This window comes from Pithys albifrons, chromosome 10 (genome assembly GCF_047495875.1).
Source record: "Pithys albifrons albifrons isolate INPA30051 chromosome 10, PitAlb_v1, whole genome shotgun sequence".
In the NCBI taxonomy this organism is placed as follows: Eukaryota; Metazoa; Chordata; class Aves; order Passeriformes; family Thamnophilidae; genus Pithys; species Pithys albifrons.
This window is the reverse complement of record NC_092467.1, coordinates 15,698,491-15,770,579: the sequence shown is the minus strand read 5'-3', so window position 1 is coordinate 15,770,579 and position 72,089 is coordinate 15,698,491. Positions and strand designations below refer to the sequence as shown.

The following is a 72,089-nucleotide window of genomic DNA, read 5'->3' as shown; positions in this document are numbered from 1 at the left end:
TTCAGGGTTCCAGAAGAGGGTCCAGCCTATGTCAGATCAGAGCACAGGCATATCAATGCATTGCTGGCACTGAGAGACAGGCTCTGCTTCTCTGCACATCCTTCCCCTGCTGCAGAAGGAAGCAGTTGCAATCTCCTGCTGCATGCTGGTGGACACAGTTCTTGACAATGAGATCCACTGCCTTATAGAGACATGTTAGTGCCTTTATTTTTGTATTTAATTGTAAAGAGATTACTTGCAAATATATTTCTAAAACAGGCATAAAGACCAACGCTTACTAGCAAGTTTCCCTTAACTTCTTTTCATTGAGAAATGGGATAAAAAGAGTAATATTGCACTTCTATTGACTAGTCTGCTCGACTGATTCACAGAGTATTTGCTCTTAACATGTTGAAGGAGTTAAAAAAAAAAAGTGTTAAACTTTTTTTGGCACTCAGCTACAGTAGATCCTGTTAGAAGAAACATATGGCCTCACACTAACAGTGTTAAAGCACTGCTGAAGTATTGCATGCATGACATTGATAAATTTCCTCTAGGCTTTTTGTTTTCTGTGTTATTAAGCATTCAAAGTCCAGTATTTCATTACCACTGATGATACAGAGAGCCTTATTGACATTCTATCCATCTGTTCATAACATGCATTATTAAATGTGAAGCAACTAGTAGGTAGGAGTGCACTTGCCAGCTGTAGAATGAATTTTCAGCAGTTTGGTGCCCTCTATAAATTTTCTAGTATTCTGCCAGTTTCTCAACATAATTTACAACAGGAATAATTTGTTTTAATGCTTCACATTGTAGAGAGAAAAGTTGCTTCAAAAGAATTCTCTATTTTGTTGTCTTTACTGTGAAATCTTTAGATATAGCTTCAAAAAACCCAAGAGTCTTTTAACATACAAGAACTGTTGATAATATCAGATCTCACTAACCACAGGGGTGTTTTTTTTGTACTTTCCTTTTTTTTTTTTTCCCTAGGAGCAAATCTGCTGCATTACCTATGAATAGGACAATGGGACCCCAATGAGTCACCCTATTCATATATTTTTGGAACCCAGAGGAATTGGTTTGACTATTTACAGATTATAACAGTTGGTAGTTGAATGTTTTATTTTCATTCCCAGTTGGTACAATATGTTCACAGCTGATGCTAATGGCTTGCCCATTTGATATCACATATGGTCCACTATTTGGGTCTCCTAAAGCATTCTTTTGTGGTCAGGCTGCTTTAAAACTTTCATATATTTACATTTGTTTTGTCTGCTGGAAAGGTGACTATGAAACTCTGAAACTTGGCAGCTTTAGAGTAAATCAGCAATTCTGTTGATGAAGATTGAAAGAATTTGGGTTTAAATGTCCAGTAAAGAATATTTTTATATAAAAATGCCTTAGAACTTCATGTGAAATTTTAAAAGAAATGTTTTTTCCTCTTTCCTCGTCTTTGAAGCTGTGGTTGACTTACTCTCCAATATATTGGCACCATTAAGTATCATCAGGACTACTTTTCCTGGGTGTTCAATTACATTGGAAAACAATTTATGCATAATTTGTGCTTCTTAAAACACTACTTGTATTTTTATTACCGTTCTAGTAATGTTATCTGAAAAAGCAAAGAAATTTTTCCTTTGGTTTCTAGAATAAGACCATAAGAAAAATAAATAAAAAAATATGAGAACAAAAATTAAAATTACAAGCCTGTCTGAAGTTGCTCTCCTATGATACAGAAGTGTTTATGGTGACTCTAAAACATAACTGATAAAGCCAGAATCTCATAAAAAGATTATTTCCAAAACTATTGTGCTACCCTCTGAGAGCTGAAATTCCCTTTTATTCGTAGGAGTAGATCATAATAGCTCTAATTCCCTGAGAAGTGGGCATTGTATGATAATTAAGCAGGGTAGTACATTAATTGTCCTCCACTTCACCTCTAGATGTTTAACTCCTTATCTAGTCAACCCGCAAACAATAATGCTCATTTATTTGTGCCTTACTGTTCAAATAATTTTTTAAACTGAACAATTTATTTGAAATAAAGCAGAATAAGCATATTCTTGTGAAAGAGACATTGAAATTGTGTTGAATTAACATATTAAATGCCATTAGGTGGTAGGATGTGGGTTTAATGGTTGTATTTTTCATCCATATGACTTGAACAGCAATGTGATTTTGTACGCAGGAATATTTCTCTTAACTAGTGGGAGATATTTGGTGTTTCTTGCCACATAGCTACTGCTTTCTTGTGGCCTTTCCCATTGATGCTTGTTAGGGGAGCAGGTACGTGTGTGTTGGAAGTGGTGCGTGTGTCTGGCTCCTTTTGCTGGATTAAATGAGGCAACTCGTGGTAGGGCAGAGGCTTTGGCTTGTTTGGTTTAAGATGAAATTGTGTGTGTTGCTGGCTTATATTCAGCCCTTTAAAGCAAATTGAAGTGGAACTGAAGTAGGAGGCTTTTTCAAGTGAATAAATGCAGTATGCAACCTGGAGCACTAGGGAAAAAAACCCAAAGTTTTTGGAAGTGAAACTAATAAATAACACACAGGGACAAGATCATTTCTGATTGGTATGTTGAGAATTTTAAGTTTTGTGAAGGATTTTTCCCCTCATTTGTTAATAATTTATTATTATTATAATCCTTACTGTTATGGTATCCTCTGAAACATGTGAGCGCTCCAGGAAAAGTGTCTTTCTGTGATATTTCCCCTCTCTGGGCCTGTGCAGCTGGGGTGAGTTGTTGTTGTTAGGCATTGCTCTGCTACTTGGGGGCTCCTTCCAAGCACAGCAGCTGCCTCAGCACTGTTGCTTCTACAGGGAGCTTGTGCTTCTTGTGCCTCCTCAGCTGGTGGCTGTTACCCACCCCAGGCTAATGCTGAAGCCATAAGTCAGACCCTTCAAAGAGACACCAAAATGCTGACCTGTGCCTCTCTGCCTAACAAATTCTTTCCTTCCCAAAGCAACAAGATCTTTACAGCTATCCATTAAATATCCTTTCTTCTTGTTTTGACAGAGGAAGAACCTGAGGCTGGAGCTTGCTGAGGGGAAGACCATTTGGAAGTGGTTTGCTCAGCCACCATAGGCGCAGTGTGGAAGGTGTGGAGTGGGATGGACTTAATGAAGGCAGTCTCATCTTGAAAAACAGTTGATTAGAAAAATAACATCAAGTTGTAATTTATCAGCTCTAGATGTATTTTAGGAAGTCCTCTCTCCTGAATGGGATTAAATTACATATGGTGTTAACGCAGAGTCTTCTGTAACAATGAAAATGAGGTGCTAACATGGCACTTCATTGCAATAATAATTCAAAGCTACTAGCAGCTTGATGTGTCTGCAATAAATGTTTTATTATTTAGAAAAAGTATACTCTACAAGTTGCAATGTGCCATGCTCATTCATGCTGTAAATCAACAAAGATCAGCAGACTGAATAGAGAAAATGAAAAGCTTATTTAGACACTGACACAAGATTTCAGATAGAGCAGGGATGGGTGAAGTTAAATGCATTCATTTTTCTTTGCTTGTCACAGTTGCCACTTGAATTTCAGTGCTAAAGATTGTGGGTAGTTTGGCTTTATGAAATTATATCTACAAAAACACTATTTGCATTTATATAGGGTTAGTTATAGTAAAGTTAAACTTAGCACACCCTTGCCTCCACAAACAAACTAACCAGCCAGCCAGAAAGCTTAACGCTGAAATAGTATTTGTCCTCAGTTTTCCTAGATCTGAATAGAATTCAGCTGAACACTTCCCACTGGCTGCTTTAAAGGCCCAAAGCTGGTGACCAGGTGAAGTGCAGGAGTGCAGAGCCAAGGCCATCCTTTCAGCTTCAGCTCTTTTGCAAGGCTCCCTCTTTCCTCAAAAGGATAAAATCGGAGATTTCTTTAAAAATTATCTTGATGTGTGGTGAGTGAAGGCATGGATTGAATGAAAGGGGTGGGAGACTGGGAATTAACATGGTCTTCACGGTGTGGTTATAAGGTGCCTGAAATTGGCTCTGTTACCATCCCTCTGTCACCCCTAACACCTGAAGACTCTCTTGAAGTTTGCAGCATGGAAAATGAAGGTCCTGGATACTGAACATTGGCTCATCCTGAAAATTCTACTTGTTTGAACATAGAGTTAAGCCCTTTGCAAACTGTGTTGATGTCCTTAGAGAGACGTGACTGCTTTGGCTGATCAAAAGGTGGAACCAAAGATAAGTGAGTTAAGAGAATGCATGCCATGCTTGTGTAGGCTTGAAAAGTACAAGGTTTTCTATGCTAGCTTCAGAAATGATTCCCCCTTACCTCCCTACGCCCCAGAAAGGAATGAAGAGAACATGAAAATAGTTTTTAAAGCATTTGTCTGATGATACCAAACCCCTGCTTGTGGGTCTTCAAAGGGAAGAGCTGCTTTTTGCATGGCGATTAAGCTGGCCCTGCCCAATGAGGATGGGACTGAGTAAATGAGGAGAATGCTTTGGGACCAGTGTGGGATGATTGTGCACAAGCCTCTGACTGCAACACTATCCTGAGAAAGCTGCCTATGGATGGAGGAAATAGTACATGAAAAGCCAGCAGGTTCTGTTCAGGTTTGTGCCTACTGATGTGTGTGTACTGGAATGTGTATTTATATGAACGTGGGCATTCATGTGTTTACATATATTCAAAACAAAACAATTTTTGTTTCTCTATAGTTACCTGTAGTTTTTTTCCAGTTTGCCAGGTGCTTGTGTCTGCCAGTGAAGGGATGTTTTCCTGGTGCCTCTGGTTGTGGAGTTACTTATCCAGCTACAAGATTAACTGACTGCCTCAAATATAATTTTCAGTAGGTCAGTTTGCGTCACTTAAACATAGCCTGATTTTGTTGTGGTGCCCTACGTGCCCGTAGAAGAGGAGCCTAATCTTGTATTCAGCAAAACTGCCTCTGTGATGGGAAGGCTGCTGAGACTAGAGTTTGAAAATGATGAAAATACAATGGTTTTGCTGCAGTGGTTGTTCCACTGACTTGATCTTAAACCTGTTGGGCTGTTCTGGTGGCACCTCTGGTGTAAGCATTCCATGGCTAGAAGCAACCTCCTTGAGGCACAGCCTCTGCACTCCAGTGAGTGACTGCATATTGGATGTGTTCCTCCAGCCCCTAAGAATACTGGTGAGGTTCTGCTGCTGGCTGTTGATGGGGTGCCATTGCGCCTGTGGCTGGGCAAAGCTGAGGCCTCAGCTTCATGTCCTGATAAGAAGGCTTCAGGACTGTTACCCTGAATTTCTCACTTTCTTGAGTTTTAAAGATATACATGTGTAAGAATCCCTTGGAAGTGTATGTGTTGCCCTCCCCAAAATATTTAACTTATTTTGTCAACCAGGAAATTGAAATTGGTTTACCTCTTTGGAAATAAATGAGTACTTTATGAGAATTGTATATGCAAAATATTAATTTGGAGAGCTGTCTTAGGATTACTTTTAAATAGAGTTATCTGAAGCTTTTGTCATCACAATCATTTAAAAAAAAGGCAAGCATAAGTCAAGACACTAAAAAAGTCACTGAGATACTGCATAGTGGAAGGTTTTGAGTTTGTTTCACTGCAAAAGTTTTGCTTATTGAGCCAGCCACTTATATTCTTAGTAAAGTCCAATTAAGATGACTGAATTGTAAGTGTCATAAAATACAGACAGCAAAGGACATTTAATTATATCTGTGCTGCCAGGCACCAATAGAACAAAAGAAAAAATGTTCACATAAAACACAAAGTACTGCCTAATATATTTGCTGTAATAAAGAGACAATATATGGTCTAAACACATACTTCTAAATAGTTCAAAAAGCTGCACATTCTGAATTCAATAAAGCTGTTTTTCAAATTATCAACAATTATTAAAGAAAAAGTAATATCCTTTTAATATTGAGACCTTCAACTTTGATCACAGGTTGAAGAAAAAGCATTATGCAATAAGACAAAAACATTGCCTAACAAAATGGATTTGTGACCCAGAAGAATGTATAATTGATGTGTGTGGTTGTCTGGACAGTAGAATAACAATTGTAACCATTAGAGATGAGAGCTGGACCTAGTCAGGCAGTGAGGCAGGATGTATTTTATAGGTCATTTGGGCTCCATTCAGATCTACAGGTTGCTATTCCTTCTCCATACTTGAAAGCATTTAATGGATTATTACAAAAGGAAAAGGATGGTATTCAATAATGGTTTAAATTGAAGCTCTGTATATATATCACCACTGTGTGATTTCTAAATGAATGCTTCATTTTTAAAATTCTCCCATGACATACTTGAAAGTTTGCCAGAGCATCGACAAATGAATTGACCAGCAGCAAGAGTAAAGGACACTGAATACTACAGTAGAAACAGCTGTTCTCTTCCATGGTATAAACAGTAATAAATGAGAAAAATTCACCAAGAAAATTTGTTCCAAAGTTGCTGCCTATATTCTTCAAGGCAGATGAACTGGTTTTCTTCTGTGTTATTTCATAACATTTCATAATTGGAAAGAGCTATAACTGTCAACCAATCAAAGCCAAAAGTGCTTAATAGTGAAGTCAAATACAGAATCTTTTCTTGCCTGGAAAATACTGCTTTCATATCAAAATCTATATGAGTTAAAGTATTGAGAACCTTTTGGGCTTTGTTTCACATGAACATAAAAGTTTTATTCCTGATTTTAATGGGTGGTATTTTACAAATGTAATGGAACATAATTTTACCAGGTTTCCCTAAGGGAAAGTCATAGCATGATTACATAGGCAGTCCTATCTCATTTAGTATAATGCTTACAATATACATGCAAATACACTTATGTAACTCAAGTTAGAGGTGAATTGAATGGCATTCAGATAATCATAGAGCAATGCAGATGCTGAAGAAAGTTGTGCAGGAGAAATATACATTGAACGACTGGTCCCTTGCAGCAACATGTGCCCTCAAGGAATGTTTTTTGTGTGATGCAGAAGATTCAAGCTGTGCCAGATAGAAGTACCTGGTACCTGTCAAATGTGTCACTTCAGGATGAACATCTTAGCCTGGCCCCACTCATAACATAGCAAGCAGTGAGAGTGGTGGATGAAGCAAATGGGGACCCTTGTGGCTTGCAGTGTCCCCAGCAGCAGGGACAGGAGTCATCCCCTTATGGGCAGAGCTCCTGCATTGTCCCTTGGGATAACTGACCGCAGGGCAGTGGGACACAGAGGGCCTCTGTGGGCATGGAAGGAGGCTCATCACAGATCAAGTAGAGGCACAAATTGACAGAGCTGGGAGTTTCAGGATGGCAGTTTGCTCTTCAAACTTCTTGCACAGAGAGTTTTTCAGTTAGGGATTAAATAAAACTTGAAGTTGTAAATAATAATGATTTAACACAATGCAGCGAAAACTTTTGTTTTAGCACACTATGTATAAAGTGCAAGTAAAAATCAATGTTATAAGCTAGTATGAATGATCTTATATTTGTGGGAGTGGTAGGGGTCCTCTTTCTGAGGTGGCTTGCAGAGACCTGTAAGAAAAATGATCTGAATCTCTTTTTTTCTTGTAGAGGATGATTGAACAATTTTAAAACATTTTACTAGCACATGCAATACTAGCATGTTCTGCAGTTAATGAGTAATACATGGTCTTTTGCTTCTTGTTCAATTTTTTTCTAAATTCAATTCATGCCAGACTCTCTCCTCAGATCTGACTCTTATTTAACCTGTTATAGATCACCACACAGAAACTACCCTATATTTTCATTGGTGAAGTGCTACAACTTAATGTACATGAACCTAGTCTTGACAGTGGCTATTTGGAGATACACAAAGGAGACAATTGTAATCTGCTTGGAGTCAAAGCAACAGCAGTTTGTAGAGCTCTCCTGCAGAATCACTGACAGTAGAGCTGCTGCTTCCACACCAGGCACTGAGCTGCTGCTGTAGCTGGCATCTGGATTGCAGGTGTGAAGCCAGCAGTGGGTCTGGCAGTTACTGTCTGTTTGGGTAGGCAGATTCTTTCTCATCCATTTTGGGAAGGTCAAGGATTAACAAAGAAGTAAAAAATGAAGTACAGAAGCTCAACATCTGCTTGTGTTAGATTTCTCTTAAACTTTCCCTCTTTCAATGTTAGTAGCTCAGATCCCTAGAGAACATCAATAGATAGGTTAGTGCAAAATCTCTATTAAACGTATATGTCTGCATCTGCTGTGGAGAAAACTGGATAAAGGCAATATTTTAAGAATTTGTTGCTTTTTTATTGCATTGTAGTTAGTGCTTTCTGTTCCCTGACACATTCAAAGCCAAACTACTTTTCAGTTATCAAGAATCTTTCTTTATTGCATTTTTATTTGCCATTTCTCAATTACCTGCCAATACTCAGAAATATGAATTGTATCCATTTCATTTTAACCAACTGTAAAATTTATCATTCAGATAAACTAACACCAGTCAGTATCAGACTAAGGAAGTGTTTGCTCTTCCTTGTTCATTAGTTAGCATTTCATCTGTGAGGGTGGGATTGATAAATTTCAGAATGCATCTTATTTAACCTCTGAAAATGTATCTTCTTGTCATGACAACTGCAGACAGTAAGTAAGTACTACTCAGTACCTACTGGTATGGGGAGGAGAATCAGAAAAAAAGGTAAACTCCATGGATTGAGATAAGAAGAGATTAATAACTGATGTAAACTCCCCATATTTAAAATAATAACAATAATAGAAAAAAGACTAAAAAGGGGACTAAACCCCGAGACATTCAAGTGATGCACAGTACACTCACACACCCATCCTATGCCTGAGAAGTGATTGGAGGCTTCCAGCTAGCTCCTACCTGTTTATATACTGAGTATGGCATCTTGTGCTGTGGAATATTCCTCTGGCCACTTCAAGTCAGCTGTCCCAGTTGTGCTCCCTACCAGCTTCTACACCTGCTCGCTGGCAGAGCAGGGGAAACTGAAAAATCCTTGATTTTGAGAAGTAGATGTTTCCAGATGGGTCATCACACTGAACTCAAGTTTTGGTTCTTTGCTTATTTGCTTTTCAAGATTAGCCACAGTTAAGTAGGAGCACTGAAGTCTGTGATCCTGTCAGGTGTCCCAGGTTCTGCACCTGCTCCTGGCATTTTATTTTGCAGTATAAAGGGATGGCTTTGGTTTTGCTATTTGTAAATCTGCTGTTTTTATAGGACATTCGTAACCACTGGTAATGTGGTTTAATGTCAGCCAGAAATACACTAAAGGAGACTTTTGGTTAAGGTTTGTCCCATTTATAAGAAAATTCAGATAAATGAAGGACATGTGTGAAGTAAGTGTACCAAGCCTACAGTGCTTTAAGCTCCTCTGTGGATGATCTAATTCAAAAGGAAAATGGCTGTAATTCATGGTAGCTTAATCCTCTTTACAGTAAAGTCAGACCACTTTACCTCTCAGTGAGAATATCCACAGAGGGATTTAATGCATTTTGACTTACATGCATTATCATCATGGGTTTAGTTGGTTTATCTTAACTTCCCTGGATGATTTTTTGTAGAAAAACCATAGACATAGATATCTGGTACTAGCTTATTTAAAGCACAGTGATGTAGTCATGCCCTTTAATCTGATACAGGTTTTAGCATAACCATGATAAGTGAGAACTGCTTTGTTAGGTTGTTCATATACACTCTGATCCCACAGGATAACAAAGTTAATTCTTTATTTGTGACTGCAGTGCCCAGAAATATTTGGAAAGCCTCAGAATAAATGCTTAGCATCCACTTACATGCTGGGCACTGCAACATCAGCGATTCTTCGGACACAATCCAAATCCTTAAATTTTGAAGCAGAGTCTCAATAAAAATAATTCCAGTGGTTACTCTTAGTTCAGCCTGTCCTCTGTGCTGTTTTGCAGGCTAAAGATGAAAGGATACTAATTACTTTGGAAGAACATTACCTCACACAGTTGTAATATCAGCAGAGTACTGGAAATATCTTTCAACTTGTGTGAAGAGCTTCAATCCTATACCTGATGGGACGAAAGGGATGAGGAAACACTGACTATGTTTTTCTCCAGTCTGTCCTTGGAACAGCTTTCTTTGAGAGAATGATGTTTTTCATGCCAGATAACTGGTAATGGTCAACAGGACAAGATAGTGCTGGAAGCATGTAATGCTGCAGTGTCATCAGAAACAAAAATTATGGAAGTCTTCTGAACAGATTACACCACAGGGGTGAAGAGAACACACCAGGGTTATCCCATGGCAATGAGAATCCTTTTTCTGGTTCAACTGATTCAGCTGGTTACCAAGTCAAATGGAATAGAACATGCTATCAACATATTTGTAAGCCTTGTGAGGAATGGCTGAGGGAAATGGGGCTGTTTATTCTGGAGAAAAGGAGGCTGAGAGGAGACCTTATCACTCTCTACAATTATCTGAAAGGAGGTTGTAGTAAGGTGGGTGTCGGCCTTTTCTCCCAGGTAACCACCAACAGGACAAGAGGAAATGGCCTCAAGGTGTGTTGGGGGAGATCCGGCCTGAATATCAGGAAGGCTTTCCTCCCTGAAAGAGTGGATAAGCACTGGAATGGGCTGCCCAGAGAAGCGATGAAGTCACCATCCCTGATAGGGTCCAAGAAATGACTGAATGGCCACTTAGTGCTATCGTTTAGTTGATAAGGCAGTCTTCAGTCAAAGATGGAGCTCAGTGATCCTGAGGTCTTTTCCAACCTTAATGTTTCTCTGATGCTTGCCTGCTGGATGGTAAGTACCAGCTGTCTCAGGACACCATTAATAGCTTTGTGAAGCTGCGCTGATCAGCAGTCCTGCAGAGACTTCTTGGCCTTCCACAACAGAGTGCAGCAAAAGGAAGCAGAGTTATGTTAGGCTGGTGAGTGTTCATGGACTGTTAGTGCAGGATGCTTCAGAAAAGCTGAGTACGTTGGGCTTTTACTCTCCATGACTAAAGAAATCCCTTAATAGAAAGTTGGGAATGAGGAGGCTGATATTCAGAAACAGTGGGTGCATGAGAATTGCTCAAGTGGCTGCTGTTTTCATGTCCACTGTTACCAGAAGAGAGGAAGCATGGACTGTATGGGAAGCATGTCACTACTGATGCAGGATGTTGCCTTTCATCTAAATTCGTGTTGTCACCACACTAGAGGAGATGCTGCAAGCACTAAGAGCAGAGTTCCCCAGTACACTGCAAGAGGAATAAGGAACTCTGCTGATTTTTTAAAACCTTCTTTCTTTTTTGTGCAGCCATTATATAAAAGCGTTATTGGTATTTGAGGCAGCCTATGTTTGAGGAGTTCAGGTTTGCACTATCTTGTGTTATTTTTTATTTTAGCAGTGTTTGTGTACCATGCTTTTGTGAGTTAATGCATAACAAGTCAGCTAAAAGTGTATGGCATTAATGAAACTGTGAGCCAGATAAAAGACTAAATTGCCTTTTCTCTTTCTGTAATAGCCACTACAATAAAAGCTGCCTTTACTGTAACATTTTTCAGAGTTAACCCATGCAGAGCTCCCAGCTTGGTGAGGGAGAAGTGTGATTAGAGGTGTATAGAGGGGGGAGAGCAGCTGACTAACAGTAACCAGGGATGCTCAAAGGCTATAGGCAGCAGAGAGAAAAACTTGCAACCGTGCCCCCCAGTTCCCAGATGAATTGCAATGTAATGAGCAAGGTTCAAATGTGATCCCTCAGCAGAGCAGCTTTGGCAACCCTGCCCTGCTTACATTCTTTTCAGTAACCCTGCTGAACGTGGCAGGGAGTGATGGGAAGGGGTTAGGGTAGATAGTTGTGGCTGCAAGCAAAAAAAAAAAAAAAAAAAAGGGAATTGATTTTTTTTTGTATTCTCTATAGCCACTGGTTTGAACAATAGTATAAATATTGTGGAATGAGAGGGCAGGTGGGTCAGTCCCCTTCCACCTGTCTGTGGGCAGAAGTTTCAGCCAACGGAGAATGGGGAAGGATTTGGTGGATGTGCAGTATTTCCTATGGGGATAGGTATGCCTCCATCCTGGTAATTGTGGCATCCCTATATTAATCCTAAATATAAACAAATCTTTTACAGAAATACCAATGTGTGCTTAAGTATAACAATAATAAAAAAGTAAGCATAATAATTCGCTGCATACCAAATGCTGGTAATGTAATGCATTACTGAAAGTTAAAAAAGGCACCCACAAAAGTATACAGGTATTGAATAGGTTTTAAAAATCTGCTTTTATTTTTTAAATAGAATAAAATTGCCATATCTTTATAATCTGAGGAATCTATCTTTGCTAAAGAGATTGAACATACTCTTTACCGTGTTCACATGGTCAAACAATGCAAATGCTGACAAGCACTGGTGATGAATGCCTTCTCTGCTTTTGGCTTCATATATGATTTGTCCTGTTTTGTTGTTTATTTTTATTTTTCTTCCTATTAGAACAGAACAATATTTTTGAAAGCATGGAAAATAGGAGATTTAAAACATGTCTTAAATACCATTTTGTCTAGATAAAGGTTAGAAATGAGTAACCTGCTGTTTTAAAAAAGGTTGCTAATTATCTGAATTTCACTGTGGTTTAATTAGCAGCATCTACGGTAGAATGTGGGAGGTGGTGCTTATCACCTGCCAAGGAAAACATTGTCTTCAGAGGAGGGTGAGTTATGTCAACCAAGACACAGCCTGATTTTAGATCTCCAATACCATTCCTTTTCAATTCTTTTGATGGGCAAAGTGATGGAGCTCTAAGCAATTACAATAGTGGAGAACAGAGGTACTATACCCTGTCTCCAGCCCAGAGCCTGGGTAGGTCTGAAAACCACCAGTATTCTTGGTGCTTTCTGTGTAAGCAGATGTCTCTCACTGAGCATTGCAAACATCAGTTGCTTACAACTAGAGAAAAATGAAAACATGTGATAGTTCAGGTGTATCAGACTAGTAGTTTGTTATCTGTGAACCAGATGCATGTTAGCAGAGCCAAAATATTTCTGTTAAGATGCACTCTGGATGTGATGCTTTCTTTGTTGTTCTTGTTAGCTGTTTTAATAAATGGAGCCTATAATTCTCCTTGATTGTGTCTGATGACTAAGGAAGCTGGATATGGGTAGTGGTCATTTGTTATGGACAGCTCTGCCCATAGCAGCTGTACGCATAGAAATGCTGGAATTGTCTTAATGAGGTGGCAGGTTCTGACCTGGAAGTCACTGAGGTCAGCAAAAAGGTGGTATTTAATGTTGACTGGATCAAACAAAGAATCTTTACCTTATGTTAGACTAGCTAAAGTTTCTGTTTCTGTAATCCAATATAATAATTTTCTTGCCTGCTCTAGGAGTTCCTAAGCATTTTTATTCTTCCTCCAGAAGTGGAGATGCAGCAAGCTGGTAGTGAGGATAGGTGCTGTCTGCTGAGATATGTAGTAGTTCATATTTTAGCAATTATTTCACTTTCACAAAGGTGTTCTGGGTTTTTGTTTTTGTAGAAATGGCATTGAGTATAATTGTATTTCTGCTTTGGAATGTAGGAGGGTAAAATGGGACATTCATGTTCCATAAACAGGATTACAGACTAAAGGTGATTTTGGATTTTTTTATGATGGTGTCCACAGTGATTTTGAATGTATTGTGCAAAGCAAAAAAGCTAATCTGCAGGTCATAAGTCAATTAATTTTAATGGAGTCAATCCATGAGAGCTGAGCCAAGAAGAAAAAAGGCTTTCTACTAATTATTTTGATATTTTTGTTTAATTTTCCATGGCATGGGCACCCTGCACATACGTACCAGTACTGTGGAGAGCTTGACTCAGGCATCAGATGCACCTGTGAAAACACTGTAAGTGAGATTCAGTGAGCCTGTAAACCAAGACAAATTCTTTCAAGTATTCAAGGAAGCACAGGAATGTCATTATCAGAGCCTGAAGGTTTGTTTGTTGTTTTTTTTTTTTTTCAGAAAAACTGTCTATTCTGATGTTCTGATTTTCAAAGCAGATTTACAAAACAAACTGAAGAGAAAACCTTCAAATGAAGATTTCTTGTTCTAGAAGAAGTTGAAGAGCAGAGAGCCAACAAAAGGCATCGGTTTATGTAATTTTGTTATTTTCATTTCTCTCCTGTTAACTTTTCACTTTTCATTCCTGTCCAGCTATCTGTTTCTCTCATTGCTGTCCCATGGGAGGGAATGACTCCACCATGGCTCCCTGTGCTGCAGCCATTTGCTGTTCCAGAGGTGCTAATTGTCCTTTCCTTTCCTGATGTCTAATTGATCATATAATAACTTCAACCCAAAGCATATATTATCCAACATACTACTGCTGCAGTTTGTAGCCTCTGGTTCAGATCTAAAGAATGGCTTCTTGCTTGTGTATTTTCCCCCTAACTCTAATAGTTTGTCTCATAAAAGATACTACTCCCCATAAACCTGGACTCTCTTGTGTTCCTTGGGGGCAGCAAGCAAGAGAACAACCTCCTCAATCCTGGAGTTTCCTTGTAGCAAAAAATTGTAACCATTGAATTTAATCATTAAACTACTTCTCTGACCCCATTCCACCCAATTTCAATATTCTTTGGCCTTAAGAGTGGAAGCAGAAGGATTCCCAAGTTTTTCCAGCCCGATGCTGATCTGAGTGACTGTCCTTCCTATAGATCCAGAAGTCTCAGCAGAGTATTTGAGAGCTTTGGTCATATCTTAGTGGGAAGCTATGAGGAACATAAGAGTCTTGTTCGAAACAGAGAACCCAACACCAGCTGGGGCAGAAGTCCCATTGTGGCAGTTCCAGTGGGGCTCTAGAGAGGCCAAAGGCATACAGTGTGGATGGGGACAGCCCTTATCCTGGTGTGTCACATGCAGACAGATGAGAACAGAAAGGAACAGGTCACCTTTTATGAGGTGTGGCTTTGCCTTTATGCATGTGCTTTTGCACTTGGATATATATACAGAGGACCCTCCATATCTGTGTTCTTGGGCTCAATTTGCTCATGGGAAGTTGGCTGTGGGATCATTTGCCAAGCTTTTACCCTTTGGGTAGAAATACTTGGTGGAGTAGGTTTCCCATTACATAAATTGGACAGACTATTTCTAGCTAGTCAGCCTTACCAGGTGAAAAATCCCTAAGCTGTTTCTTAAACCAGGCAATAAAATATGATGCAGCAGACCAAGAGTGGGTCTGACCCCATGCTAGGGTGACCTTCTGGGTCATTCAAAGCAGTTGACCTTATTATACTGAACTAGTGTTTTGGAATGTGCTTAATCCATCCATAATTTTTGAAAGTGACTTTATCAATTAGTTGCCTTTAACTTCTGACAAGAGATATTGATGTAAGAGATTGGTAAAGTTTATGACTCATGAAGGTATTTCCTTCACTCACTTGTAATTTCTAGTGCAAATGTGTAGTCAGGCTGCACTCAGCTGAGAAGGAAGTAGCAGTGTACAAAGTAAGTAGACCAGATTAATTAAATTGGCTGTTCCTGTTAACTCTTTCTAGTAATATAAAAGCTAGTAACATTAGATAAGATCAAAAGGTGACAAGAAAATGCATCATTATCTCTCATGGCCCCCATATGTTGTTATGGGACAGTCTAGATTCATGCTTAGTTAATTCAAAACATAATTAAAAATTATATAAATAAGGGTTCATTATGTTAAGGAGTATTAAAACATGATTATAAACATTCTTTCAATAACTGGCTAGCCACACAACATTGTTTGGACTATTACTCTTTTTTAGACGATATTCTTTGTGTTTTTTCTAGCAATATCTTTGGAGTATGTGGTGCTGTGAGGTGGTGAGCAGAGAGCCCCCAGCAGTGCAGCACAGTCCCCACCTGCCTGTGCAAGGGGCAGTCCTAACACCTACCTCTGCTGATGCTCTTAAACATCTCCCCATATTCATGTCCCTCATGAATATGTCCCTAATTCCCCAAATTTGGTGATTCATACTTCTCACAGAAAAGCTTCTTGTCACCTGAAGCTGATGAGAAAAGATGATTTAGGGCACCAGGGAAACCTTGTCCTCATTGCTAGCTGCAGTGAGGATGCTTTGATTTTAGCTGGCACTGTGTGCCTTTGCTAATGCTAGCCCCATGGAACCGCAAGATGAAACACAGGTATGGAGGGGCTGAATTTCACACCTATTGATACCTCAGAAATAGAAGATAATATAAAAAATGATGTTGTTGGTACAAGATTACTTCCTGCTTGGAGCGTGGGTACTTTTGCCATCTCAGCCTCTTGCTGTGGAGCCCTGAGCTATTTGATGTTTGTGAGGTGCTTCTGGGCTACCTCTCCTCTGTGTGTCAGTATTAAAACTTGGCATTTTCCAGACTACTTCCTCCTTCCAGGGTTTGTGTAGCAGCTCCCTGCCCCACATTCTGCACTGCTGGGGACATGAGGGTTGAGCAGGTCCAGTGCCAAGTCTGTGTACAGCTGGCAGGGGCAGACATTCAGGCCCCTGCCCTAGTCCAGCTGAACTGGGGTGTAGGGCCTTGCATCATGTACTCTGGTTTTACTGGGCTGCTGGAGTTTCCATTTCTGCTCTGAGCTGCAGCTTTCTCTCCTCCCTGAGCCCTGCCACCCTGCTGCTGCCTGATCAGGGGCTGTCACAAGGTTCTCATTCTCTCATTGCTTTACTGATGGCTTTGCCCCTTTGCAGGAGGTGTTAAAAGTAATGCAGGATATGTCTAAAAGCTCATAAATCAGTTTTATTTTTTTAAAGCTAAGTGTTTTGCCATTGCTGGCCAGTGTAGTGCAGGTGCTGCCACATATGAGTATGTGCTTCTGGGTCGTAAAACTTGTATTCATCTGCTTGGGGTCTGGCCTGTAAACGTGAAATACAGGAAACCTCTCCGGTGAAGAAAGACCTTATCGTGACAGAGGCTCCAGGAGGGTGGAGGAGCCGAGGGAAGCCTTGCTGTGGATCAGGCTGGTGGAAGAACTGGTTGCTGGCAGGTGGCAGTCACTGGCAGGGACAGCCACAAAGCTGGGAGGGAGATCAGATATGGAGCAGGAATGGCAACCAGGATCAATACATCATGTGGTTTAGTCAGCAGCATCAGCTAAGGGAAGGCAACGTTTACGTCGTGATGGACAAACAGCAGGAATGGAGACAAAGGGAGGAATGGGAAAGCATGGTGAGGCGTTGAGTGGCAGGCAGCAGCAGAGAGCAGCATGGAGCTGCGCTGGCATGGCTGTGTGCCTGATGCGGGGCCAGGCCTGCGGTGACAACGCAATCGCAGCATGGTTTGTCTGTGCTGGGAGCCCTGCTGTGCGTATGGACACGTTTCGTTGCTTGGCAGTGTGTTAGTGAGGATCCTTGGTTAGAGTTGGCGCGTGCAAGGTGGCATTTCAGTTCCATGATGTGCATGTTTCTCGCTGTGCTGTGAACTCACCATCCAGTGCAAGGGCAGCGCGTGTGCCGCGAGGGCTGTGCTACAGCTGCCTCGTGCCTCTTTGATGTCTACGTTCATTTAGATGCATTGCGCTGCTGATCTACTTGGTTGGGTTTTAACCTAACTGAAGAAAAGCCTTCAAGTGCTGCTTAAAAGGAATAAAATTATAGTTGTACTTTAGGGAGCAAAAATGATCTCTTTTGGCATTGTGCTGTTATTGCAAATGTGTGTGTGATTTATCCTAATTAAAAAAAATATGACAGACATAAGCCACAGAAATGTCTGTAAATGACACAATCTGGTCCTGTCTTTGTTTATCACTATAATTCATTGCTGGTCTCCTAAAATTATTATCCTTTGTGACTTGCTATCAGCCACTGACTCTTACTTGTGAAATAAAAAGGTGTGCAATAGCAAAGCATAATGTGAGCATTTAAATGTGGGATCAGGGTTTCACTGGGTTATGCTCAATCCTTCTTTATTGCTTTTAAAAAAAAAATTATTTTCTGTCTGTTTCTTTAGTGGGCAGGACACGATTTTTCTAGTTTATAATTGAAATACAGAAATTCAGAGTGGCATTCAGTATTTTCCCTTTTTTGGGATGAATTAAACAGTTATCCATTACATAAGGCCACCTCTATCAAATTAACACTAGTCATTTCCCTATGTGTGTTGAGTGAGTTTTCAGATCAAACCAGACCTCGGAAGGGATATACACTGCTGCATTAAAGCAAGATGCTGTGATATTCTGTATCAAAAAGGTTAAACTCATCGGATTCTATGTAAACACTCATTTTACCCCAGCTAACCTGTAAAGATTTCATTTTGCTTCATTTATCTTCTCCCTTCCCCTATGCTAAACCATGCCCAGCTTCGATGAAAGAATCATGTCTCCATTCATTTCCTATCTTGCTGAATTGCCTTCGCATTTCCTATCATCTGCACATAATCCTATTCTCTCCATTATTGTCTTAATACCAAGTACAGCACAAGATAATGGATAGGCACTGTAATAACAGTGTGGCCTGTAGGAGCCCCTCGAGGGAAATATCTTTGACGCTGGTAGAATATTAATGCATCCCAGGTCCCTGATCTTCCTCTTTCACTTCATCTCCTGTTTTCTAAACTACATAATGACTTTCATATACATGACAAAAGCATTAGAACAGAAAAAGACTCATTGATGAGCAGCAGGGCTGTGTGATATCCTCCATTCTTTGTACAATTTTTGGCCACCATCAGAGACAGTGTATGCAGGTAATTTCTGATTTGAATAGATACAGGCATAAAGAAGCATTATTGTACTCCGTTAATCCAAATGCCCATCACAGGCACTGTGTGAAAATGAATTAAAATGTAATTCTTCAATAATGCATCTGTCTACAGTATGATTTTCAGCAGATTAAAAACAAACAACTTGATATCACTTAGAAAGGCCAGTGGATTGGTTTTGAGAAGCTTAATCATCAGCAGATTATGAATGGAACAGTAAATCAAAGCAGGGTACGTTAAACAATGTAGATTGTGTTGTAGCAGCAATTTAGTGTACATAATTTTTTTAAAAACGGGAAAAATTGATTTTTGTGAGCATAAACATTGAATCCTGTGAGAATTTAGCTGCTGTTATTGAAAAGGGGAATGTAAAAAATGCTATTCTTGTCATGTAGGAGCAATAACCTTTCATTCCTCTTACAAGAAACAGAAGTTTTCTCCCTTTAGGGCTGCCTTTAAGCACAACTCCTTTTCTCATTTTTCTTTCCTTTTGTGACAAACTATCTTTTGCTATCATATTTTTCTAATATATTCCTGATTCACGTCCCCCACCGACCAGACTGTGTACCCCAGTGAAGTGGGGAACCCCTAAACTTTCCTTTTGGCCCAAAAGGAGCTCACCAAACCTGCACTGTGGGCTCTTGCTTTTAACTGGAGATCTGCCAACAGATGGCCCCTGCCGCTTGTCTTCAAGGTCTGGCTTTCACTGCTGCTGGTGTTGGGTTTCAGGTAAAACCTCAGATTTGGTGCTCTGCAGCGGCCCCATCCCTCCCTGCTTGCTGCCAGCTGCTATGATAGCAAAGCAGCAACTGACCATCAATTATTACAGATAATGTCTGAGGAGAAAGGAGAAATTATTTCAAATTAAGAGAACTAAGGAGCAGGAGCCAAGCAGCAGTTTGGTACTGGCAGCATGCTGGAGAGGAGAAAGATTAAACTCTGGAAGAATCAAAGGTGAAGGCTAATATATAGAAGTTGGAATGTGGTTTTGAGATTTAAAAAATTAGAAAAGTACTTGAAAATTAGTTACATATTAAATCAAAAAAGAAAAATCACACAAAATGCACACATATCTTGTGCTTTAATAGGGTGGCTATTTCCCCTTGTTTCCTACTAAGTAAAGGGTAAGAAGCATCTTCTAACTTCAGTGCTCAATTCTGACCCAGGCTTGCAAGGGGCTCTGGGGAGTCTGAGGAAATGTCAGGGTGAGTGACTGAAGCCATACTAAAAGAAATCTGTCCCAAGAGGAAAAGAGGAGACAGTCTGTCTGTTCCTGGGCCTACCATTGTTTTATGCTCTATTTTTTTTTTCAGATACATAATTTGATTGATTTCACTGCTTTTAATGTTGTTTCTTATGTTTTGGACTCATCTGGTACTGTGAAATAGTCTAATATTGAATTATGTTACTTCTGCATTTTAAACTTACTCAACAGGGTAGAAAAATGTGTGTAGATCTAAAAGACATTGCACTGTACTTCAGAAACCTGAAGTTGTGCCTTTGAAACCTGGTAAAAACTATGTTAGCAAGTTCTGTTGCTATCATTATAAATGCAATGCTTTTTCTTTCACAGACATTTACTTGCCAAGAGAAAAAAATGACATCCTGTGTGACACTGGTAGTGTGGTATCCCAGTTTATCAGACTGTAAACAAGAAGAGGTGAGAAAGAATTCAGTTAATTTCCGTTAGTGTTCACTTAAAATTTGTTAGGGTCTAAATTTAGGTCTGGAATCACAATATTAAGTGTTTGGGTTTTTTCTTTTCACTTGGTCTTCAAAAATGGGTCTGTTGTGTGGCTTTTGTTACTTTTCCATAGCTGTCCTAAAATGAGGAGAGAAAGTACTGTAAAATGATACTTTAAAACCAACATCTCTCAAGGTCTTCTGCAGCCAAGAGAAGTCTTCTGCACATCAAGAGCATTTGGGGAGCTGCAGCCTTGGGCAACCATTCTCCTGGTGCTCTGGGAGGGTTCTTGTGAGCCTGATAAACTGAAGTCCTCTTTATGTGTTGAGACCCTTTACAGCTTTCCCTGTATTTGTTGCCTTTACTGTGTCTGTCACACTGCTATGATGTTTGGTGTAATACAGTGAGGTAGAAATTATTACTAACATGATGAATACAGGAAAATCAATGACCCCTGGCAAAGGATGGAGACCCAGTGTTGTTGAGTTTGGAGGAGGAGACAAGCAGCTTTCCTTCCTCAGAGACAAAAACAAGGCCTGAGAAAAAGAAAGTAATAGTTTTGGTTTGGTTTCTTTGTCCCCCTCAATCCTGGAAACCCAAGGACATCACGTTCCCACTCCTCAAAAGAGCTGTATCTTGCACTTTGGATCAACCTCAGTAAATGAAGAAAGACTTTGAAGATATTGAGACTACTCTGTGTGAAAGATAAAAATTGATGTGTTTGTTTTCAGCCTTGGTTGTAGGTGAACCTGGGCCAGGCTGGCTAGGAGTCTGAAGCAGTCAAGAATTTTGTCTAGGTCATGAGAGCTATTTTGGAACAGAAAGTGGGTCTTCACAAGAACTTTGAGATGGCTGGTCAAGTCTTGGGAAATTGTTGAATTCTGTTTAAAGAAAACTGCATGCTATTTCCTGTATGCGCCTTTCAGAAATCCCCCATTTGCTCGGCTCCTGTTTGTTGTCTCTGACTTAGTAAATGCTTTTTTTCCCTCTTACTTATAATCACTTTCAGGTTTTTGACCAGTGAGAAAGTGCTGTCTTTTTAGGTTTGAAGTACAGCTTTGATGTCTTTTATATACTATGTTCTTCTCACAACCTGTGGCATACAGCAAAATTATCTTTTAAAATGACTTATAACAATTGAGCTCAATTGTATAATTCAAAAACAGTTTTATGAAACAAGAAAAACTCTGCTTATGACCCTTTTTGTCTTTTTTTTGTTAAAAAAATTTCTGAATTATACAGTTGAACTGTGCCATTTAATTTAACTATCATACCCTGGTTTACAGCTTGTTATGCCTCTTCTTTTAAAACGTATATTACTAGTAAGAAATCTAAATAAATTATCATAAACTGGTTTTTCTGTTCTCTGTATTTATGCTCTTAAAAAAAATGGCCTACACTAGATTGTCTTTAATACTTTCATTTTTTATATTTGAAGAGGTACTGCATGTGCTTTGTGGGAAATACACTTAAAATAAGTTTATTTGTGATAACAGTCCATGTTGTTTTTAATATTAATCCAGGCATCACTGATTTTCTGTTTGCAAGTAAACATGATAATGAATGAGGATCCTTCAAGCATTGTAATTGATGTCACTCTTTTGTGTTCTGGGTCTCAAATCTGTGTGCCCTATAGAAATGTTAATTATCTTGAATAATCCTGTTTCCTTGATCAGGCTGGAGCACTCCTAATCAGTGACAAGGTATCGCCCAAGAAAGTTAGAAAGAAATATGGCATTAAAACAATGCAAAACCCCAGAGTTTTATAGTTGCAGCAGGATAGGAAATGCTATGAGACTGGAGAAAAAAATGAGCATAGGCTGAAGCAAGTGGCATGGGATTTGCTTGGTAGAGATGGAGATTACCTAAAAGAAGCAGCTGCAAGATGAAGAGCTTGGGGCATGGAATAATGTCTCCCTTCCCACCCTGGGACTTGAAGGGATCATTGTCTATTCCTCCACATGTGCACAGGTATTTTGTGATGGTACAGAAAGGAAGAAATGTGACTGTGTCTGCTTTTAGCATGATTGCTCCTTGAGTGGTGTGTACATTTCTTGGCACTGTGATAACTGGTGGGCAGTGGTGTGTGGATGAGGAGGGTGCAGCAAGCTGGGATTGGGGCAGGGGGAGGCACTACACTGGCTTGGGTGGTGCTGTGCAGAAAACTGCATTTGTTACTAAGTGCACTGGGTTTATTGCTGTTGTTTTCAGTAGAAAGAGAAGGTGCTGCAGTACCTCCCACAGCCCTTGTAAATAACAATCAGACTTATTTTAGAGATGGTGACTGCAAGTAACAATAGGGTGGCTGCAGTGCTGCTGAGTCAGTATATTCAGTTTATCTGGAATGTGTTGGTGCACCAGGCTGTGCTACCTGTAGGACATGTGAACATGTGTTGGTGAGTAAGACATGCAATCAAGTATGATGTAGGCTCCTAATCAAAACGTCAGTTTTCAGTCGCACTGCAAATTTAGAAGTCAATGTGCAAAAATGAACCATGTTATAGCAGTAAAAAAGAGTAATCTGTATAATCATGCTTAGGTTTGCAGAGGGATAGGAGGACTAGGCAATATGTTATCTCAATTACAGAGTCCTCTCCATGTCCTCATGTGAAGGGAACAGTCAGTGAATTTGGGGAATAATAAAAGTTTAATGTTATAATTCTCTGAAATCATACAGAACAAGATGCTTACTTGAAATTTGAATCAACATTTGTAAAACTTTGAATCAGTGTATGCTTGGTAACAGGGACAGCAAACCTTATTTTGTGCTCAGAAAAGAAATATTACTGCTCTAGAGCACAGAAATGGCTCTGGTTTGTAATTCCTTGTTTATGTAATTTTTTGGCTAGTTGATGCATTACTGGAATGCTTTGCTCATGTCATATTTAAACTTGAGCTGCAAAGGCATAGATTTTTGTAGGAAGACCTTATGTAATTAAATTTAGAAAGCTGTAGAATAATTTGCAATGATTAATGATTACTTTGTTGTTACTATTTTTGCTGTTTGTTATTTGTTGAGCCTAGGTTCCAGAGTTTTGTTTCTTTGGGATTTCTGTGTTATTTTTCCCAATTTGGTTATCATTACTATGTCCTATATGGCACAGATCACATATTAGTTTACAACCTCTTTACTGTGGTGTCATCTTAATCAGCCATTTTACTTTCTGGAGACAGTGTCTTGGAAAGCAAAGTGCAGGCAGAGCCATTTCTAGTGAATTTAAGCAAACCTAAACTCTGTGTAGCAGTGCTGGGCAAATTTCAAGGACGTCAGCAGGTACCTACCATTATCATGGGCTCTACTTCAGTGCAGTCATTTCTGATGTTGCTCTATCAGCATCCTGTTTCCTCAAAAATGCAGGACTACTGCAAGATGCCCCTCAGATGTTGGTGAAGGAACATTAGTTACTGTGGTGCTTTCTAATTTTGCAGCTGAAATATTATAGTTTTCTTCTTAATAGATTTCTAGACTCTACTATGTAGAGATTAAAGTGAAATAAAAAAATCCTGCAAGAAATCTTTTATGCACACCAAATTTTGCTCTCACATTAAATTTGTTCTCAAAGCACTCCCCTGACTCCATATCCTGATATTTTTTTTAGAATGTGATTGATCTCATTAAAAGGTGTTAACACCTTTTTAATCCCATCATCAAATGAATCCAATTGATATTAGTATCTTTGTAATGAAATACAGAAAAAATAAGACTGTAATTTTGCCGTTTCAGATTTTCAGTGCAGCTAAACTGACATGCTGAATTGTACCAGCCCTCATGCTGTCAAGAGATGCCCTGAAAAAGCTCTTAGCCTTGATTATCCATTGGAACAATGGCTGTGCCTCTAATTTTAGACATCTGCAAGCAGGGTGACTCTCTGTGAAGAAGCAGGACATTTTGTGCTGCATTCCCTTCTCAGGAACATGAACTTTTCTCCGCCTGCTTAAAGCCCTGCTGTTTACAAGCCTGAGATCTTCTTGTAAACATGTGCTTCTGTACCGTGAATGGCTTCAGCCTGTAGCACTGTCCTATTCATAAACACCAGTACCATATCCTCGCCTCTCTCAGCACTCAGTGCCCTGCTGTTCGCACCTCTTAAATTCTTTTATGTAAAAGCTGTGGTGTCTGACTGCAAGTCGTGTACTACTGCCCTCTCCTAGGGAATTCTTTGTGCTAACATATACATTTTTCCTGGATAACATTTTCTATTCTCAGAAATTTAGAATATAAATGTTCACTTAGAGCACATCTCCTAAATCAGTGATGTATTGTTGATGGGAGTTAAGTTTTCATAAATATATCATTGTCAGGAAAGATTTTGTACAGCACCTACTAACTAGATGGAAAAAAAAATTGAAACTGTGAATAATTTGTTATCTACATATCCCTTATGACTGAATTGCACACCTGTAACTGAGGACACTTCTTGTAACACTGCTTTTAAGTGGGAAAGTTACTGAACATAGCAAAAGAAAAAATCCCAAAGTACCTTTGTCATAAAAGAAGCTGAGTATAAATTTGGAAGAGGGGATATGTAAAATGCCTAGTAAAAAAAGAAAAATCCTTTGCTGAAGTTTCAAAACCCAAATGTGAGCATTGTTTGTGGAGATAAATCATTCCAAGAGGCAAATCCTGCAAGAAAACTATTCATGTCATTTTCTATTCATTTCCATTACTTTGATTTTAAAATCAGCTCTTGTAAAATCTATCCATTTCTAGCTGTATCTACAGTATGCTGCTATGTATAGTGTTGCATCATACCAGGGCAGGCTGTGTGCTACTCTTGCAGATGGAAGATGGGCTATTCCTGGCACTGTTTTAAATTTCTCTGTCCACCTAATGGAAGTGGAGTAGATGTTCATGTCTCTTAGTAACCCAATCATTGTCTTTTGTTGTGATTCTTTAATTTCTAGAGCATATTTTGGGCATTGCTGTTATACAACCATCTGGTAATTCTTGAATTTATGGAATCTGCCAGGGGGACATGTGCTGACATTCAAAAATGGACTAAAAGATTGTTAACCAAAATATTCTCCTTTTTGTTTAATAGTTAATAGTTGGCTTGTACTTGTCACACAACAAATTTCTTTAGAAGTAAAAATCAAACTCAAAAGATGTTATAAAATCTTCTGTACTTCATCAAGCTGTGCTCCAGCTGCTGGTTGACCTGCTTTCATATGGATATTCCTACCATCAAACAGACACACAATAATCTTTGTATGCAGTAAAACCTCTGTGCTACAAATTGGTTGTGCAAGACCTTGAACTGTGCATAAGTGAAGCTATACATATTATCTACTTACCTTTCTATATGAAGGTTTTGAACACATCGCACTAGGGTTTTCATCAGATGGAGCCCTGCGGGTGGTGCTTCCAGCCCCTGTGCGGAGTGCGGCATCTCCCCATATGCAGCTGCTACATCAGGTCTGTTTTTCCCTGTTGACTGCAACCCCCAGTTAACCACAAAAGATTTGCCTTTAGTATTTGATCAGCAAACAGTGAGTCTTAACCATGCAGAAGGCAGTAAAGGAGACTGTTTTGCCTAATTGGACTTATGCATTTACTCTACTAACTTTCTACTTCTCTTTAGTGGTGCAGTGACCTAAACCTTCCACATGGAAGGCCTCTAAAGCCAAACCCTTTGCCACTGACATCAAAATGAATTCATCTGAGTTCTCTAATGGAAGCTTGAGAGAAGCTTTCTCCACAGTTATCTCTTCTTTCATTGTCTCTTACGGATGCTAGGAAACAGTTGTGAAATCTTTCAGTGCTGAATTATTTTGAGGATACAGTTTGGTTACTTATGTTTCCTAGAACACAAGTTCTGAACTTTTAAAGGTTACATAACCTTTCTTAGGCTAACAGAAAATGTGAACCAAACTGTCATGCAGTAGCTGGAGGTACTATTCACAAATGTCTTTTGGTAACCTGTATGCATAAGCGTACTGCAAAAGCTACAGTGATTTAAATGCTACCGAGGATTTAATATCAACTCTTAATCAGCGGGAAAAATCATGGGATCTTGTTGGATGGTCTGATGCAAGACTATTTCTGATCCTGTGGCAGGGGCACCTAATGGCTGAGAAGCTGCATCCTTGAGGTGCTGCACTCAGACCGTAGGGAAACAAGGGGAAGGTTGTTCAAAAGGAAATACCCTTAACCAAGTCTTCATGCAGTACAGTGAGGCTGTCAGTGTGGCATATTTGGGATGTATCACACAGGATATTGTTGATACAGAATTGCACAGAGAGTGTAAAACCACTGGTTGCTGAGGTAACTTGTCTGCTGAAGATGCTGCTGTCATTTCAGGATGTTGTTCAGGGCATGGAAAATATTATTTAAAAAGTGCTAAAATTAAACATCATGCAACTGAATTGGGATGTGTTGAGGTGAAAATGTGATAAAATACTCATAGCCTTTGATAGTACTCTGTGACTCCTCAATTTTTGGAGTAAATTATAAGCTTCTGATAAAATAATAAGGAGAAAGAAAACAGAAGTCTTTCACCTGTTTCCATCTCTCTAGTTCACATAGGTGTATGCTGGTACAGGAGCAAGAGGCAGATGGTAGAGGGTGATTGAAGTGTGGATTGTGATTATATTCAGAATAGCATATACGATCAAGTAACATAATGAAGATTAAAGAAGAAGGAGTATTTTATATAAGCCTTATTATGTTGCAAAACAAGAGAAAAATAAATAATAGTTGGTCTATAGTATTCCTCCTGGAAATATACATACAATATAAATAAAAAATAAACAAAATTAGTCTTTCCAGTGGGGCTGCAGCAAAATTTTTGCTAAGGAATGTGCTGACAGAATAATAATGAAGAGTGTTGGTATAAATTCACCTAAAAAAAAGAGGATTTTTTTTAAAGAGGAATTTTACTAGCATGACATTACTAAAGAAATTTTGAAACTGTTGTTTCTAGAACAAACTATGCAGGTTAACAAGAGTAAGTTGAAGGCAGAATGGTAATCATGGTGTGGTCAGATGTGAACTACCACCATCATTCAAGTTAAGTGCTAGCAGATACAGCAGGGTAAGTAGAGAAGCATTAAGTTTCATCTCACTTGTTCCAGGCTTTGAAATGAAGGTGGAAAGGCAGGAGAAGAATGCAGTATTACAGAAAACAGCAGAAGTAGTAACTTAATGAAAATGATACCAAGAGATCTATAGAACTGGAAAGACCTAAAGGTTTTATTCCTAATCAATAATAACTTCAAGATAAAAACAATGCAAAAGATGGGAATTATACACCATCTGATATAGAGAGAATGAGGGCCTGAAACAAATGCAGAAGAAGTTTAGTGTACATATATTAAGTAAAATGTACATATATTAAGTATCGTGTACATATATTAAGTATAGTTTGCTCATGAAATTGTGTCTGTGATGTGTGATGTTTTGGTAAAATGCAAAATTCACTCTTGGAACATGTTTCAAAAAAAGATCATGTCACAGCAGTACACTCGGAGCCTCCATCATCCTGTGCTCAAACTCTGCTCAGAGCCTGAATATGCAAGATAACATTTCTTCTTACAGGATAAGGAAGAAAGCTTATCCCTTTCCAGCAAAGAGCAGAATAATTTTTGGAAGATGTAGTTGAATATGACATATTAGATAAACAGCTGGAGTTTGGAATAATGCATCCTTGGTACAAAGTTTGGAACCACTCCTCCTCCAGTGATGGGCTTTGTGAAGAGTGCGATGCACCTGGTGGAAGCTGCGAGACTCCTACTGAAATACATTGGAAAGCCACAGTGTTGTGTTAGACAGGTTAAGTGCAATCTGAATTTTCAAACTTAAAAGATAGGCAAAACTAAAAAAGAAAAATGGTAGTCTCAGTGTTTTCAATGAAAACCTTTCCTGGGCTCAGATCATTCAACTTGTTTCCTCCATACAACAAATCAGTGTGCATGGTGTGCAGAATGGAAGCGATATCTAAGAATAAAAAAATATTTTTGTTTAGCTAATGTTAGTGATATTAACCCACATCACACGACTTTCTGTAGCCTGATGTAATGCTCTGTGTTTAGGGTCAAGGAACAATGACCTGTCCTGGAGAAATTGCTCTTTTTTCCACAATGAAGAGAGTGAAAAAGTAGAAAAAATATTTGGGACTATTGGTAGAGTAATCTTCTCTTCCTCTCTTACATATTGCCTATTGAGGATGGAAATCCCCATGCTGCATTTGCATGGTGGGATGCGGAGGAAAGCAGGCAGGTGTGAGGGGGGCATCTGCTGTGCAGTAGGCTTTCATCCCATAGTCTGTCAGCCTCTGCAGTGGCCTTACAGGAGCTCTGCTTTATGTTGCAGTGTAGGGAGCTGCCAGGAGAGAGGGGGGAAATAGGGAAAAATGAAGTTTGGTTTATAATGCACATTTGTCCCTTGAGTGAGGAGAATCAGTGATGTATCAGTGACTGTAGCAGGCTTTGGCTGTAGGGCCGTACATCCTCAAGTACATGTTAAAGATTCAGGGAAGGCTCCAATAGCCTAAACTGCCAGTCTCCCTGCATGTATTTCTGTGAGCCTTGGCTTGTACCACAGGTTCAGGTGATGCTGTTTCTTGTTTACACAACCACTGACTTCTTGGAGCATCTGCCTTTTGCTTGCACCATGATTAAATTGTACAGAAACAACATGTGTTTCTCAAATCTCCCTGCAGCTCTTTGGATATGACTGTTTTAAGTTTGACAAGGGGAGGCAAGTGTGCACATGAAAGTGTGCAGTTCTGAGTTTGTTCTTTTTGGTGCTTTCATATTGCAAAGATCAGTAATTTAGCTCCTGTCAGGTGAATCCAGGAGATTAGTTGCATTAACTTTTGAATGCTTTCCTAGAGTGTGTAAATTGATCTTACCTTGCTGAAGCTATGTTTGTAGCCCTGCCGTACTTTGGTGGCAGGGGATCTACACTGAGCTGTGCTGGCTGAATGTATGGCTTAAATAGCACTGTATGTGAATAAAAACATAGCTGTTATAACAGGAGGCAGGGAATCATCAACAAACTGGTGGTTTGATGGGACTGGGCACTGTTTTGGTTTAGGCTGCTTATTGGATTTTTCACCCAAGGTAATGTTTTGTTGTTTTTTGTTGTTCTCTTTTCAAATACACCTTGTGCTCTTGGTTTAGTTCATCATCTATACATATACCACAGAGCTTCAGGATGATTTCAATGCTCTCAAAATGGCCTGTCAGCCCTTACCCATCTCTGCATGATTGCCAGTGCTTCCTGTCTGTATATAACAGAGGTGCAGAAATGCCACGTTAATGTTTGGGGGGGGATATATTTTCAACTGAACACAGAGCAAGTGATCCCTCTTGTCCTGGGCAACTTGGTGCAGTTGCACTATTGTGGCTGAGGTACTGTGTGTGTCTGACCCAGTGGGCACTCGGTAGGTCTCAGCCTCCTCCTGCTCCTGCGTTGCTGCCCAACTCAGGGAAATGGTCTCAAGTGCCTATGACTCCTCCCAGCGGGCTGTCTGGCTCTCTGCGTGTAGGTTTGGGCTCATTCAATGGGCTTCTGGCACTGAGGAGTAGTTGCTGTAGGATGGGAGTGATGCCTGCGCAGTAGTAACTTCATGTGGAGCAGGGGTTCCTCAGATAAGCGTTTTTGTTCCATTATCCCTCTGCAAATACTATGCGTGGTAGATATTACAGTGCCACCTGAAACGTTGCTTACTTACATTACTCTGAAAGAATGCTGGTGATAATCACCTACCAGCAGGCAGCAGTTCCCACTGTGGTGAGAGGCATCAATTGCCCACTGCAGTACTGCTCCCCATGACAGCTCAGGAACTGCCCTTGGCCCACAGCGCTGCTCTCTGTGCTACTGTGAATAGATGTAATTCTCTGATCACATCTCTCATTTGGACATTGATTTTGAACTAATGATGTGTTTGTGTGTGACACCTAGGGAAAAAAAAGGAAATACTAGAACTCCTCCTTCATTTTGGACTGTATAGCTCAGAGCTGCTGTGGAGGTACTGCATGTAGCACTGCTGCTGTGCCTGGGTTTTTATGAAGTCCTTGGAAAGATTTAATTACAACTGTATTCTAGATTTCATCATCTGCAGAAATGGTTTTTTAAAGGTTCTACACATGGGGTATTGTTTATGTATTAAAATGCAGACTATTATTCTGGTGTATTTATTCTGTGGAAATCTAGACTTAATTTTTTGCTTAGTTTGCTGTTATGTGGAGGAGATGCAGTCCACATTCTGCAACTGCTATGAGAGGTGAGATTGAAATGAGTTTGACTCTCCTCTGCATTTATCTGAAGCCTGCAGGTAACCTGGCCTTGTTGTGTCTGAACATAGTAAGTATTTATTATTTTTCTATTAAAACATTTCCATATAGATCACTGTCATTTATATTTTTTTGTATTTAACTAAAATATGTTTTCTTTCTTGAGATTTTCTCTAGTTCTGGTCACTGTGCTTCTATTCAGTTCTTCTATAAAAGCTATTCACTCAATCTCTAGTGCTTGCTTGCAGAGTATTTGTTTATGACTTTAATATTGTGATGTTTCTAGGTGTTTCCATATGTGCAACACAAAGACATAACTGTTGCATTTCCATTGCACCAGCACTCAGATTCCCCAGGTTTCTCAGTGTGCAAATCACAGCTGACAATTCAGCCAAACCATGAAGTTACCTGTGCTGGTGCCGTAATGAAAACACCCACTTCTCTCCTGTGCTGGAAATCCCATTGACAGACTCGGTTACCCACAGCTCCTTTCCCCATACATCATCCCGGTTTTGCAGACTCCTCTGCTTCAGGGAATTTCTCACCATAAACACAATTGACTTTTCTTACTGAAAATTGAGCCACAGGAAATGTCTTACGTGATCAATTAATTCGCCCACAGACTATGACTGGCCCTTTTCCTCAGATACCAATCAATGCCTTCTCATTTTAATTTGCTCTACTTTCTACCTTACACTTATTTATCTCTGCAACCATATTCTCAGGTCATTCCCTAGCCATATTTGAAGAGATCAGGTTTTCCCCTCTCCTGTACAGGATGTCTTCAAAGTGACAAGCTCACTCTTTGGGTAAATACCTTATGTCTTTGCAGACCTCTTCTTTTCCAGAAGCTCATCCCGCTCAGACACTGTTGGCCTGGTCCTGCCTGCTCCCATCTCGAGGAGACTCTATGTTCTTGTTGAGCTGCAGCCCTTGGTGGAGTCCATCACCCCTGAATCTCCTTCCAGCCCTCTCATCAGGTGGACAGGTCGCAGGAGTACCAGCTCCAGGGGGCCATGCCAGCGGTAACACAGCTCGCTGACCACCCTGTGGGGAACTGACCAGAGGAACTCCTGGTATGTATCTGATTTTAAAACTGTATGCTTTTGAGTAACTGTTGTAGTTTGGAATTATTATGTAAATTCTCTCCCCTGCCACTAACTGCCCATGCCAGCAGTTAACAAAAAGTAGTTAACTGCTGATCGCTTAGGTGGGGGCAGGTTGTCTCTTTTGTTTTTGGGGACATTTCTTTTTTTTTTTTGGCTTAGCTCGGCGGAGCACTGTGTGTGCGGCCTAGGAGGGAAGCTGCTCTTTGCTATCCTGCTCCTGCTGCTGGCACCGCTGGGGCTTCTTGCTGAGCCGCTGCCTTTTCTCCTCGTCACGGCTGTTTCTCGTGCTTCCTGCATCTGGGTTCCCGGCCTCTGCTCCAGTCTCACCACCGCCTGCAGCGTCACGGCCTGCCCGCCCCGGCTGGGGCTGTGACCCGGGAGAGAGATGTGTGCAGCTGTTTTCCAGGACACGCGGCGGTTCCCCACTTTTAACTTCTTTTCTTCATTTGGGACAAGAGACACAGAGTTCATCTGGGAACTCGCCCTGCTGCTAGCCAGGCTGTGATACTGATACTGCCATGAGTATAACTCTTCTCCCGAAGGAAACTTCTTGTTGTGAGGGGTTGTTGTTGTTGGGGGGGGTTGTTGTTTTGTTTGTTTTTCCTCTGTGGTGTTGGGGAAGTGTTTTGCTCTGGTCTGTTTATAGTTATACCTATACCTATATATATATATATTTATAGCAGTTAGGGACAGTTATCCTTCTTGTATTAAAATTCCTTTTCTTAAATTTGGTAAAGAGTGGCGTGATTATTGTGGAGAAGGCCCCTCCCCCGCTTGTGCGTTAACATTTTAGTTTTTCCCCTCAAACCGGGACAGTAACACTGCACAAAAACAAAAAATAGCTTTTTCCCCTGTTAGTTTTCCTTTTCTCCTACGGTGCCAGTTTGGTATTGTTATTCATTTTATGTATCCTTTATCATATTTGTCAGTAAGTCTCCAGCAGACACAAAGCAGCAGGGTCTGTTTGCAGCAGTACAGCTACTAGGGCTTGGCAAAATAGCCGAGTAAAATCATTTGCATTAGAGCTAATAAAGACAGCTGGAATGGGCCCCAAAATATGTTCAATAAACCAATAAGAGTGACTGCTGTTTATACTCCTACTTTAGTAAAACTAACTGGTTTTCATTCAATGTTTATAGTACTGTAATTGTATGGTGTAGTATTTTACTGCAATTTAAAACTAATATAATGGTCAATGCCTGCCTTTAAATGCCAACAGTTTGCTAACAATTTCCGGTCTCATGCATCATGCATTTTATTTCCTCCATATAAGGGTAGGATGAATGTCTTGCCATTTAGTTCACTGTAGCTCCTGGTAGATGCTGTTTCTTTTATGGAGGCCATTATAACCATCACTTTGGAGAATAAAAGCATGTTGGTTTGTTTGGGTTTTTTTTTAACTGATTCCTATATTCAATGTTTTCCAGAAATCTTCTGGAGGATTAGGGAGGTCATAGTTTAGGAAAAGAAATACATGAATTAACCAATTAGTAGAATTATTTGGAAGTCTAGACACTAACATGCTGCTGTAGCTTCCCTATGCTTTCCCCTCTAGCAAGTTCAGCTTATCTATCCCATGGAAATGATTTATCTAAAATAGAAGTGTTAGACCTTGAGACAATAATATCCTACCGAATCTAAATGTCTTGAAAATATGTGCTTATTCTGAAATATGCACATATTGAATTCCATAAAAAATTATGCCTATTTTTTAGCTTGTTTGATGCATGCCAGCAATTTTTTATAAAGAGGATAACTGATAGACATTCTTAATAATAATGACAAATAACATCCCTTTTCCACAATGCTTGACAATGCAAGGGTGCTGTACAGGATTATTATAGGCAAAATAACAGGCAGAATTTGCCTCTACCCCGTGCCATACGTGAAACAACAAATCAGTCTATACTAAGTTCATTTAGGCATATTTTACATCTTCTAGAACTGGAATTGTGTAGCCTACAAAACAATTTATATTTTATCTGTACCATCTAATTAATTAAATGGCCCCAGAGTACCAGACTCACAAATCTCGTTAATAGCTGAATACTGAAATAAAGGCTGTTCACCCCTACTAGAATAATATTTGCATATCTCCACCTGCGATGGGTAATAAGTACCTGCCACAAATCAGAATTATGAATTTTGCACGCCTAACAAAACCGCAGGGGAAATTATACCTCAGACATTCCATAATAATTGCAGCTAAGCTGTTTAGTGCCATCCACTTATTCTGCCTGAAGTGTTTAAAGCAGCAACAGTTGTAAATGAATTCGGGCACACATTCAAGAGAAAATGTTTTAAAAAGTTTTTCTGTCTTGCCATATGTAATTATCTTTATAGAAATGTTCATCTACAAGTTATAACATGCTCACATTTAAAATTGCAAAATTAAAAAGTAAGTCCTTCTAATTTAAGTACATTTTATAAGAGCATCTTTTTAAGTTTACTGTGGTGATACAAGAAACAGTTTGGGCCATGTTTATCCTGTTGGTATCCCAGAGTTGGTGATCCAGTCTCTAAACAACCACAGGAAGGGCCCTGATTTTCTATTGCTTCTTTCCGCAGTAACTAGTAATTTCTGGGAAAGAGTTAATTGTTAAGGCTTGGACAGAAATATACTACAATGTAGATAGTCTTTTGCAGGCCACAGAATTGGGACATTAAAGTAGGAGCATGAGTTGCCTCTGGTTTATTTTCATGAGAGGAATGGAGACTGCGTATGAAGCAGAGCTGGGAAGGACAAGCAGTGACATGCTGGTGGTTGCAGCTTCTGGGTGGGAGTGTAAAAGAATGACAATGCTAGTATACAGTGTTTTGAGAGGGCTCAAAAGCCCTTTATAAGCATAGGTCCTGCTCGCTCACCTGCATTAGGACAACTCTAGGAAGGGGACTGTGCTTTCCTTTGGGAACAGAGGTTGGTCTGTGGATGTGGTATGAATCCATCCTCTGTATATATATCTGTTTCTTGTGGCACAGTGTGACAATTCTCACTTTATCTACAGAAGCAAAAAGACACAGGCACAGGCAGTGTTTGGAAGCCATAGCAGCACATGGAGCATGTTCCACCTGTCGGCAGGTGAAGATACAGAGACATGGGACAGCACCTGTCCCTGTGGGATCCTTGATCCCAGCCTGCCTCTCTGCAAGTGGTGGGGTCTTTGCTACTGCAAACATGAGACATTAGGCAGCAGACTGGTGGTGACAGCCCTGCCATCTCTCGTGATATGCATGAATGAATCGTTCTATTACAGACTTCAGAGAGGGCAACAGACCAACAAAAATGACTCCTCCTTCACTCTGATTCTCACTCAACGCTTACTGTTTTATCAAGAGCTAGACTTTCCCTTTCTGCAGCAGAGGTGAACAGAGCCAAAACTGCAGTCTGAACTGTATATGTGATCACTGAAATCAGCTTGTAATTTTAAAGCTAGTCTTCTGATTTGGGGGTCTTTTCTCTCAGTTATGCACAGCATGGGCAAGCCTGGGTTTGCACATTGAGGCTGAAGGTGGCAGTACACTGGAGGGAAGAAAGATAGAGAGGAACCCCATTTCCATGAGATGAGCAGGGCAGAGACAGCCCAGAAGAAGGCACTTGATGTCAGGTGCGGATGAGTGGCCCCAAGGAAACCATATCCTGAAAGGGGCCTGACAGTTTGGGTAAGCATTCAAATGCATACATTTGTAGACAACCAAACTCACCTCAGGGTTAGGTTTATATTCTATCACATCACTGTAGCCTTACAACATGCAAATATAACCTTGCTGTAATGCTTACTGTCTCTCCAGAAGAGGAGCAGGAGAAGCTTGGAGAGGATTTCTCCTGCTGAGGCAACGGTACCCTCTGCCAAGCAGTGCTAGTGGCACACAGCCCCAGGGAAGGAGACCCCAGGGCACTGTGGCTCCTGTGCCTATAAACATCCACGTATGTATGCTGCAAGGGTAGCAGTCATTTTGCCAATGTTTTAGTAAAGGATTAAAAATAATTAAGATCTATATATATTCAAAAGGAAGGGGCATAGTGAAGAAAGTCACAAGAAAATCATTGTCAGGTTGTCTGATTCTGCCTAGAATGACAGCAGTGAGTCTGAGAGTTTAGGAAAATAGCTGATAGCCTATTACCATGATGAGGTGTAGCTTAAACTTCATTTTATATTTTAAAGGACTCATAAATGAGATCTCTATGGATTTTTTCCTATTACATAAAATGGCTATAGACACTGAATCATAATCTCTCACTAACTTACACATTAGCCCTGGGCAATAAAGATGTTTTTATTGGAGGCAGATTTCATGAAAAGTTGTTCAGTTTTATCTCTGAATACTGTACTAAGCTGAAGGCATTTAAGTATACTGTTGGGACACTCTGTCCTGGAAAGCAGTTACGCTCCAAAGGACAGGGAGGTCATTGGAAAAGCTCTATTTTCTGCTACAGGATCCTGCTCTTTCTCTTCTGTTCGTCTGCCATTCTTTTGCCTGAGCTATGAACAGAGGCCAAGCCATCCTCTCAGACTGCAATCCCTGCTTTCCCTCTGATGAATTCAGATCTGGAGCCAGCCAAACATGTCTGAAAGTGAGGCCTTGGTCCTCCTGACTGCTTTCTCAAGTTTTATCAAGTCCTCTTTCATTTTTTTCCTGCCAGCAATGCAGTGCAAGGTTGCAGGTTTGCTCTTCAGTTCACACCTCTTACCTGGGCCATTACCCAAACCATCAGGCTGTTTCCCTGCTGTAAATTGCCACTTTTCCCATCTTGTGTGGAAACAATTAAAATGTTTACCCCAACTCCCAGCATCTCATTTTGATTTTTCACAGAATCCTTTTCTCCAACCTTGGCAAACACAGCTCTATTCCTGCTATCCATGCAGAGCATTGTGGCAACCATTCCTACCCCAACAGCTTGTACTGTCCAAGCTGCCTCCCTCCATTAATACCTCCTTGATAATTCTCTTGATTTCACAGGTAACATAATCTTCTCGTTGTCTTCCACCCGTCATCTGTCACTTGGTATCAGCCTGTGACTGTCTCTTGGCTCTTGCTGTCATTACAGGATGGTTACATTTTCTATCAAGACCGTCATGCCTTTTCCTTCTATTACTGCCCTTTCTCTTCCTTCAGCTGGCAGTGGTACCTCATAATTACCCATAAACCTGACTTCTAGATCTGATTCTGTGCTACATGTTTGTGGTTCGTATGTTTGGGGAACTGTTGGCAGTTCAGGAGTTCTCTCTCCTCCTCAGGTGGTCCCTGCTTGCCCACAGACACTTCACCTCTCTTCTGGACTACATTTTCCAGTTCCACTCTTATAGAAGCTCAAATACATACAGAAGGTGGGAGAGGATCCCCTCTCTAGAGCCAAAGACTTTATAATTTATGCTTGTAGCTAATAGCATCAGAAAATGCTATATTACTGCTATATGCAGCAGTGTATGGTCTTAGCAGCAGTGTTACTTCGGCTTAGTTCCTTTCCAGCTGTATTTGTATTAGCTGGCCTTTGTCTGGAAGGCAGATGAGGAATTGGCGTTAGTGGTTTCTTTCCATAAACTATTATGCAGAGAATAATCTCTGATTGATGAGGTCGTGCCCTACTACCTTACAAAGAAACACATGTGTCTCTCTTAGATTTAAACCTAAGGCCATACTTGGCAATCAGTCAGCAGTTTCTCATTGATCATGACTGGCAGATATTTTTATTATGCCTATTTTTTGTTTTATTTCCTTCATTTATCTAAATCTACCAGATATTTCTGTTTAGTCATTCAATCTATAAAAAGTACAGATTTCATATTATATGATGCTTTAAGTATGTATGATAAAAAGATGGTTTCCCTTTACCTTGCACTTTCCATTCATATTGTAATTTTTTGTTCCAGCTTAAACAGTCCACATTTCATTAAAAAACCCCCACACTATTCATATTTCTTTCATCCCTTATAAGATGCTAAGAGCAAAGTTACTTTTATGAAATTTGGCAGGTAAGAGGATCTAGTTAAATCATCTCAAACCCCTGGAGTTTTGGGCCTCCAGCTATTATGGTAGAGCAGCTATGAGTATTCAAAAATTGGTCCTTTGTTTGCACTGCATTTCCAAGCCATCTGTAGCACACAAAAGCCACAGCTCTCTTTATAGTTTAGAATGAATATTTAAAAGTTCAGTTTTAGATTTTATTTGTAGCACTTAGATCTCTCTATCCCATCTGTCTTGTGTCTCGGAGCAGTTACATTTGACTGTACTAGGCAATGTCAGGACTTGGTCTTAGAACCAGAGCTAAACCCTGGTTCCTTTCTGCTTGGTATCATAGAGCATGCATGAGTATGATCAGGATCTGCGCAGAGGGCTGACAGCATATGGATTTTTTATTTATATGCACTAAATTATTCTTTTACAATTAACGAGCATCTGCAAATAGTAGGTAATCTAGTCTGAAACTTGCTGTATGCTCCTGTAGGGTGGCAGAAAATACAACCAACTGCATGAGTGCTGCTGGCTCTAGAAGGTGTAGTGCAGCACCCTGAGTGGCTGGCAATGTCCATCCCAAACTGCGCTGCCCCCACATTGTGATGCTGTCCTTGGACCATGCGCTGAGCCTCGGCTTTCATAACATGTCTAGGAAGTGACAAATGTCCTCAGGAGAAGGGAAGGCACGAGGGGATGTTGCATCAGAAGATACTGGTGTCAGCTGGTGTGGAGGAGGCCGTAGGGAAAAGCGTTGGAACTGCTCACTTCAGACAGCGTTGGCATAAGCATTCATATACATTCACATATACGTGCCTGTCTGTTTCATGGAAAATTTAGCAAGGAGCAACAGAGCTTCCTTAAATTACAGGGGAAATAACTCATAGTAATTTACCCTGTTAGAGTATCATCATCTCCGTGTGTCAGGTTCAGTATTTTGTATCTACACCTTAGCTGCATCTGACAACAATGTGCAATTTTTTTTCCTCTTCTGTTTTAACCAGATACCTGAAGTCACCTCTTCTGAACCAGTGGTATGAAAAGAGAAACAACATATCTGTCAGAAAAACGTGAAGATCTACCTCCCATTAAGGCATTCTTCAGTTCTGGTAAATTTTTCATCCCTTCTTTTTATTCTGTGCTCTGTCCTGAGTTGTAGTGAGATGTTTATTAGACTCTTGAGATGTAAATGAAACATTGCCCTTAATGGAGTTCTTCTCTTTAATATTCTGTAGTATTTTTTAAGATATATTTATATAAATGTGTAAGTTTTTAAATTTTATGTATATGTGTGTGTGTATTTCCATCCTATTCTAGAAAAAATGAGCAAAATAGGAATGTTAACATATATCACTATGAAAACATATATCACTATTCTGAGTTGGAAGGGATCCACATGGATCATAGATTCTTACAGTTATTTAAATACATCTTTAAAGAAAGGTGTGTGCAAGTCTGTCAAGCTTGCATTCTCACTCAGGTCTTCCATGAGGCCAGATTCTTGCTTTTCCAAAGATAAGCAACTTATATGTTATCTTAACTAAATTTCTCACTGATCTGTAAAGATTTATACTACTTTAAAAAACAAATGAATCAATGAAGAAAGTAATATGGTTTTGCTGAATTAAATAAATCATAGGGAATAAACTGTTGTTTCCAGTAGTGCTGCCTCTGACACGGAGCTCTGAACCTCGCTGGGAGTCATAGGAGTGCTTCTTGGCTGCATTCACATGAAAATATGGGGTGTTTTTGCAGTGGTGGGTTGTGTCTTTTCCTAATGAAAGGGAGCCTTACCTGCTGGCTTTGCATTTCCTTACATGTTACTGTGTGAGTTTTTTCCCTAGGCTTTAAAATAATGAACTCTTTTCTGCAGACCACTGTCACCTCCTGCTAGTGCTCCCTGGAGAACAGATGGTCGCAAAAGTGAACTGTGTTTCTGGTTGCATATCACATCTTACTCTTGAGTCCATGCAATACCCATGCAACCATTCCTGTTGCTTCAAACAAGCAGTCCAAAGTAAGTATAAGAATTTCACTTCAAATGTTCTTTTAGTTATTTTTTTATTTGGGGAGCTTTTGTCTGTTATCATGTAATGAGAGACTGAAAAACACAGAGAAGTAAAATCATAAAGTGTGCCTAAAGCACTTTCTACAGAGGCAGCTCAGCTCACATGGCTGCAATAGTGTCATGGAGATGAGCAGGTGATGCATGCTTAGAACTTCTTGGGGTTGGGATAGGACTCTGCTGGAGTCGAGAAAGGCAGGATAAAGGCATTTATTGATGCCAAATTCTTTCTTGTCAATAGATACCAATTGTACAAAAGCTCTACCTCACTGTACTTTTGTATGAAAATGGGGAGTAAGCTTCAATCTTCAAATTTTAAAATCTTAGCTATAAAGAAGGTAGAGGGAAGGTGAAAAAAAGGATAATTAAGCTGTTAGTTTCCTTTACTTTGGGTATTGAGTGGGAAAAAGAAAGAATTCATGGAAGATGAGAATGAAAGCTTTCCTGGCTGAGTTAGTTTGTTAAAGACAGAACTTATGAAGTGGTGTTTGCTAACGGGCTAGCCACAGTTAAGTGGACATCAGGATTTTGTGAAACTTTTGTGAAACTTTTCAAGTGAGGAAAATGTCACTAATTTCCCTGTAATAAAACCTCTAATTAGAAAACATAAGGAAGCCTCAGACCATATCTTATGAAGGAAAGGTGCTTAAAACTAAAGACAGCAAAAAAAGTAATTCTCTGGGGAGCTCTGTACTCTTTAGTCTCCATCTGACCTGCCTCACCCTTTCGGAAAGGCCTGAACTCCCCAGTGAGCTGCCTGGGCTCTGGAAGCATCTGGCAGCCTTTGGTCTAATACTTAGAAGTCTCTAGGGCTGCCTTAGTCTCAGGAAATATGGTTTTTTTCGTTTATTCATTTGTAAAAGCTTTGTTGCTTCCACAGAGATGTGTGGCTGATCCATTGTAAATCTTTGTTCTATATGGTGTTTTTAATCCTTTTGTTTTGTGTGTATAAAAAGCCTCAAATTTCCTGTGCTTTGCCCATCTTTATCCTCAGCAGTGAGGTTCTTTCCACAGCACTAAGTCAATGGGGTGGATTGGCAGCTCCTGCCCAGCTGCTGCCTGCCCATTTGTGCAGGCATCCAGACCTGTTCACCTTTTCCTGCTCCATAGTGCATCTAAATATCAAGGTGGATTTGGTTCTAGTCCAGGATTTTTTAAAATGGGACCCTGGAGTTATGTAGTGCACTGAAGCTTTGACTGGTCTCATAAAAGCTTCCTCACAGTCTAAATTTCACAAGAGGTTGTTTTTTAGGCATCTCAATTGATTTAAGAAGTTTTAGACATCCAGGTTTTGGGTCTGGCCCTGTTATCTTCCAGGTAAATGTTAGTACTCCAAGCTGTAGTCTCTCTAAGCAGAAGGATGGTGGAATAGGGTTCATCTCATGCAAGTGTATGTGTGCTCCCCTCTCTGGCCTTGCACACCAGGAACATGCAGGCAACAGCAGTGTTTTGCACTGAGTTCATGCTGTCTGATCACATAATCCAGCTGCTTCAGTGTAAATCAAAAAAAATTGTGAAAATTTGCAGATGCCAAGTGCTGACAGAAAAAGCATTCAAAAATACAGGAATTCTAAGGTCCTAAGAGAACAGATAACCTGAAGTTTTCAATTAATTTCACCTGTTTTTTCCTCTCCTTCAAAAAGCAGGACCTGTGGCTGCTGCTTGGCTGGGCTAAGAAAGCCAGCATGTGTCTCCAAGGGCTTACTGATGTAATTTTTCCTTTGACATGAACTAGTGTAAGCTAGAGACCAGTTCCTTAGGACAGCTAGTTCTGAAATATTCAGCAACCTTTCATTGTCAAATATTTCGTATTTAATATCAAGCAGTCAGACCAGTTTGGGTGAGAGGAGAAAGACGGCTGTCTGTTAAATCCCAAACCCTATGAGGTAACTGCTTTTCCTGCCGAGCCATCACCAGTGCTGCAAGGAGGAGGAGGGCTATGGAGAATGTGGCAAAACATATTTCAGCTGTTCCTGCAGTCTGGCCTAGAGCATCTCTGCCCCTGGCTTGATGAAACTGCTCCTCTGGAAGAGGATGGCAGGAGTCTGGACCGAGATGGGCCATAGCTATAGAATAGGCTTGAGCTCACATGCTGTTTGTTCAGCATTTTGTCAGGCTGGCACATGCTCACTCTGAGTGTGCATTGGCACGTCCAAGCCTGGTGTGGTTTGTGCTAAAGGCTGGAAGAGGAGAAACTGAAATAGAGAAACGGAGGGCAAGGATGAAAGTCCTTGCTTCAGAGTATTGGTGTATTTATTTTTTTTACCCATTGTAATTGGTGAATGGCCAGGTCAGGTCAGAAATGCCCTTCTGTGCAGCACAGCTGGAGCAACAGCCTGAGTCCAACCTTCTGGTGCTGCCAACCTACCTCTTATCCTTGTCCTTTGTTACAAAGTTCTATAGGTCATCTCAAAGTAAAGGGGACAAAAAGGTATATTTGAAGTCACAGCATTAAGGTGAAAAGTAGCTACGGGTGGGTGTTATTATTTATTAAGTTTTCTCTGTCATAGCACGACCACCATTTGTTGCCCTGTAGATGAAGTTTATATGAATATTCATGTAAGTTTTGAAAAAGAATAAATGGCAGACAGTGGGAGGTTGGTTGGTAGTGATTATGATTAGTGCTGAAAACAAGAACGTGCACCTCAAACCATGTGTGATTTTCATAGGTCAGTTTATGAAGTGGCAGGGAAGGAGAATATTCAAATATTTACTTCTTTTTGTAAACCCAAAGAGATTTTAGACCACATATTCACTGAATTTCCAAAATTCCATCATAGTGCATGTATGCACTTGTTAGTCCTTAAACTAGTAGGATGTCATTAAAACATTCATTGACACAGCTACTGTCTACATTAGCTAGACCTTCAACATTACTAATTTAGGTCTTCCTGCATTTGCATGCAGCACCTCAACTACAAGGCTTTAATGCTGTTCTCTGTTTTGTTCTGCTGTCAGGTGTTCAGCTCTAGTGTCTTCTTCACTGAAGAATTTCTGTATTACAAGTCTGAATGCAATCTGTTTTGTATGCTCGTGAACTACCTCTAGGACTTGAAAAAAGTATTTTATATTCTACACTGGTTAATTTTTCATTTCTCTGGCACCTTGGTGAAAAGTAGTCAACACAGTTAACAGTATACATTGTGCAACAATAAATATTTCATTGGATATATAATCTGCACAATTTACAAGTTTGATTTTTCTCTGGGAGTTTGAATAAATCTGTAATTTTGAATATTTGGTGAAATCTCATTTTTATAGTATATTACTCTATAATCACTGTAAAATATATGATCTGGTTTTTAATGGGAGCTATAGACATTACCTTCTTTTTTTCCTAAATTGCTAAACTCTAATAGAGCTGTTTTATAGGGAGAGTAGTCTGAAGCAAGAAATACGGAAGTTTCATCCTGGGAACAGTATATAATTCATATGCTAGTAAATTATACTGTATTCCGTATACAAGATAACATTAAGGGGTTTCTTTTTTAGGGTGTCTAAATACTTACATTTCTAGCTTATATATGAATTTGTTGTACAGTTTTTTGATTTTGTTGTGTTTTCTGGTTTATTCTGTTGGAATGAACAAATTTCTTTAAACATGTCTAGCTCGTGTTTCCTATCCTTAAGCCCACTGTAATTAATTAAAAAATTCTGTTATTTTCTGCTCCAGCATTTCCACTCTATACCTACAGGTTTATGTTTCTGTTCATGGTTTCATATGCAGGAATGTGGGGCTGGAGATTTTTTGATTTCTTTATATATTAATAGATTACTCTTTTACTGTTGCACACACCTGGAAACTAAACTTGATCCAGGAGACAAAAAGATAAATTACTCCGTGTGCAGGGTATTGAACTCCTATCACTATATTGTGATATATTAATTCTTCTTTAATGCATTTATCCTTGCTGTGTGCCTGTGAGATAGGGAGCCTAAGTCATACTTGTTTCAAAGATTGGGGATTAAGCCACAACCTCCCCTAAGCAACTTGACTAAGGCTGCACAGGATGTTTGCAGCAAAATAGTGAGAGATCATGGCTCTGAGTGGTGATGTTAAGTACAGGATCGCTCCCCCTCTGTTCCAAGGCTTTAGTCCTTGCCTCAGAAGTTATGCTTTCATTTTGTTTAAATAAAATTCCATTTGAAATAAACCAGCAGTTCTAAATGCAAGTGCCATAGGCTGCAAGCCAACCAAAGGATTTTAAATACTGTATTACTGGGAATGTAATTTCCCATCAATTTCCCCTGTTACTTTTGGTTTTTTGGAACTATTGACCTAGTCTCTTGATGGAGCATAGCAACATTAGATCCTATTTGAATATAAAAAAGATAATGAAAAGAAAGTGTAGCAGCTGATGACTGTGGATGGGTTTCAAGCACATAGGGAGAATAATACTTTCACGTTGTCCAAAGGTTGAGCAAAAAAAAGGAGAAAATGAGCAATGCCTCTCAGAGCAAAGTTACCCAGCATAGCTGGCTGCATTTAGGAGAGTGACTACTTTCCAGAGAGGGGAAATGGAAGCTCAGGTGCTCAAACAATTTGAAATGAGACTGGCAAATGTGTTCAGAAAATAATTTGTGATTAAAGCATGTCTATTCTGATTCTAATGTTTGTTTCTGTGAAAGAAACTCATGTTTGGTAATGTATTTGTTCCCAAACTGGTAGCTTAAATATTGATGCAAGTTTGCAAAATTGTGCAGTAGGTGCACAGGTTAGCTCATGGTTTAGAATTCCCCCAGGTAACAGGAACTATCAGTTGTTTCTCCCAGAAAATGATGAATATGTTTTCTGTTGACAAAATAGTCTTTATTCTCGTAATGGGGGACTTTAATACTGTTTCTTTTAAATGTCATCCACTTTCCCAATGTCTTTCTTTTCCATCTTACCTGCTCTCAAAAACTCAAGATGAAGTAACCTTACTGAACATTAACACTTCTTGAAGTTTCATTAACCTCCTCTTGCCTCTTTGTTTGCACTCTGTGACTAGAAGATCTTTACAACCACTTTAAAAGTGATTATTGTTCTGACAGTACCCTCCACGAGGCTTGCTGTCTTGCCGTTGAACTGAATGGGCTGTGCACAGGACACTATCTTGTGTTTTAGCTGGGAACAGTAAGCCACTGATAAAGGAATTCAATCATCTTGCTATGCTAAGTGTACCTATTTCTTTGATTTTTTAGACCTATGGATCTTTCTGTAAAACTCCTTCTGCATTTTCTTCTTCCTTTACTATCCTCCTTTTTCGTCTCTAATCATCCTTTCCCTGTTCTTCCTTTTCCTTGTTAAAGATATGGCTGTCACTGAGCTGCTCCTTGCTTATCATCAGCAAACCCACCTTTCAGAAGGATCTACCTTTTGCCATGTCTGAAGTCAGTAAAATTTAGCCTTGTCATCCTTTATGAGAGTCCCATCATTGACTATAACCCCATAGTTGACTGCTGTGTTATGCAGAACAAGGCAGGCTGCAAGGATGTCAGATATGGTATTGAGTCTGTGCTTTGACAATTGGAAAAGACACTGAGAATGAGATTTCACAATCCCAGAAGACCTTTGAGTGATCAATGAATTCTGAGTAAGTGAACTAGTAAGTGAACTTCTGCTGGTATAAGGACAAAATCAAATTAGATCCATCAGCTGTTTCTGTCCTGGAATAGCCACTGTTGCCTAGAAATCATACAATAAAAAAGTAACTAAATCTGATGTATGAGACAGGGGATCAATGATGTGTTAGAATAAATGCAATATAGCAGTAAATCAAGCACTTAAAATACAAACCATATTCTAAAAATCTTGCCAATAAAAAGACATTTTCTGTTTACAAAATTCATGAAAATTAGGACTCAGCAGACTGGGGAATAAATCTTGTTCATAGTTCACTTGGTAAACTAGTAATGTTATGAGACTGAGCTTTGATACACATACAACACAGGCTCATCACATTACAAGGCGGCATTCTGATGTGAAAATGCTTGTCTCATTATTAATAATTGACAGAGCACATGATGTTATTCACTACAGAAGCCTATTAACTGAGCATTGGCAGCAGGATATAGTTGCAGGGAATAACCTATCCTTAAATGTAAAGTAAAAGGCATTAACTAATCTGTGTAGTTTTCATTCAGCTCTTTGGACAGTGTCCACTTGCCACAGTGGCAGTAGATTACTGAGGTCAATCTGGAGAACATCTCAAAGTCTGTACCATACGTTGAAGCTTCTTAATTGTCCCAAATTCTGCATTTAAGAAGAGAACTAGTGCTGAAGTGGAGCCACTGACTACAACTAGTGTTTATTAACTTCTATGAGTATTGCAGAGATCAACCATCAAAGATCAAAGCTGTGTGTGATTGGCCATATGACTGTTTTCTGTGATGTTCACCACTTTTTTCCCCCCTCTGCCAGACATGCCAGTGAACATGGGTCATTGAAAAAGGCTGCTGAGTAGGATCCAGTGATAGCTGTCACTCAAGAAGTTTGAAGTCATAATCCGTCACTTAGATCTGAATTAACAGCTTCACCCACATCTTAAGTTTTTATATAGAGAGGTAAGAACCAGAAAATTCTTAGTTTATTTGTTTTGTCTTCTTCCCCTAGGAGAAAGAAATTTTATTCACAACTTATAACTCTAAGGTCCTTAATTGGTTTACAATCAATCTGCAATTGTTCTTGTTTCTTCAGGGACAAGAAAGGCTAAAATATCCTGGTTTATCATTAAAATGATCAGATTTATAGAACCAGTATTTCGTAATCAGTATAGCCTGTTCTCCCAAGTGGCAGGCAATATTGAGGACATGTCTGCAAATGGTGGGTTAGACCAATCTGCTGAACAGTAGCAAGGGTACTGGTGTTGGTGAAATGGAGCGTTCTGTGCTAGAACAGAGCTTGGACAGGAATGTGATCTTTTCCTGGGGAGAGGGAGGGGCCTATTTTTTTTCTCATTCAGGTTAATCTTATTTATAAACTGTTAACTTTATGTCAGTTAACTTGCAAGATGAAATTTTTTCCTAATAATAGAGCAGCAAGGGACTTGTAGATATACTGAGATACAGCATCTATGTCAAGCCATTATGATGTAGGAAATGGTCCCTAGGTGCTATAGTTTAGTCAGTCCAAACCTATTCTTCTTTGCTTCTCTTCTTAATTAGCAACTAAAAGATAAATAATTTTGCTGTCATTGCAGCACAATAACAACCAGGGCAAAGCAATGACCAGTGAGCCTTGCCCTAAATCCTGTAGCAATAAATGTTCAAACAAAAAAATCCCCCCACCCCCACTCCTTACTTTGATTTATTAACTTGGGATGACTGATTTTGCTGTCAAAGTCTGTCAGTGCCATGGAATGAAAATAAAATCGGTGGCATTGCCTCGTGTGAAGCCACGCATAGTATCTAGCCTTAAACATTAGCACTGAAGCTCCAACTCCAGCCTGCTCCCTGCCCCCATTCATTAGCTTTCTAAATCCTCCTGTCTTTGTGGAATCACTGCAGCAAGTTGAAAATGATATATGTAATGAAAAACCCTGTCTGCCTAGTGCAGAGAGGGTGGAGAAAAAGAGTTTGCTTAGCAGTCGCCGCTGTGCTGATTCCAGCAACGATTAGTGCGGACTTTGTTAGAGGAGCTCACCAAGAGCAGAATATTAAGGCACACAAAAGGGAAAGTCATTGTTTCTAATGATTTGTGTCTGCCTGACTGGTTTTGTTTCCTTTTTGAGCACTGTGACAAAATGCACTTAGAGACTTTAGTTGGAAAGAAATGCAGATGTCTTTGAGGCTTTGTTATAATTTGGGGCTATTTTCAATATTATGCTATAAATAAATTATCTTTTCTGTCTGGGTACCTGATGAGCAAGAAACCATACAGTTTCTGCTTTAAGTGCAGACAGAGGCAGAGGGAATGACACTGCATCATATTGCAGTCCAGTTCAACTCAGTAAATTATGGGTATGGGGGAAAATATTAACAGATAAATATTTCTGAGTTTTTGTTAACTATGTACTCCCAACAATATGTTGGCTATTTAATAAAAAAATATTTCATATTTTTCTGCATGACACATAAAAGATCTGATTTTTCACAAACACTGGATTTCACAATGCTGATCTAAGTCATTGACAAGTGTGGGTGTTCAGCATCTCTGATGCCAAGCTATAATTGTACCTGATAATTCAGGGTGAGAAACCTGGATGTTTAATAATTTTATGCATAATAGAGGACTCAAGCACATTCTGCCTCATAATATGAAAAAAATCTGTCTCATAACCATACAACCGTAGTTATTTTCTTAATGGAAATGTAAATTTATTGTAGTTCATATGTAGCATAACCTAGCAGGCTAGCAGTGCAGCTTTAGGGCTTGAAGCTCTATGGCCATTTCTTTGATTTCAATGAATCTACATGCAAGTTGTTGTGGTTTGGGCCCAGAAAGTTTGAGATATTTGCGTTCCCACATACACCACCACATTCTTGCTTTAGATGTCTGGACAAAATTTCATCTGTTTCTGTAGCTCTTTTATGTCACTGGACTGTAGAATATGTCTTGGAGCCAGATGCTGTTCTTGAATGCTGGACTTTATAGTCAGATTGTGTTGTTAAAGATTCTTTTTAATTGACTTGGTATTTATCCCACATACAACATGTAATCCAACTGTTGTTTGTATCCTTGTATACCTTGAGGTGCCCATGGAGGTAAAAGCTTGTTTAATACCCAATATGCTGGAAATTTGTATTATGAAAAAGTCCTTGCCCTGAAGAGTTTTGTAATTTTCAGCTAATGCGATGTGAAAAACAGGAGGAAGGAAAATGGAAAACATGGGGAAGCGAAATGAGTTGCCCAAGTTCTGTCAGCTGGTTTCCAGCTTGTAATCCAGTCCCCGAGCAATGAATCACACTGCTTACCACAGGCCAATTTGTGAAGGAATGAGCTCCTACTGGGAAGCAACAGGTTAGTACATGCCTATTGACTTCCCTGCCAGATATTCCCAGTCTTGGCTCTGTGCTGTGCTTTACTACTCAGCACCATGTCCAAAAATGTTCACAGCATAGCTCAGAGGTAGCAACAGACTTGGAAAAAGTCACAAATGATCCTTTTCTCTGTGTGTCTGTGTGTGTCTGTGTTGTGGATGCACGCATACAAACTCCTCAGGATGGCAGAATATTACAAACAGCTACAACTACATTTGATTAATGTCTTTCTCAGAATCCACTTTGAAATACAGCCTCAGGTATTAAAATGATAGACATGTAGTGCTAATCAAAATGATGCATATTTTTAGAATACAAGAACTCTGGGCTAACAGTGTTGAGTCTAGAAGTGCTTACTTTTTCTCATAATCAAAGATACACTTCTGCAAACAGCTTCACACTTCCTGAACCCCTTGGGCTCCCATTGGGGTTTATGGTCAGCTATTACTGAAGAACAGTTGTCTTCTCCTTTTGAATTGAGCAAATGTGTAGATATTCTTACTTTGAAGTTCTATGTCTTTTAAGATATTGTGGTGCATAGTAGAGATTCCTTTAAAAAGATTCATTCTTGTTGAAGTTTGCTTTCTTTCCCATTATGATTCCTTCATTGCATATATTAGATACTGATTTTTTTTTGAGTGAAAACATCAAAAATGTGTTTATGCCAAATGCTCTCAAGTTCTGAATCCTACGTTCTGTGAACTGTAGGATGTGCTGCTCTGTTGTCTTTTACTTTTCTCCCCCTGACAATTTTATTTGAAAATAGCCAGAGAGAAATAGGACAGCCTAACAAAAGGTCCACACTCTGCCATATCCCCTTGTTCTAGCAAAGCGCCTTTGCTTCCCCCTTTGATTTGCACAAATCTACCTTCACAATTTTTCAAACACTGCAGTGCATTAAACACTACAGCAGATGGTGCTTTTTGACGATGCCTTTCTACATGAAGCAACATTTTGTAGTGTATGCTGCATTATCAAAAAATCAAACATGTAATTATGCAAATATGTATGCCTTTATAATAATCAAGTTTTATTGTAAATGGTTGATGCACATCAATTTGATCCTGTAGTGCTGCTTTAAGTGCAGTTTAAGTGGCTTTTCAGTGTACCCAGAGGCAACACAAATGCATCTCTGGAATATTAATAAAATCCTGAATCTTTGAGACACCAACTGGTACGGCATTGCTTGTACTGATTGAAACTAAATGCTAATCCTTTCCTTTATTTAAAAAAAAGTTCCCTTTGTTATTTAAAACACTGATATTAGTGCGATATAAAGGGCCATTTTATTTTAAATTGTATTTTAATGTAGTTGTTAAAATAATGCCTAATCATACTATATTCAGTTTCTACAATGTAAATTTGATGAGACAAGAATCTAGTCATTTTACAGCCAAGAATAGAGATATGTCCAGTGTTTCTAATTCTGTTAATTTATTAAGGAAATATCTGTTTTTTATATTTCAATCATGAATGCTTCAGCTTCCAAGTAACCGATTCCTGAATGCTTGCTAGAGATGGTTTTGCTTGTGAAATTCAATGTACTCGATACTTGTGGAAAAGAAAAAATCAGCAAGGATTTTGACATCCATAGTGAAGTGTAAACTTTATTACTGCTCTGATCCTGGCTTTTATACATTGGTTAACTTCTTTGTCTAATGACAGCCATCTCTCCGAATGCACACACACACATTCTGCTGTGGTTCTAGTCAGCAGATGGGCTGTGGATACAAATAAACTGAGACTGTAAATTATGTTTTGCCTGTTTGTTCCTCCTGTTCTGAAAGGCAGGGCATGAAAGGAGGAGATTGCATTGGTCACAGAGAGAAGGCAGTGGATGTATCATGTCCCCCTTACTTGTTCCAGTAGGCTGGGTATTTATTTTTGGGGGTTGCTATGAACAGAGCTCTGTTAACCTGGACTTTCCCCAAAACTAATTTCCTGTAAGCTTTTTGAAGCTTGATAAGTTGAGCTTCACTCTGTAAAATTTTTTGCCTTCCTTTTAGATCTCTGTTTCCAATTTACCTTCCTCACCATCTCTACCCTGCCTTTTTTTTTTTCTCATGCTTCTGGCTGTTGTCTCTCTGCACTTTGTCCTTCCTCTGCCTCTTTCAATATTATTTTTTTTGGTTCCTCTCTGTGCTTGTGTGTTACTCCCCTTCGCTTCCCCCCACCTCACAGATTTTACCTCCTCTGTCAGCCTTCTGTTCCTCAGATTTTTTTCCAAGTGTTTCTCTCAGCTTCCCCATTTAGTTCCTTAGTCCCTCCACACGTGTGTATTTCCTAGCTCCCATTCTGCTTTGCATCTTCTTCCTTCCAGGTTTTCCTCAGTCTGATTTCTGTTTATCTTTGTTATTTTCTCCCTACTTTTCTGATTTCAGAGTGGTTTAAAATACTGCAGGAAAAGCTGCTCTTGTGAAATTTCATCCAGATTGCTCTTGGAGCAGCTGCTGTCCTGGCACTTCCAATACTCAATCAAACCTGAGCCTAGGGGATAGGAGGTCCTTAAAAGGATCAAAGCTCAGCTTCAGATTACTACTCAAAACATTGGCAACAAAGTACGGATATAAGCCCTCAACTGATAGTAACTGAAACCTCTTTCCACAGTTTTGACATGATCTGGTATTTTAGGGGGGTGTTAGGTTTTGGTTTGTTGGTGTGTCTTTTTTTAATTTTTTTTCTTGAAGTAAGGGATTTCTCTCTCCATATTTAGCATTCTTGTGACTCCAAAGCAGGGAAGAGACATCTTGGGAAGTCCCCCGGGCCCCTAAAATTTTCAGTAGATTTTTGCTTTTTTTTTCTTAACATATAAGCTCACATAAAATTTTTTGAAAAGCTATCAAAAGAAAATTTTGGGTCAATAAACTTCGTGCTTTTACTGAGAGAGCAGATTGCTTAAAGTAAAAGATATGCTGAAAAAAAACTGTGAGATTTTTCTAAACTGAAAAAGCTCTTCAGGAAGTTCCAATTAATAGAAACATTTTCATAAAATTATAGAAATGCAATATGTAAAGAAACAAGTTTGTAAAATAAATTACTCCTGCCTTTAGGTGTTTTAACTTAATTCTCATGTATGCAAACATGAAAGCAAAATTTATTAGCACCACAATGAAAATTGCTGACTTACCATTTTTAACAACTATGAACACTGTGAACTCTTCTTTTCAACACTGTATTTTGTCTCATTGTCTTGAAGACATTTATGGTGAAGTTACTTGCTTTAGAAAAAGTAGCCCTTTCTATAAAAATCCTGTATGTAACATTGAACTAGAGAAGCTGCCTGAGTTAACTTATTTGATTATTTACAGAAGAAACTATGCAGATTCCTGAAGTTCAATGAGCAAATGGTTTTAATGAGTTTCACAAAACTGTTTTTATGTGAAAAATCTGTAAGTACTATTACCTTTTGATTGAATTTAATATTCGGAAACAAACAATACCCTGCTCTGCTTCTGATTTTTATTTCAGTTGTGTGGCATTTCAAGCTTATTTTAAATACAATAATAACAAAATCTACATCCAAAGTCTTGATTTCATTTATAAAGTTGTCTAGATGGTCGCAGACTTTGATAGGTTTTTTCTTAAAGGTTCTTTATCGGGAATGCTTCAGACATGCTTTGCCTGGGTCTTATATGGGGCAAATCCTTAATTAAAAGATCATAGTATTTGAATGTGATTTTGTACTGTTGGGAAAAAAAACCAACATAGATCAAGGTATAGTTTCATAAATGGCAGTTTGAAATATTTTATTAAATCTGTAGACTTGCAAGACAAATTACAAAATATCTGAAAAATATTCTTAATGGAGTAAGGCTTTTTTATATATTTATATACATATATAAAGTGTGAAATTATAGGCAGCATTCTGTCTTCAAAGTAAAGATTGAAACTCATGGTCAATTAATATATTATTTTGTAAGATGTTTGTCTTTCCAGACTTCATCAGTTACATAACAGTGAATAAACAATGAATAAAATACAGCTCAGCAATTGCCTGATGTTTTGTTCAAGATACACGAATGTCTGATTACTAGTGTGGTGAGCAGTCTGATAGAAATTCTCAGGGAAGCAAAGAAGCTTGGTTCAGGCACAAAGGGATTTTACTTCTAGCTTATATCAAATGGTACATAGGCTATCCATATCTCTTGGCTTATTTTCAAATTTGTTTCCAGACTTAGACTCTATTCTGCCTATTCTGGTGGCCTATATTAGACTGCAATTACATCTTAGTTACAGATCTTGAAAAGACTGTGAACAATGGGGTTAGAGACTGCAGAGGCAAAACACTTAAAGGCCTCAAAACCCTTAGAAGCCATCATTCTCTGCCTTGCTCAGTGAAAAATCAGCTCATCACTTTGCAGTGAGGGTATTAGGTACCTTCCCAGCAAATATTCCTCAATGCAGTTGCTGAATTCCTCACAAGACCTTCAAAGGAACACCCATTTTCACTAGAATTTCTTTTGGCCAGCTGAAATGCTTTAGCTCAGGCCATTTTTGATTCTGTTTAGTCTTTTGGGAGTAACCCACCTGAATTCAAAACCTAAGATGTATCAGTGCAAATGCTTTTACATGAAGGTAACTGGCTTAATGACTGCATTGAAAATATATTATCATGATACTCTTTAGAGGGAAAAAAGGTGAAGACAGTCTGTTTATGTTTTATTTTTTTTAATGAATCCTACTGTAAAACCCTGAGATTTGATCAGTTGGTTAGAGCATGGTGCTAACACCACCAAGGTTGTGGGTTTAATCCCTGTATGGGCCATTCATTTAAGAACTGGCCTCAATGATCCATGTGGGTCCCTTCCAACTCAGAATATTCTGTGATATAAAACCCACCCTTTACCATTTCACTCCTTTTAAATTTTTCCATAGATAAATTTGTATTAAATTTAACAGAGGTTAAAATTCAGAATTTTTTTCCCCCATGGAGAAACTAAAGTGCAGGAATATATTGTTTTGTATTGATGAATTTTATTCTAATTTTTGATATGTTGCTTACAGGTGAAGTGAAAAAAGTATTTTGTCAGTAGAATGCTCTTTCTATGAAATCATGAATAAAACCATATTTTTCCCAATCAACTTTCTGTTACACTCATCTGCCAGCGTAAGTCCAGGTGCTATCCTTGCAACTTGAAGTAAAGGTTTGGAGCCTTTGTGTATGTCCTAGATGTGGAAACTGTCCCTGCAAGGCAGACACAGGCTCAGTACATGCCTTTTTCTAATCCCAGAGGCTCCATCTTGACTCAGCCTCGTGCAATGTGGGCAGGACTTCCTTTCCTGGGCTCTAGAACACAGTCAGCAACCATCAAGTGGTATGACAAGGGCAATGGCACTCTCTGGACTGGTAAAAAGGGACAAAGGAAAGCTTTTGTGAACATTTTAATTATGTTTTTTTCTCCTCCTTTTATGCCTGAGGAGGTAATAGAGCACTGTGTCTTCTTTTGGGTTTATGGGTGCAGGTGCAACCACTTCCCATACCTCAGCTCTACAAGGAAATGAGTAACCAAAGTTATAGGAATTAGTTAAGGAGTCCTGAAATAATGTCTGCTCCAGACTGTGTTCAAGAATAGGTGTGCTGGGTTACTAGGATATTAATCCCCATTCCTTGTAGGAGTGAACTGAGACCTGTGAAATTCTCCTGAAAGCCCTAGAACTTGCCATGATATTTTGCCAACATGGAGAAAACTAGCAGCTGATTTTCTTTACCTATGATTAGAACAGTGCTTCTCAAGAATTGATCAATGAAATAGCATTTCAAAAGAAAATCATTGAAAGCAACCTTTTTCTCAAACATATCCGAACAATGCCAGCTGCCTGGTGGCCTGTGTGTTAGCTAATGTAACCCAGACACAACCACTTCATTCACAGATGGATGCTTCTGCAGTTGGGATCCTGGCTATGAGGAACAGGTCTGTCTCACTTCTGATGGAAAGCTTCAAAAAACTGATGTCTCAATATATCTCTGAAAGTACAGAACTTTCTTATAGAGCAGTATTCCTGTTTTTTGACTAGTCCTGTGTTTTAAGTCTAGATTTTCTTCTGAACCTTAAATTTAGATGAAATTTCTAAATTTCTTTGTTGGTATATTCTTAAAAAAATGTAGCCTGAATTTAAGGGACATTTCCACTGCTACTTTGTTCAAAAAGGATTTATATTTTTGAGAAGTCCTCTCACAACAGTTCTTTGACAGACTCTCACTTTGCATCTTTGCGTTTTAACTTTGAAATTGGCAGGAGAGGGTTTTGTCCTGTTTCCATGCAAAATGAGACCTGTGTGGCTGAGCTGCTTTTCTTTGCTCCACTTTTTCAGTGCCTTCCCTCAAATAATTGCTGAGACAGTTGATCAATTTCAATTAAAAGTGACAGGAGAGAGCTGTGAGACATGAAGTTTAGGAAGAAAACAGGTGCTTCAGTATGTCCAAGAGTCCCAGATCAGTGCTTTTACCGGGGCGCAGTAAAAGCCAGAGCCAGCTCACCAGTCATCTGAGACTTTGCACCAGCCTCAGCAGAGGCTGGTACATGCCCCAGTGGAGAGGCTCATGAGGGATATTTTGGGAACTGGCACTGCAAGACATGGGAGGGCCCAGGAGACAATGACACAGTGAGGTGTTTCTCAGGGGATCTGCAGTGAGATATTGATCAGGAGAAGCTTGTTAGCTTGTGCTCGGGTCTCTGCAGTGTGATGGCAGCCATGTGACGCATTTTACAAGAGGACCAAAGGACATACATATCTTGGGGTGGCTAAGTTAGCCAGAACTGACAATTAAATGTTAAATAATTAAATTGTTTTAGCTATTAAGTGAATGTTGTTTTTAATTTCACTTTAATAATGCCATGCCCTTTTATAACCAAAATTAATGTTTTCTGTCTCTCTGCTTTTGAAGTACATGTCAATTTAATTAAACTATTAATGGTAGACAGATTTTTAAGTACTTTATATTCTTCATTAAATTGTATCTGTTCAACAAGCATAAACAGGAAAATAGACTCAGTTAGAAGCAGATTCACGTTCTGCCTGATAAATCATTCATCATCAGATAAGATGATGAGGCATGCTTGTTTTTCTGTAGGCTCACAATGATAAACAAATCCACTTTTATATTGTAATATTTATTGAGTTCATAGAAAAATAAACAAGACTGTTCACTTTTCATATCAAGAACAGGTCTGAAAGCTGCTGTTTGCATTTATGACTGGTCAGTCAAGCAATATCTTGCTGTTCTGAGGATCAATCTTAGTTCATTTTGTGTGAGGTGCTTGTTTGCAGAGCACATCTCTGGTATAAGACAGAGTTCTTTCAGCGCCATTCAACTGCAGTAACAATGAATATTTCTACTGTTTTTGCTGTGTTACACAATTGTGTCTGGAAAGAATTAAAATATCTTTTGATTTGGCAGAAATGATGTATTTATAATACAAATGTTGAGTAAGTCTTAATTCTTGTAGGACCCATTGCAGTGTCAGTTGCAGGAAGGCTGATGAAAACAATTTTTTGAAGATTGTAAAAGTCAGAATTATGGCAAAGTCATTTCTTGTCCGTTGGTAAAGTCTGCAAATCCTAGTAGGCTGTTAATGGGCTAACAGGCCGAAATTAGGAAACACTGCAGCAACTGCTTGTGATACATTCCTGTGCATATTATACAGGCAGACAAAGATGTAACTGGTTATAATAGAGACAACAAATGTCCTTCCTTTGTGTGGCAGATCAATCAATAGCCAGGCATGTGATCTTGTTCTCTATTATGTTAGTAATGAAACCTTCTTGTGATGTGACAACTGTGGAATAACATTTGGTCACAAAGCTGGTGTTAACAAGCACAACTGGCACTCTGGTAATTAGACTGATTTCTGGTCTACTTTCACAGATTGTCGATAAATGCAGTAAACAACAGGCTGCTTTCTTTTAGAAGAAGTTATGTGAAGTTGTCATGCATTTGATGGCATGTACTGTACTCTCCTTCATCTTTTATCAGATTCTGGCAAGGTGGAGATGTACACATATTTCTCTGTAAAATAATAATTCACTATAGAAACTTTGTGTGCATTGTTCATCAATCACCTAATTAACCTCAACATTCTTTTCCCTTGGGAAGAACATTAATATCTCAGTTACAGGTAGGCAGTTAGATGGAGATGTTCTTCCTCAATTTTTCAGTGTTCTCCCCTCTGATAAAGTTGTGTCTTCTATGGATAGCCATTAATATTGTTTAAGGATAAACTGAAATATGAAAAGCCATAGATTATTCTTGATTTAAAGGCCAAAAATATAGATCATATTCAATTGTAATATAATTTGTTACATTAAACAAAATAACTAAGTTCAGCCACGAATATGCTAGCCAGCTGTTCCATCACCAATTTAGGACTGTTATGTCAACCCTCATTTGCTGTGTTTTGCTCTTTCCATAGACCTGCAGCAGTAGAAAGCTGAACTGTCATTTGCTCTTTTCACCTTCATGAGAGAACAAAAAGGAGTGAGAGCTCCTTCCTTAGACCCTGTACCTCCTCCAAGCCTACAGCCTGCCTCTGCACATAGTGATGCTGTAATTCTGCCTCCTCCATTTCCAAAGCAGAAGAATTGAGTCAACTGAGATATGTCTGTGGAGCTGCTCAATTTTTTTTACATTAGCTACATGGGAAACCTTAAGCTGGAGGCACTGTAATATGGGCATCATGAACCAGAAGGAGTTTCTATATTGCTCTCCGTTCTCAAGGAACATAGAGAAACTGGAAACAATGTGTAGGGTACAACAAGCATGATAGTGCCATGGCATGTTGGGCACTGGTGCTACCTGTCACTTTGGCCAGATCTGCTAAGATCATCTCCATGTTGATGTCAAGAATCCTAACTGGCACGATTTGACTGAGAAAGTGTTTTGGTTTTGGTTTTTTTTTCTTGTGCGGGGCCATGTTTTGACCACTTACTGTAACCAAATTCACTTTGAAAGATCAAGAGAGCAGTGAACATCTCTTCATGGCCATTATCAGTGGTTGCCAGATTCTAAAATTCCTTTTGCAATCAATGAAAACCAGTGGGAAAGAGTGTTTTACAGTAGGTGTTATCTAATCTTGTGCAGGATTAAAGCAGGAAGATGCCTCATTACTGGTCAGTGAACATAAAAACTAAATTGACACTCATAAACCAGGGAGAGGTTTTGGACAAGTTCACTGAGCCATAGGTATCAAGAATTTAGAGGGTATTAATAGCAGTGACTGCAGAATGCTAGTCAGAGTATCTGGAAATGAGTATCAGAGGTGTCTGCTGCTGCTCCTTTCAGAGCATTCTCTGTTCTGACAAACCACTGAGAAAGACCGGTGAGGAGCTGTAAGACCTGTAGGTTTGTACCCTACAGGCTTCTGGGAAGGGAGAACTGTGGAAAGTAACAGAGGAATGTGTGGGTTTCTTTCTGATTGGGCAGAACAATGTATAGAGAGGGATTAGCAAGAGGTCTGTCACCAAAATGCCATGTGCTCAGGGAAGGGATAGAGTAAGAATCTATTCTGACTTGTGGTTGGCTGAAGATGGCAGTGCAATTTTGAGTCAGACACAGAATCAAGGAATGGATAAGGTTGGAAGGGATCGCAGTGGGTCATGTGGTTCAACTTCCCTCCTCAGACAGGGTCATCCTAGAATATACTGCACAGGATTTCATCCAGACAGTTCTATAGTATCTTGAGTGAGGGAGACTCCACAACCTCTCTGGGCAGTCTGTTCCAGTGCACAGTAACTTGCACAGTAAAGTTCTTCATATTCACATGGAACTTCCTGTGCATCAGTTTCTGCCAGTTACCTTTTGTCTTACTGCTTGGCACCACTGAGAAGAGCCTGGCTCCACCCTCTGACTTCCTCCCTTCAGATACTGATAGACATTGATGATGTCCTCTCTGTTTTCTATTCTTGAGGCTGAACAGGCCCAGCTCCCTCAGCCTTTCCTTGTAAGAGAGATGCTCCAGTCCCTTAATCATCTTTGTTGCCCTCCACCAGACTTGATCCAGGAGCTCCATGTCCCTGTAGTGCTGAGGAGCCCAGACCTGGACTCAGCACTCCTGATGCAGCCTCACTAGAGCCGAATAGGGGGGCAGGATCACCTCCCTTGACCTGCTGCGATGCTTTTCCTAATGGACCCCAGGATCCCATTGACCATCTTGGCCATAAGAGCACTGCTGGCCCACGGACAGCTTGTTGTCTACCAAAACCCTCAGGTCCTTCTCCAAAAAGCTGCTTTCCAGCAGGTCAATCCCCAGTCTGTACTGGTGCGTGGGGCTGTTCTTCCCCAGATATAGGACCCTGCATTGCCTTTTTTGAATCTCAGGCAGTTCTCTGCCCATCTCTCCAACCTGTCCAGGTCCTTCTGAAGGGTGCACAGCACTCTGGGGTATGGGTCACTCCTCCTTCACTGTTATCAGTGAACTTGCTGAGAAGGCATCTGCCCCTTCCTCCAAATCATTGATAAGTGAGTTAAACAATATCAGGCTCAGCAGTGAATCTTCTCAAAAGGGAGTCACCAATGATTACTACCTTTCTTTCTTTCTTAATTGAGGAGGTTGTGATACTGGAGACAGGCTGCCTTCCCTAGTTGATGCCTCCATCTTGGAAGAACCTTCATCCATGTTCTCATTTCCCTGGTCCTCATTTCACCGGTTCTCAGATTCCAGGGCCTCACACCTATTGTATAAGGGCATCTGGGAAGGTGACAGAAGTCATGACTCCAAGCAGAAACACATTTCCACTCCACACAGTCCTAGCTTGGTTGAAAAGGGACTACAGGAGGGCTAAGTCTGACCTCCTACTTAAAGCAGGATCAGCCATGAGGCCAGACCAGGTTGCTCAGAGTTTCATCTCATCTGCTCCTGTGAACCTCCAAGAGTAGAGATGACACAGCTGCCCTGGCATGCTGCTTCATTGCTGTTTGCCTGCCCAGAAATCACACTTAAAGTACAAATGCGTATTTTCAACGGTTTCTTCAGGTCCAACATGATTTTGTTTGGAACCAGTGCTTCTTAGAGCTCCACATAGATTTCTATGGCTAAGCCTTGCACCTATTCATAAAAGACTCAAATCTGCTGCTGCTGCAGCACCAAGATTGCATTCACCTGCCAATGGGAGTCCATGAGCAATGACTGTTTTTTGCTGCAGGAAGTCAGAAAATAGTCCAACCTGTTAGAAGAGATTGGGTTCCAGCACCACTAGCTGCACTAGGTAACAAGAGTGTTCATGTCATTTATAAAAGAGGTTGTTGGTCAGAGCATGTGTGAAAGCATCACATGTTTGGAGAAAGAACCTCTGCACTTGGAAGGTAACTGAAGAAACAAGACAGATGTTTTGCCATTTGTGTCATTTAAGCTCTGTTGTTTTGAGGAAGTTTTAGCACACAGACTAGTTTACCAAGGATGACAATGCAGAGTGTTTCCAGCACATGGCTGGAAAATGTTAGCCATAGCAGCACATATTTACATTTTTTCCATGCACTGTTTGTAGGGAAGGTTTTTGTCAGGAAGAAGCACAGTGTTCTCCCTTCTTAACTGTATATTTCTCATTCTAAAGCAATTTATTTGCTAAGATTGCATAAATTCTAGTTTACTAGCTTTGCTTTTTAAAAAGAAATGTGAAGAAAAGAGTACGGGTAGTGACAGACAAGTTGCCTTGGTATTTTGTGTTTATTTGCCATCAGTTACTTCCATATTGAATTGTTCCATTTACAAGCTAGTATAATTTTTTTCCTAAGTGCCTGCTGCTCCGTCTAGTTGTGGAAAATGAAGCTAAGTTGTTTATGACCTGCACTGTACTTCATCACTAACCTTCAGCAATTGTACAAGTTCTGGAACGAGAATAAAGCTTCACCGGTGGTAACACAGCGTGAGGCAAAGTATAATGCATACTACTGTGGTGCACCTGTGCTGGCTTTCCCCTGCTTATTGGGCTAAAAAGTGCGCTTTATTAGCAGGCAAATAGGTAAAGCTTAAGAGGCCAATCTTCTCTGCTTGGCATATGGAGTTCCCATTAACATTAGTGAGTAAAATGGATATATTTTGACAAGAGAGCAGACACTTGAGGGAGCGGATAAGTGCAGAAACAAGGTGACATTTTCATAGTCACTTTTCAGACCAAAACTGAACTTTTAGAGTTTCTAAATGCAAAAATTGCATAAAGTGTTTGTATTACTTAATAACTGTCAAAAATCTAATGAGGAAAGCCAGGTCTGGTCTTGACCTTTCAGAGAACAAAGTGCAAACTTCTCCCCAGCCTGTGCTTAGGCCCATCCTCAGTAAACACCTCTTTGATACCTTTCCCTTAATAGTTATCTTCTGATTTTCATTGTCCTTGTCGAAATAAGTTATTAAAAGTTCTTTAAGAAGAACTTTCACTATCTAGAGATCTCAGTTTTTTTTTCACCTTTTCACTCTGATTTTGAGGGCTGTAGTTGCATGAATGAAGGTGAGGGTAGAAGGGTAACTATCACATTATTTTCTTCTGTTGATGGACAGAGGCATTGTGGCTTTGGGCTGTTCAGTAGCCTTTTGTGTCACAACCCACGCAGTCCAGACCTGTTGTCAGGGGAGGTGTACCATGATGGCTGGAGGGAAAGGATCAGCTTCTCACTGAAATGATAAAGGTGGAAAGTGTTTTCTCAGTGTTTAGGTAAAGGCAATTCTCTTGATGTCTTTCTTCACATGTACAATATATCTTGTCTTTCCAATTTTTCACTGGAAGTTAGATCCTGAATTTCTAACTTGACTGGATAAGGCAACTAGCCAGAAGAAATGAGAGATCAGCTAAGAATGTTTCTAAACACAGTTTACCGGGGAGCCTCAGGCTTATTCTGGCTTTTCAGGCTGCAGCAGTAGCCAAGAACATTTATTCCTATTTCCACTTGGCAAAGAAGATTTCTTTTTTCTGCTCTTTTGTTTCAGCTATGGGCTTCATTTGAGTTACTTCTTTTCTATCTTTCCAAAATCCAGTTACTGAAAAGCTACTTTTTGGATGCCTTTAGCCAATACCCTGAGTGTCCATTTAAAACAACTAGACACAGATGATATATAACAGCTTTTTGGTTCAGTGGCAAAACTGAACCCAACCCAGCTGAACCTGAATTGGACAGTTTAAGAAGTTTTTTACTAAGTTAGCAAAGAGTTATTTATATTCTACATTTGAAGAAAAAAAAACTTAAATATTTGATTATCTTTCCCCCTATTTTTAGTGTGTATTTTTTTCAATCATAACACATTTTCATTTCCTAGTGGTAAAGTTATTTTTAGAAAAAAAAGTCACTGTGGAATCTCACTTTTAAAATGCTAAAAACTGTTTTAACATTTAAAAAAGAAAAATTTTCCTTCTGCTTTTTCAGCCAAAGCTTCATCCTGTGCTAAACTTAATAACAGGAATTGTCCCCACTCCCCTGTGCCTCAATTTGTGAGTGAAGGTAGGTAGCCCTGAAGGGTGTAGGGGCTGTGTAGCCCTGCCTGGAGATGGTCATCAGTGCCAGACACCACTGTAAGTGCTGTCAGTGATCTGCTCTGTCCTACATGTGTTACTGCTGTGCTCCACAGACTTGCTGAATTGATTTCAATAATTTTCAAGCCTTACCTCAATATGCTGCATTTGCACCTATGAAGTTCCTATGATTACAGTCTAGGTAAGGCATGCCCAGATAAGTTTCAAAAACTTCTTGTTAAATTCAATGTTTCTGCTGGGGAGATGGTTTCCTGACACATTTGAGCTCCTTTGTCACTTAGAAACATTGAGCCAATTTAGTTAATGTTTTAATTTTTGTTGGATTTATAATTGTGGTCATGCATCAAGAGGTCAGTTTAGACAGCTTGGTAAGCTGGAAAAGCTAGAAACAAATTGAATCAAGTGAATATTCTTTCATTTCAATGCCTTTCCCTCTTCTTGCTTCAAGCCCAGAAGGAGGCCTTAAAGTTGATGAGAAGATAAATTCAATTATACTTAAAGCTGACTTTGGCTCTTAGCTCTCATACTACATTTCCCCATCTTTGCCATCCATCCTACTGCAACGTTTAGATTTGCCCCAATAGTAGTTTGCCTATTAGCTTTGCTAATGAATTTACTACTGCAGAAGACCACTTGCAAGGCTGTCCTAAGTATAATGAATGTAATTATTTAGCACAAAACCAGAGCAGCTTCTTTTTCTCTCTTGACAGGAATAATTCTTTATTCTCTCATTAGCTATGTGCCTTGGTCTCAGTAAACTAGTTATTGACCTGCTCATTTAAGGAGCTTCACTCTAAATGCTTCTTCCCTTATTTAACTCAGACAAGTTCCTCTAATTTTGCCTCACCATGCAGTGCTAGCCTGCAAAATGTAACCATTGTTCATTTGTTGTGAAGAGAGCTGGAAGACAGGAAGCTATTCTTAGATGGATGCTCAGCCTCGTGAGCCCTGCTTGCTTGTCCCTGGTTATAATGGATACAAAACTGTATGGGGCTTAGTAGACATCGTGTAAACTCTATAGGAAATCTGAGCCAATGAATCATGGAGACAGACCCCCACTGAGCATTGTGTGTTTGAATAGACTGCAAATAGATAGAAAAGCAGCTTAAGCAAGTGGCTTTCATATGACAAGAATGCATAAATTAGAAATGAATTGAGAGTATCTGTTGTTTTAAAGCAGTTGGATTTTTACTTTCTTTACCATTTCCCTGTTGTAAGAAACCAGTAATTACTCAGACTACACTGAAGACTGATGCAGAGTTTTTGCATATGTGTGGGTTTTGCTGCTCTTTAAGCCTTCTCCATTGGATTGTGCTGCCTCAGCCCAGTGGTGCCATCCCACGCTACATCCCCAGCAGCTGTACAGCTACCTTATCCCATCTGGAAGTGCCTGTTGGAGCATCCTTGAAATCTCCCACCCAGAGCATGACATAGATCCCTGGGGAAAGCAGGACTCCAACAGTGTCAGGGCTCTACAGGTGCAGGTTCCCAGCCAGGAGCACAGCACTAGTTGAACAGGGGGTAACTAGTGGCAGAAGTGGCAGTCTCATCTCACCCTTGCAGTACTCAATGCTCAGCAGCAGTTGGTTGCCTGCTGTTCTCCTTGGGCCATCAAGTATGTAGGACTTCTATCAGGTGGGACCTGACCATCAGTGAGTGGGAGGACATGGCATTTCCAAGCAGCCTTCTCCTGAAATGAACCAACTGACCAATGGGGACATCACAGGGACACCAAGGAGCAGCACCTACTTGGTCTGGATGCCAGCTGTCCTAAGTCAAAGGGTGGAATGTGGGTGGAGAGGCTCAGATCCAAGATGACGTCTATGTAATGAAGTAAGAGGATAGTGCGAAATCCCAACACCTAGTCTTTCCCCAGCTTCATGGTAAAAGCCTCATCCCAGAAGGAATTTTTTTTGCACAGTATTTCAGTAGGCTCCTCCAAGAGGGATACTCACTTGCTATATCCATGGTCTGGAAGTGGGAAACTTGCAAACCCCATCCTGCAGATAACATATTGCCAGCCACTGCTCAGTGACAGCCAGCTAACCACCTAAGGAGCAGCTACCACCTACCCAGCTTTCTCCACAGCAGCATCACAGATCAAAGGCCAGCAGTGGTAAGGTTATGTCCTTCCCCCCTGCCTTTCCAGCTGTGGCCCAGAGCATCACTGGTGCTGTGCCTCTGGAGACTCTGTCTCCCACTGCAGCCCTGGGCAGCACCTGCAGGTGCAGCTGGCCCTCTGCCAGCAGCAGCTCCACCACAAGAGAGGGGACTGGAGAATGGTGATGAGCAGAGACAGGTCAGACTGAGGAAGGGCTGCAAGTTCTAGTGCAATCTCAACTGCTGGCTGTGAAGGGAACATTTCCTCTTGAGAGTGCCACATGGACTATGTCTGCCCTCATGCCACCTGCATGTGCTGAGCTGGTTTCATAGGCAGGGTTATGGTTCTTTGAGGTCTCGGAGCAGGATCAGGTGCCTATGTTTGCAGGAAAAAGGCTGCTGCTGGCACGCACCATGGCTTCAGCACCAGTAGAAGTCATCTCCCCTCTGAAGTAGCTGATGTGGTGATGGTAGTGAGTTTGAGAGCTGCTGGGTTCAAGAGCTGGCAAATAGAGCTCCATGCAGTGGCTGACTGCCATTTTGTTGCTTGATTTTTGATTGTTTTCTAGCTTTTTTTCTGTGCCTTTTTTGTTAATTTTGCTATTTTCTAAAATGAAATATCCTGTCTCTAATTGTTCGCAGATTGTGATAATGGACTGCGGGCAGATGGTCCATAGCTTGTGGTCCAGTAATCATATGAGAGACACAGCAGCCCTCAGTGTGTTTATAAATACTGGTGCTGCAGCATTGCTGTTTCTCATGGCCCAGTATGAGCCATATTCCCCCCTGCTGTAATGATCTGTTTCTCACTGTGTCACTTGTGCCAGAGGCCCACACAAGGTCCCTGGCTATCTGTAATCTGCATGGCCTCTGTAGGGTCTCCAGATGGGCCTGTGGGGCAGCATCACTTCACCTATGTCTAGTGAGGCAAAAGGGTCTGTGTCTTTTCAGGTGGGAAGAAGGTGACACCTGAGTGAGTCACCTAAAACCCGACAGGAACAGCCAATGACAGCAGAGAGATCTAGGCTGGGGGCCTGATGCCCTACAGTGAAGGCAGGCTGGAAAATGAAGGTGCTGTGCCTGTGTGGGCCTATGCAACCTGTCAGACTGTGTCCCATGGACACCCCTCCCTGTCCAGCACCTCTGATGATGGTATTCCAAAAGCTGGTGCCATGCCTGCCATTGCCCCATATAAAATGCAGTTCAGCTTCATGTGAAGCAATCATCAGGTCCTGCAGTCCCCAGCCCCTGTGGTCTGGGGAGCTGTTCCAGAGTGGCAGTCAGGAGCATGAACCACCCCACGTACACTTGTCTGCTGGCTGTAGTGTGACTGTGTTGTGACAACTGCGGCAAATCTATGAAAATATGGCTTACACAGCATAATGTAAAAAAAAAAGTCAGATTTCATTTTAGAAATAAAAATAAATTCCAAGTTTACGCACTACTAGAAAGACAGTGAAAGGTATTTTACAAGGACATGTAGTAATAGAACAAGTGGCAATTGCTTTAAACTGAAAGAAGATAGGTATACAGCATTGAGGGATAGGAGGCAGTTCCCACAGGTCCCTCCAAGCAGGGGAGCAAGAACGAGGTCTGTTCACTCAGAGTGACTCGAGGTGAAAACACTTTATTGAGCAATGACGAGGCATTTATAGGATTCTACGGGGAAGGTGCTGGAACTTGGACAGAATTGGACAAGGGCTCAGGGGAAGGGAGTGACTTGGGTACTTGGTTAGGCAATAGGGGAAACAGAAGAATCAAATCCAAGAGGAACCAAGGGACTGGGGATAGACGGGTGAGATAACCAATGGGGTTAGGGCAGAGGCAGGGCTGGATAGGTGGGTAGGATGAACACAGCTCTGTCCAGGGAAGCCATGTGGCTGCTGCGTGCAGAGAAGGAGAGATGGCAACAGATCGGGACACAGCTACACGGGAAATAAACATAAAGGGTGAGAACTGCACAGAGGGATAATAATAGAACTCTTTGGACCCAGAACAGTACAGTAAAATGCATAACTTTCAAACTCCCCCAACTGAAGTCTTTCATATATGCAGTTGGTACAGTCCAGGCTGTTCGCTGGCACCGTTCTCCATGTGGGTCTGTTTCAGAACTTGTTCTTTTCATATTTTGTAGTCTGGTTTGCTTCCTACAGATAGGTTTAGATCAGACATTAGGAACAAATTCCATACCCTGAGGATGGCGAGACACTGGAACAGGTTTGCCCAGGGAAGTTGTAGATATGCCTCATCTCTGGGTGTTGAAGGCCAGGCTGAACAGGGCTTTGAATAACCTGATGTAGTGGAAGGTTTCCTGCCTGTGGCAGGGGCATTGAAACTATATGATCTTTAAGATTCTTTCCAACACAATACATTCTATGGTTTATGCTGAAAATGGAAAATATGGCACTGTGTTTTAACTGCCTGGTGTTCTCAAAATTAGTCTTAAAGTTCTAAGATTTATAATAGTGAAGTTTTAGGCTAAGTATTTGATATGAGGGAGCTGACTTTCAAGGTGTTTTTCCATTTCTCCTAGGTAGATTAAAAAATAAGTGCTGGATTTTAAACTAGCATTTGTCTGTTCGAATGGAACTGTGGTGCAAAAACTTAGCAATAAACACCTTTGCCTTATAGGGAAATCTAGTTATCAGTTTCATTGCATTTTTAAGTTTGAATAACAATGCTTTAATATATCTTTTTCTTGACTGCAATTCTAGCTGTCTTTATGAGAGTAAATTGGCTTGTCAGTGAATTCTAAGATAAAAGTTAGACATACTGGGAAGAAGTCTACTGGCACTGAAGAGCAGGGCAGCAGGACAAGGAGGTATAACTAGAAAGTATTTATCAGAACAATCTTCAGCCTGAAATTTAGAAGGTTGTAGGTCTTAATTCTTTTCAAAACTGTTAAATTACAGGTTCTGTGGGCTGTATTGGTATGCGTGACTGCAGGACCCTAGTCATGACTCACAGAGCTGCCCATAATTGTGTGGCTCTGCAGAAGATGGGAGATGTGCAAATGTAAAAATGGTGTGCAAGGCACTGAACTGGTCCCTGATGCTCTACAGTAGTTGAGAAGAGTTTTATTCAGGTTTTGGTGAAGACATTGCTGGGAGTTCTTCCTTCTTGACTTCCTGGATCCTGAAAGGCAGAATACATGTTGAATGACAGGATTTTCCTAATGGCTCCAAGTTTCATATGTGATGGCAATAGCTGACAGGAAGGTAGTACATATGTAATACAAACCCTTCTCAGTTCTTAGCAGAAGGAGTATGATCCTGTGACATCATGTTTTTCCAGTTGGTTAGAACATTTCTTGCTCTGATAGCTCCTCTTCGCAAATCCTCATCAGTTATTTTATGTTAAACATCAGTAAGGCAAGAAAACAGGCTGATTGCAGTCACTTAATTCTACACAGATCTTCCTATTTCTTAACAGTCATCATTTTCCTATGAAAAATGGTTTGGCACTGAAATATTAGACTGTAAATTGTAAGAGGGAGATTAATATGTCTTATATCTTGGCAAGTTTTCCCATTATATCATTAGTACTGAGACCTTAAGTTTAGCTTGTTTTTAGAGGTTTGATATAACTCACAGAAACTTTGATTTGATGTGCATAATCATATTATCTCTCTTCTACTACTAGACTAGTCTTTAATACAGGTTTACTTAGATGTATTTATCTGCATTTTAACAGAATCAACTGTGTATCAAGTGATTATTTATAACATACTTACAGCACTCCCAAAATTAAGTAATTGCTAAAGTAGGGAGCAGGGCAAAACATAATGAGCATGTGTTAGGAAACAGTGCTGAGTTATGAGTTCTGCCTTTGCAAGACAGACATGCATAAAGGCATGAGGAAAATGTATTCCCCAAGATTTATATTTGAAAATGTGAACACAAAAGATGAAGGGTTTAGGATCATTTTTACCTTTAGAGGAAATGTCCTTTTGAGGGTTAAGGTGCAAGCTGTTCCTTCATCTCTAGCAGTGGGCTTTGCCTCCCACCCACTAAGAGAAGAAAGTGCCCTGTGACACTATGTGGACCTTTGGTGAAGTTACCTTTTTTAGTTGCTCTTCAGGAAGCCTTTTCTTGTTCCAGCTTGTGAGACTCTCAGGTAGTCTTGTCAGAGCTGTTATTACCAGCCTCATTGTCCACTTGTTGTATGATATGTGAGTTCAGGACTCTCCTGTACAGTGGAGAACACATGTCCGCCATCACAGAGATCTTACTGTTTAGCAAAGAGGGGAAAGAGCAACAAAAAGCTTTGTAATCACAAAGGCTTGTGCTATATGATAACCTTGAATCCATGGTTTATATTTCTTCTCTGCAGATACATATTTGTAGCTAAACCCATCCTTTCAATCTTCTCTCATGAGACTGATCATTTCATGGCATTCCAAGAAGAGGGGGGGGTCACTGATGTTCAGAGGAGCAGCTGAAGTAGCAGCATTAATATAAAGCATAAGCACTCTCAGAGTAAGTAAATGAAAGCGATGTACTTTGCTCCAATACTCATCAAACAGAAAGAAGAATCTGTCTCAGCATGCTGTAAGATGATCATTAATTTTTAATAGTGTTAATGTTTATTAGTGACAGATGATTGACTTAAAGTGCCTTATGAATAAAAAATAAATTATGTGGATTTGGGGCATCTGCCTTAGATTTGTATGCAAAGCCAGTGGAATTAACCTTCACAATTTCCGAGAAGTGTAGCTTCGATTCCTCAATGTATGCCATAACACAGGATATAAGACTTCTTGGATTTTAGCTCTGATAAACCTGGAAGGCCTTTCTGTCCCCTTTCTTAAAGTGCATTGACTGCTTGGGGGTTTCAGGGTGAGAGGGGATCTCACTGCAGCTCTTTTGGCTAAGGCAGAACTGCTGGAAGGTGCATTATTCACTTTGAGGCTCTGCTGGATTTCATAACACTTAAACACCTGTGTCCATCAAACAGAACACACAGGATCGCAGCTAGAGCTGCTCTTGACTTTGTAATTTCATTGACTGACAGTTTAATATCTATTTATTTTCACATCTGACTCCAGTAGAGACAGGCTGGCATCCTGAATGTCAGGATATTATGCTGACAACTGTGTTTTTTCATTACTATAGAAAAAAAAAGAAAGAATTCTTCATAAGTAAAGAGGTTCTTTTCAAGCACAGCAAGTGTAATAAATACCAAATTATGCTTCATATAAATTTGGAAGTAACCAGTGATAGGTTACATGTACATATTTATATATGAACAAGGGCATACAATTTTCAACTTTCTAGTAATCTGTCTCTTTTATCCTGTGAAAAGCCATGTAATCATATTGTTTAAATAGCTGGAACAACTGCCTTTACCATGGACGTTCATATGCAGCACAGTCTTTGCTTAAATTAAATGTTTAAAATTGCCTCTTATTTTGATCCAATTTTGTTTGCTTTCTAAACAGAAACAAGTGGTTTAACCCATCTAAATTCTACAATATTTGAAACTACTTAAGAGAACATTTTGAGAAGAGAAAAGATAAATACATGTGTTTTGGCGAGGCTGTACTGATGTTTAGAGAAAAGAGGGTAAAACTGCTTTCGTATTGGGCACTGGCCAAATGACTGATGACTCTGAATAATATTCTCCAGATGTTAGGCAGTTAAACCAGACCAAAATGCTGTTGCTAACTTACTGTCATTCAGCATTTACTATATAAACAGAAAATTTGTATTTAATTCCACTTTAGTTCAATGGATTGTGATTAATATTGTAATTACCCCAATTCAGAGAACTTTTTAGACCAGACTCTTCTGGGTTTGCTCAGTGTACCACCATGTATCAGCCCTAATTACATAGTGTATCTGACTGGAAGCTGCTCTGTAATCACATGCCCTAGTGTTCCCTGAACTGCTGGGTGTTATGTCAGCAAGGACACACAACTGCACTCTGTAAAACATTTCAAGATGCTGAAATTAAATTGCATCTTATCTGGAGGCAAAAAAAAAAAAAAAGGATTGCGCTCAAAATTCACAGCTTTTAATTGGCATCAGGTGACAGGAAATCATCTGAACTTATCTGATTTCTCAGCAATCACAATGTTAATTTCTTTCATTAATGTAACACCTTCCTCAGCCCTGCCTTGGTTCATGCACTCATCTTCAGCCTATCTGGCTGCTCTTGAGTTCTCAAATAGAGGTCTGCAGGCTGGATTGCCTTTACAGGTGGAAATCTCAACTCCTCCTGTTACAGGAGGGTCATGCCAGTGCCCACCAAAGATTTCTGCATTGCACTTTAAGAAATAATTGCATAATTTGTAGCCTCAGCCTTGGGTGTCACACATCCCTTCAGGAGCCTGCTGGAGAGTGACTACATGCCTTGCTTTTCCCCACTTGTGATTAGACACCTCACTGCTGTTTGCCACTTACAAACCCCCAAAACCCAGTGCTCTGCCAGATATTGGGTGTAGTTGCCAACCTGACAAATACAGATGCACAAAGCCCCGCCTTGGTGGTAAAAGGTAAAGAGAAACACAACATTTGTACCTTTTTGGGTACGTAACCATCGGGGTCAGATATTGCATGATAAAAGCAAAACCGATTTCAGTGCAGCTAATGAAAGCCCAGGTAAGGGCTTGGTGCTCTGCTTCTATTTACAGCAATGTCAAGAGTATAGCAAGGACAAATGGGAATCATGCATGATCATAATGTTCCTATTTATATACACGTAAAATAGAACAGGGCTTTAAAAGCGAATACAATTTTCTGTTATAATGATACCCTTAATAACAATATGGTTTCACTGCAAAGATATAAACAAATTTAATAGAAAATGAGATAATGCCATAAAATGGATGCATTATTTTTGGAATTTGAAGGACACCTGCCTGAAAACATTTACCAGCTTGTGCAATCCACAGCAAATGAAATACAAACTTACCTTCTGCTATTGCCTGGATATAATGTATTTACTCTGCAGTTTTCTAATCAGTGTGAATTTCTAAGATAATTAGTTGTTCCTGTTGTCAAGTATATATCTGACCTAGAATTTAACAGAACTCACTGAATAAATGTTGAATAAGAAAAAAGATAATACTTTTTTTTTAATTCATTGGAAGATGCAAAACTGATAAATAATGTGTTTCCACAGTAGAGCTCTGCATTAGCTAGATATGCTGTGATTATCTCAAACATTTTATTGAAGTCTTCTGTTTAGATTTGCATATACTTTGCTACTAGCTCAATAGAAATTAACTATAATATCAAAGTAAAAATTAGGTTAGTCACCTTTAAATTACTAATGTTAAAAGTATTGTCAATGAAGGAAGAGCCCGCCTGAACCAAAACACATCCTATGAACATTCTATCTAGAATGTGTTTTTAGAAAATATTACAGATTTTATTTATTAGATTAGCCTTCTATCTCTGATTACATAATTTGTCCCTTTTATCTTTGCTTCTTTCTTTTTTGCCAAAATCATGGAATACTAAATTCTCGTAAGAGGTTGGTTTGCTTTGTAGCTTCCACTTCAGTTCTTTGCTGATTGTGTGTCTGTTCCTTTTCACATTTAACAGTCTTTTGTCACATAAATGACCAGTCCTTTCTCTTGCATAAGAAATACTGTAACCAGGAGTGCCAAAGCAGATTGCTGGATGGTGTTTATTATCCTGCATTAATTTACCACATCTTTACTTATCCTCATTCTTGGCATATTTGGCAATCTACTGATTTTTCATTCTCTTGGAGCTGAGGGATGCCCAGGGAAAGGGATCCATCCTCCCACCAGATGCTGAGGTAGCTGGGCTGTAATGCGCTGTAATGCGTAGTAGCCTGGGGCAGGAAGGCCCCTGGGGTGGAAAATGCTGCATGGTAAGAAAATGCAGAATTAAAAAAATAAAAGATGGCTTGTGCCTTGGCTGTTGCTGGGCGACTCCTCAGGCTTCCTGCCCAGTTTAAGGGTGTCAGAACTTGAACTTCTCCCTCT

At 39.8% G+C, this 72,089-nt stretch overlaps 1 long non-coding RNA gene across 1 annotated transcript; it reads left to right on the top strand.

The window, feature by feature from the left end:
• Positions 1-38,564: 38,564 nt before the first annotated feature.
• Positions 38,565-48,460, top strand: LOC139676462 (uncharacterized). Its single transcript, XR_011698660.1, has 4 exons — positions 38,565-38,657; positions 39,422-39,565; positions 46,017-46,159; positions 48,381-48,460. It is a non-coding gene; the product is annotated as an uncharacterized lncRNA (long non-coding RNA).
• The last annotated feature ends 23,629 nt before the right edge of the window (positions 48,461-72,089 follow it).